Source organism: Marmota monax, unplaced genomic scaffold, assembly GCF_021218885.2.
Source record: "Marmota monax isolate L192 unplaced genomic scaffold, Marmota_monax_Labrador192_F-V1.1 WCK01_AAM20220418_F8-fsc00021, whole genome shotgun sequence".
Classification (NCBI taxonomy): Eukaryota; Metazoa; Chordata; class Mammalia; order Rodentia; family Sciuridae; genus Marmota; species Marmota monax.
In genome coordinates, this window is record NW_026695228.1 from 23,659,612 (window position 1) to 23,731,700 (window position 72,089).

Here is a 72,089-nt window from a genome sequence, read left to right on the forward strand (position 1 = left end):
CATCCCAATGATGGGCAAAGAGCATATGTTTGATAGAAAAATCACAGATATAATTCCTCTTTGGGTAGAGCGTATGGCCTATATTTGCATATGCATATTTGCATTTCCATATGCATAACTCCTATTGTACACATTAAATACAATCAACAAAGCTGTTCAAAAAAGAAATCAAGCTATATCAGCTGCAGGGGTCCAAGTAAATAAATAACACACACACATGTGGAGAGTATACAGGAGGTGTTTTTTTAAGAGTGTGTGTGTGTGTGTGGTGTGTGTGTGTGTGTGTGTGTGTGTGTGAGAGAGAGAGAGAGAGAGAGAGAGAGAGAGAGAGAGAGAGAGAGAGATAGGCTAGGTGGAACTCTGGGCCTTGTCTGTGCTCATAGGCACTCTACACTAACCAATACCCCAAGTCCCTGGGTATTCTATTTTTATGGTTTTCCAACAAAATAAAAAAGAAACTTAAAGAATCAAAAAGCATATTATACAGTATGTTGAAAATATAAACACGAAAAAATAATTAAATTGATCAAGATTTTGATACAATAGGTTATAACAGATACTGTTCCCATGACAACTGGCAGGTGATAAATATGCTCAGTTATCACTTGTTGAATGAACCAGAAATGAAGTCTACTGCATGTGAACACTTCAAATAACACAGTTATGACCTCTTCCTTTTAGAGAGCAAAAAGTCTCTCTGGACACTGCTCAATGTACCCTGGGTATATCACTCAAGATTGAGAACAACTTTGAAATTAACAATAGAAAAATATTTTTTGCAGCACTGATGTAATAGTAAATCAATGATTAAAAAATAGGAAAAACCACCAAAGGCATGGGTAGCACAGCCTCATTGTGAAATATTGTGTATTTTTTTAAATATCTAAAGTGCATTATGTTAGTTGATTTGAAGAAACTCAGCAGGCACTTTTGAGAGAGCGGGAAAGAGGGGACAAGCTAGAAAAGACCCCAGCACTAAACAGAGGGCATGTGCAATGTGCATGGGAGCCTATTCTTGCAGTGTACACTTTTTTGTATGAAGGGTGTATGAACCTGACAGGATGCCAAGTACAGGAAGTAAAACTCAAAAGTAACTAAGAACTTCTAGAAATACAGAGTGACTGTACTAGTAAATTTGGTATAATATAGTTTTTTAATTTAATGCAATGACTTTATGCATTTTATTTCTGTTTCCAAATTTTAACTAACATCTCACATTGATTATTTATTATAGTATTCTATTTTTTGTGAGCCATCCTTTTTTGATTTTTTGTTTTTATTTGAATTGCTGAACTCAAACACAGGACCTTGCACATTATAACCAATGCTCTGACAGAGGTTCACCTCAACCTGAACTTTTTAACAGACAAATAATAACTGTACATACAACAGGGGAAAGTGTGAAACTTCAATACGTGTATGCAACATAGAATGCTCAAATCAGGATAATTAGCATTTCTGTCTCCTTAAACATTTGTCAATTCTTTGTGTTGGGACCTCTCTAACTTCAATTTTCTTATTTTTATAAGATGTGTGTTATAAAGCTAGATTGTTTTTTAGAATAATTTTGAGTTTGTTTTTTAGAATTATAAAATTTTGGACATAAAAATACATGAGAAATGGCTTTGGAATGCAAACTTCCCATGGTGTGGAGCAACAACAGGGCCTCTTCCTCCTGTGACTGTGGACAGCTGCGGTTATCAGGCCTCCCTGGCTCCTCCCCTGGCCTTTCTTACCTCTGCTGAGACCAGCCTACATTCTAACACACTAGTCTTAAATTTTCAACTATTCTATATTAAAAAATGTCCTTTGTACTCGTTGACGGGGTTCCATGTCACTTTTCAATTCATTCAGCTGAGGTGATTGAAACAAAACAGAAGGAAAAATCTAAAACATCCAACAGAAAGATGTAAAATAGGAATTATTTAATCACATCAACATGGGTTACAAATTCAAGACTAATTAACCACACACCTGGAAATGATAAAAAATGAAGGAAGTCCTATAAACTGCACGTGGGTGAAAATATGTAACGTTTTAATATCTCTCATACAAAAATATGTCATTACAATATACTAAGTAAAGACAAAATGAGCTTGGAACAAGAGGGAAATAAGCATGTCTTTCAATGATGCCTAAAAAGACAAAACACACAGTAAACAATAACAGCAATAAGAAAAACAAGTTGGTATTCAGCCATAGAACAGGTAATTTCAGGCTGCAATTCGCCTGCGGCTTGCAGACAGATTGCTAGGGTTCAGCGCCTGGGGGCTTCTTAAAATCTGATCTTATCGGAGTGAACACGGAGCGCGGGGCGGCCGAGTCCCGGCTCCCGGAACCGTCCCGGAACCGCCCTGGCTCCGGGCTGCGGAGCCTGCAGAGGCTGCTTCTTGGACCCTGCTAATATCAGAGCAAACACGAAACACCAAGAAGCCGAATTCCAGCTCCCGGAACTGAGCCCGCGGGGACTGCTTCTTGGAGCTTACACTTATAGGAGCTTACACCGAGCACAGAGCGGCCGAGTTCCGGCTCCCGGAACCGTCCCGGAACCGCCCTGGCTCAGGGCTGCGGAGCCCGCGGAGGCTGCTTCTTGGACCCTGCTACTATCAGAGCATACACCAAACACTAAGCGGCCGAATTCCGGCTCCCGGAACTGAGCCCGCGGGGGCTGCTTCTTGGAGCCTACACTTATAGGAGCTTACACCGAGCACGGAGCGGCCGAGTTCCGGCTCCCGGAACTTCCCTGGACCGGGGCTAGGAGCCCGCGGAAACTGTGTCTCCGTCCGGGTCCTGCTGAGGGCAGGTCAGGACTCACCCATTGCTTGGGTTGCCTGGCAAGGGGAACGAAATGCTGCCATTCGCATAGGATACCAACATGGCAGAGATCTGATGTCAGCAGAAAGCGGTGGAGGAGAGATCTTCATCAATACCAGCGGTGACATAAGCAGTTGGTCTCCTGGTAAGGGGGGTGAGGCTCAGTCACCCGAGTCTCCTCAATTTGTCCTCGAGCCAGAGGGAAGGAGCCGGGCCGCCGCCAGCCCCCGGAGCAGGCCCAGCGGCTCGCCAGCGTGGTGACCGCGTGACCCCAATTGGAGAGGGGGCGGAGCGGAGCCGCCACCCACACCCGCCAGGTGGGCAGACCCACGACCCAGTAGTACATGGGCGTGGTAGGAGGGGCAGGGCAGAGCCGCCCTTCGCGCTTGCAAGGTAAACAGACCTGTGACAGCCTGGCGGGTCAGGCCCAGTGGCCTGCCAGTGTGGTACACACGTCACCCCAACTCGAGTAGGGGCAGAGCAGATCCTTATCCCACGCCCGGATCAGGCCCTGCCGGTGTGGTGGTCACGTGACCCCAATTGGAGTGGGGGTGGAGCGGAACCGCCACCCGTGCCCGCAGGGTGAGCAGACCAGTGATCAACCTGCAGATCAGGCCCAGGGGTCCACAGGCGTGGTAGGAGGGGCAGGGCAGATCCGCCGCCCGCGCCTTCAAGGTAGGCAGACCTACAACAGACCGGCGGATCAGGCCCAGGAGCCTGCCGGCGGGGTACAAACACCACCCTAATTGGAGTAGTGACAGAGCAGAGTCGCCTCCCTTGCCAGGAACAGACCCAGCATCCTGCAGGTGGGGTAGTCACGACACCCCAGTTGGAGTAGGGGCAAAGCAGAGCCTCCACTCGTGCCCAAAAGGTGGGCAGATCTGCGACCGACCAGCAGGACAGGCCCAGTGGCCTGCTGGTACGACAGACACGTCACCCCAATTGGAGTAGGGGCAGAACAGAGCCGCCACCAGCTCCCAGAACAGGCCCAGTGACCTGCCGGCGTGGTAGCCACGACACCCCAATTGGAATAAGGAGAGAGCAGAGCCGCCGCCCGCACCTGCAGGAAAGATACGCAAGCAGTATGAAAAGACAAGGAAAGAAAGGACCACAAGCAATGCAGGTCAACGCAACTTTAGAAGAGGTAACAGCTGCAGCAGATGGAATGTCAGATAAAGAATTCAGGATATACATGCTTCAGATGATCTGGAGTATCAAGGAAGACATTAAACAGCAAAATCAGACAATGAAAGATCACTTCGACAACGAATTACGCAAACAAATCCAGGAAGCAAAGGATCAACTATACAGGGAGATAGAGGTTATAAAAAACAAGCAATCAGAAATCCTAGAAATGCAGGAAGCAATAAACCAACTTAAAAACTCAATGGAGAATACTACCAACAGAGTAGAACACTTAGAAGATAGAACATCAGACAATGAAGACAAAGTATTTCAACTGGAAAAGAACATAGACAGCTCAGCAAGACTGTTAAGAAACCATGAGCAGAACATCCAAGAAATATGGGATAACATTAAGAGACCAAACTTAAGAGTCATTGGGATACAGGAAGGTACAGAGCTCCAAACCAAAGGAATGAGCAGTCTATTCAATGAAATAATACAAGAAAACTTCCCAGACTTGAAGAATGAGACAGAATCCCAAATCCTAGAAGCCTACAGGACGCCGAATGTGCAAAATCATAAGAGATCCACACCTAGACACATTATAATGAAGATGCCCTACATACAGAATAAGGAGAGAATTTTAAAAGCTACAAGAGAAAGGAAGCAGATTACATTTAGGGGCAAGCCAATCAGGATAACAGCTGATCTTTCAACACAGACTCTGAAAGCTAGAAGATCCTGGAATAACATATTTCAAACACTGAAAGATAATGGGTTCCAACCAAGAATTGTGTATCCAGCGAAATTAAGCTTCAGGATGGAGAATGAAATTAAAACCTTCCACGATAAACAAAAGTTTAAAGAATTCGCAGCTAGAAAACCATCTCTTCAAAACATCCTAGCCAAAGTATTACAGGAAGAGGAAATGGAAAATAACAATGAAAACCAACAGTGGGAGGTAGGACAGTAAAGGGGGGGGGAAACAATCAAAGAGGAAAACAAACAATGTTTAGTAACATAAATAAACAAATATGGCTGGAAGAACAACCCATATCTCAATAATAACCCTAAATGTAATGGCTTAAACTCACCAATTAAGAGACACAGGCTAGTAGAATGGATCACAAAACAAGACCCAACAATATGCTGCCTACAGGAGACGCATTTGATAGGAAAAGACATACATAGGCTGAAGGTGAAAGGTTGGGAAAAATCATATCACTCATATGGACTTCGGAAACAAGCAGGCGTGTCCATACTCATATCAAATAAAATAGATTTCAAGCCAAAGTTAATCAAAAGAGATAAAGAGGGACACTACATACTGCTTAAGGGAACCATACACCAACAAGACATAACAATCATAAATATTTATGCCCCAAACAATGGTGCAGCTATGTTCGTCAAACAAACTCTTCTCAAGTTCAAGAGTCTAATAGACCACCACACCATAATCATGGGAGACTTCAACACACCTCTCTCGCCACTGGACAGATCTTCCAAACAAAAGTTGAATAAGGAAACTATAGAACTCAATAACACTATTAATAACCTAGACCTAATTGACATATATAGAGTATACCACCCAACATCAAGCAGTTACACTTTTTTCTCAGCAGCACATGGATCCTTCTCAAAAATAGATCATATATTATGTCACAGGGCAACTCTTAGACAATATAAAGGAGTAGAGATATTACCATGCATCTTATCTGATCATAATGGAATGAAACTGAAAATCAACGATAAAAGAAGGAAGGAAAAAGCATACATCAATTGGAGAATGAACAATAGGTTACTGAATGATCAATGGGTTATAGAAGACATCAAGGAGGAAATTAAAAAATTCTTAGAGATAAATGAAAACACAGACACAACATATCGGAATCTATGGGACACATTGAAAGCAGTTCTAAGAGGAAAATTCATTGCTTGGAGTTCATTCCTTAAAAAAAGAAAAAACCAACAAATAAATGATCTCATACTTCATCTCAAAATCCTTGAAAAAGAAGAGCAAAACAACAGCAAAAGAAGTAGAAGGCAAGAAATAATTAAAATCAGAGCTGAAATTAATGAAATCGAAACAAAAGAAACAATTGAAAAAATTGACAAAACTAAAAGTTGGTTCTTTGAAAAAATAAACAAAATCGACAGACCCTTAGCGATGCTAGTGAAGAGAAGAAGAGAGAGAACTCAAATTACTAGCATACGGGATGAAAAAGGCAATATCACAACAGACACTTCAGAAATACAGAAGATAATCAAAAACTATTTTGAATCCTTATACTCCAATAAATTAGAAGATAGTGAAGGCATAGATAAATTTCTTAAGTCATATGATCTGCCCAGATTGAGTCAGGAGGATATAGAAAACCTAAACAGACCAATATCAATTGAGGAGATAGAAGAAACCATCAAAAGACTACCAACTAAGAAAAGCCCAGGTCCCGATGGGTATACAGCAGAATTTTACAAAACCTTTAAAGAAGAACTAATACCAATACTTTTCAAGCTACTTCAGGAAATAGAAAAGGAGGGAGAACTTCCAAATTCATTCTATGAGGCCAACATCACCCTGATACCTAAACCAGACAAAGACACTTCAAAGAAAGAAAACTACAGACCAATATCACTACTGAACCTAGCTGCAAAAATCCTCAATAAAATTCTGGCGAATCGGATACAAAAACATATCAAAAAAATTGTACACCATGATCAAGTAGGATTCATCCCTGGGATGCAAGGCTGGTTCAATATACGGAAATCAATAAATGTTATTCACCACATCAATAGACTTAAAAATAAGAACCATATGATCATCTCGATAGATGCGGAAAAAGCATTTGACAAAGTACAGCATCCCTTTATGTTCAAAACTCTAGAAAAACTAGGGATAACAGGAACATACCTCAATATTGTAAAAGCAATCTATGCTAAGCCTCAGGCTAGCATTATTCTGAATGGAGAAAAACTGAAGGCATTCCCTCTAAAATCTGGAACAAGACAGGGATGCCCTCTCTCTCCACTTCTCTTCAACATAGTTCTCGAAACACTGGCCAGAGCAATTAGACAGACGAAAGAAATTAAAGGCATAAAAATAGGAAAAGAAGAAATTAAATTATCACTATTTGCAGATGATATGATTCTATATCTAGCAGACCCAAAAGGCTCTACAAAGAAACTATTAGAGCTAATAAATGAATTCAGCAAAGTGGCAGGATTTAAAATCAACACGCATAAATCAAAGGCATTCCTGTATATCAGCGACAAATCCTCTGAAATGGAAATGAGGACAACCACTCCATTCAAAATATCTTCAAAAAAAATAAAATACTTGGGAATCAACCTAACAAAAGAGGTGAAAGACTTATACAATGAAAACTACAGAACCCTAAAGAGAGAAATAGAAGAAGATCTTAGAAGATGGAAAAATATACCCTGTTCATGGATAGGCAGAACTAACATCATCAAAATGGCGATATTACCAAAAGTTCTCTATAGGTTTAATGCAATGCCAATCAAACTCCCAATGGCATTTCTTGTAGAAATAGAGAAAGCAATCATGAAATTCATATGGAAAAATAAAAGACCCAGAATAGCAAAAACAATGCTAAGCAAGAAGTGTGAATCAGGCGGTATAGCGATACCAGACTTCAAACTATACTACAGAGCAATAGTAACAAAAACAGCATGGTACTGGTACCAAAACAGGCGTGTGGACCAATGGTACAGAATAGAGGACACAGAAACCAATCCACAAAACTACAACTATCTTATATTTGATAAAGGGGCTAAAAGCATGCAATGGAGGAAGGATAGCATCTTCAACAAATGGTGCTGGGAAAACTGGAAATCCATATGCAACAAAATGAAACTGAATCCCTTTCTCTCGCCATGCACAAAAGTGAATTCAAAATGGATCAAGGAACTTGATATCAAATCAGAGACGCGCCGTCTGATAGAAGAAAAAGTTGGCTACGATCTACAGTCGGTGGGGTCGGGCTCCAAATTCCTCAATAGGACACCCATAGCACAAAAGTTAATAACTAGAATCAACAAATGGGACTTACTCAAACTAAGAAGTTTTTTCTCAGCAAAAGAAACAATAAGAGAGGTAAATAGGGAGCCTACATCCTGGGAACAAATCTTTACTCCTCACACTTCAGATAGAGCCCTAATATCCAGAGTATACAAAGAACTCAAAAAATTAGACAATAAGAGAACAAACAACCCAATCAACAAATGGGCCAAGGACCTGAACAGACACTTCACAGAGGAGGACATACAGTCAATCAACAAGTACATGAAAAAATGCTCAACATCTCTAGCTGTCAGAGAAATGCAAATTAAAACCACCCTAAGATACCATCTCACTCCAGTAAGATTGGCAGCCATTAGGAAGTCAAACAACAACAAGTGCTGGCGAGGATGTGGGGAAAAGGGTACACTTGTACATTGCTGGTGGGACTGCAGATTGGTGCAGCCAATTTGGAAAGCAGTATGGAGATTTCTTGGAAAGCTGGGAATGGAGCCACCATTTGACCCAGCTATTCCCCTTCTTGGTCTATTCCCTAAAGACCTAAAAAGAGCATGCTACAGGGACACTGCTACATCGATGTTCATAGCAGCACAGTTCACAATAGCAAGACTGTGGAACCAACCTAGATGCCCTTCAATAGACGAATGGATAAAAAAAATGTGGCATTTATACACAATGGAGTATTACTCTGCATTAAAAAATGACAAAATCATAGAATTTACAGGGAAATGGATGGCATTAGAGCAGATTATGCTAAGTGAAGCTAGCCAATCCCTAAAAAACAAATGCCAAATGTCTTCTTTGATATAAGGAAAGTAACTAAGAACAGAGTAGGGACGAAGAACAGGAGAAGAAGATTAACATTTAACAGGGATGAGAGGTGGGAGGGAAAGGGAGAGAGAAGGGAAATTGCACGGTAATGGAAGGAGACCCTCAGGGTTATACAGTGGAGGGGGTAGAGAGAGAGGAGGGGAGGGGAGGGGAGAGGTGGGGAGGGGGGAGGGTGGATGATGGGAAAGGCAGCGGAGCACAACAGACACTAGTATGGCAATTTGTAAATCAATGGATGTGTAACTGATGTGAATCTGCAATCTGTGTATGGGGTGAAGGTGGGAGTTCATAACCCACTAGAATCAAAGTGTGGAATATGATATGTCAAGAAATTTGTAATGTTTTGAACAACCCACAATAAAAAATTAAAAAAAAAAAAAAAAAAAAAAAAAAAAAGAAAAACAAGTTGGAAGGACATATCAAAGTTGACGCAGCACTAGGAATGCACGAGAACATCACTACCTTTTTTATTTCAAGTAAGGGTCCAGAAATAAACAATATTTGATTAGATACTCAATACTAACACACACAAAAATCAAGTGCAAATACAGCCAATGAATAGATTTGAATTTACAAAAGTCATAAGTTTGTAACATTCCCCAGAAAAATATTTCTACTTACATGAAAATAGGCTGTCTGTGAAAGAAAACTCCAACAATCTCTTATAAAGAAGGCAATGGAAAAGCGAGGGGATAAAACCTCCCAGTATACAGTAGAGAAACTGACATAGACTCTGTGGAATAATAAGTAAAATGACCAAGAAACTCACAGACATATTCAGACATTGCAAATTATGGCTCTTATGTATATCTCTAGTGACCTGTTCAATTATGGTTTTTAATGAGACTATAGAAACAAACATCAAAACTTTGTCACATAAACTTTGTAGTAAGATAATTTCGGCAAGATCCTTGCAGGAACTTGTCAACAGCATATAAATACAATCATAATATCTCATCTTAAGTACACACATATCAAATACCCACTAACTTCACTATTTTATCCACCATAATTCAAGCCGATTGTTCTACTCCCTTAATTACAAAGATCCTAGGGCCTCTGTTCTTTCTCTGGGAGCACTGGACGCCTCCCTCCCTTCTTCTCTTCAGCCTCCATTAGCTCCATATCATGGTCAGCAGTGAACCCTGCATTAACCACTGCAATGTTCACTTCTCTGCTAAGTGTTACAAATCAACGCAGCCTTGTGAATAAATTATCAGTTGGGACAGTAAGCAGCCACTGCAGAACTGCTCTGGAATGGGTTAGCCTGGCTCTCCACTGACCTCAGCCAAAGAGTCATGGGATCCATTCTCTCGAGGGTCTCCTGAAGTGTCCACTGAGTCCACTGAGCTCTCAGACTCACCTAGAGACCAGCTCTGGGAGGAAGGTCTCCCTGTGGAAGTGTAAGGTCCTGCCTGGGTGGGCTTGATGGTGACTGAAGCTCTGTGCCCAGAAAACATAGCAAGAAGGGGTCATGTGCCAGGTTCATAGGCAGACTAAAGACCTCAAAGACACCACCATATTCTGTCCAGCACAGGGATGTGCACTGAGGGACCACATCAGAGCAGAGAGCCACAGCTCCCTATATCTGCTCATTAGCTCATTTCCCTCTTGTTCCCCCAAGGAACACTGGCCTGGAAAGACAGGAAATTCTTCCTGCTGATTATCTGTTCTCAGGAGACTCATTTATAACCCAGAGAACCTGGTGTTTGCTGTTTCTCCATGGATCTTCCTGCCTTCCAGAGGTCCAGCCTCCTGGTACCTCATCTGTCCTTTGACTGAAAGTGCTTTCTAAGTCTCACATAGATGAGCTTGTCTTGACTAGAGCTCATGTGTCTTCAAATCATGAACCCGTGGTGGACAACAAGCACCAGACCTCCCAGAAAATAGTCATGCCCTCTTTAACAACGGTCAGAGTTGTGTTCCTATGGTATAAAGCTTTAGGCATTACAGTTCTTGCCTTCATGGTCCTATTATATATTATCATTAAATCATAGTTTTAACACCAGTTAAGAGCTCCCATTCAGTCCTTCACTTAAAAGTTTTTATTGAGATATAATTCGTTCTTTTAAGGAATCATAATCTGAGCTTAATACTTGATGGGAAATGGGCAACTTCATTTTATTGAAGCTTGTTCTATGGAATCTATTTTATGTAGAGATACTGTTATGACCTTCATCTCCACTGCAGGAAATGGGCTGAAAAACGTTATATATTGAGGAGGGATGGGACGTTCATCTGAATTCTGGCATGATGCTTCCACTTCTCAAAATCTGAGCCTATGTTTTTTAACTAGAGACATATTTTCCATGGAGATATTTAACAATGTCTGAATAGTGATACTTAACCATTCACAACACCCAGAGCAGCTCCCAACACAAATAATCACCCTGCCCACCAAAGTCAACCATGAAGAGGCATTCAAAACCAATTCTATATCACTTTCATTATGCAGAAGAATTACTAGGAATACAAGTTTAGGTGAAAATTCTGAGACCACAGGTGTACTGTGGTTGCAGGAACTCTCCATTATACCATGAACAAGGTGGTCCTGGTACTCTGTGGTCCTGCTCTGTGGACCCGTCTTTGAGAAGCAAGGCTGTGATGCTGTGTGAGAGTCTGGTGTAGGTAGTTTTCAATCTTCTCCTCCCAAAATGTTTTTGTGTGTTATTATTTTTGTGTATTATTTTTGAATAATTTATTTTTTAATAGAAGTATGCTCACTCACTCTAGACAATATATTGATTTCTGTGTATTGTTGTTATTGTTATTATTATTCATGGTACTGGGAATTGAACCCAGAAGTAGCCTACCACCAGGCTATATGCCCTGACTCTTATTTATTTATTTATTTAGCCTGGATATCCCTAACTTGCCCAGGCTGGCTTCACAATGATGATCCTCCAGTTTCAGCATCCAAACTCTTGGTTTAAAAGTGTGCTCCATCATGTCCAGCCAACAATTCCATACAACGACTCTTGAGAGACAATTAATAACATTCTGAAAAATAACCTACAGTAGGCAGAATAATGATCTCCCACAGATGTTTCCATCCTAATCCATAGAACTTTTGAATAAAACAGCTTAAATTTGTAAATTAATTTTCAGGCCCCAATAATCTGTCAAAAGTAATACCACTATACTAAAGTCCAAATTATCTAGAGGAGGTGTTGAAGCATTGACACACGCAGGATTGATCATGCAAAGGAGAAACACTTCAATGCCACATTTCTTTTTACTACACATTGCAAAATCTGCCTCAGGTGTCCAGGGCTGTTTCTCCACAGACAGAGCAACACAAATGAATGTTTTTCATTAAAAAGAAGAAACATTAATCAGTACACTATATTTCAAGAGGGAAGAAATGATTTGTAAAAAATCCTTCCTGTCCCAAAACTTCAATATTTCTTGTACAACATTTGGAAGAATTGAGAAAATCAAATGAAGTGAAAAACTATTGAATATCAGATAAACCAGGAAGCTGAATAAAGGGAGTTGTTAAATGGTAGAGAGAGAGGTTGAAATCAGAGCAATAAGACTGCAGGAAATAAATAGAAGGTAGAAGCTTTACATTCCCAATCTCATCAGAAACCCCAACTCTGGCTCTGAGGCTTTGCTGCCTGCAGTCCTGAGCATGGGCTTCTGAACCCTCCTACAGGTTCCCTCCAAAAGAGACTTCCCAGGGCTCCCTTCACATCCTATTTCTCAGGCTGTAGATGAAGGGGTTCAGCATGGGGGTGACCATGCTGTACATCACCGAGGCTGTTGCACTGGAGGGTGAGCTCTGGGCTGCAGCAGAACTAAAGTACACACCCAGGCCTGTGCCATAAAATAAGAAGACCACAGAGAGGTGAGATGCACAGGTGGAGAAGGCTTTGTACCTGCCCTGAGCTGATGAGATTACACAGATGGAGGACACGATCTTGGAGTAGGAGTAAATGATGCCACTGATGGTGGCACCTCCCAACAACACAGTTACAAAATACATCACAGCATCATTCAGAAAGGTGTCAGAACAGGCAAGTTGGATCACCTGGTTGAGTTCACAGAAAAAGTGGGGGATTTCTACGTGTGTGCAGAAGGACAGTTGAAACACCATTAAGCTTTGTAGCAGGGCATGCAGGACACTCAGGATCCAGCACACCAGAACAAGCAAACCACAGAGCCTGGGGTTCATGATGACAGTGTAGTGTAGCAGGTGGCAGATGGCCACAAACCAGTCATAGGCCATCACAGTGAGGAGGAAGTTGTCCAACTCTATAAAAAAAAAAACAAGAAAAAGCACATCTTGGTGATGCAGCCTGCGTAGGTGATGGCCTTGCTCTGTGTCTGGATGTTCCCCAGCATCTTGGGGATGGTGGTGGAGGTGAAGCAGATGTCCACAAAGGACAGGTTGGAGAGGAAGAAGTACATGGGCATGTGCAGGTGGAAGTCTGAGATGGTGGCCATGATGATGAGCAGGTTCTCCAGCACAGTGACCAGGTACAAGGAGAAGAACAGCCCAAAGATGAGGGGCTGCAGTTTTGGGTCCTCTAAAAATCCCAGCAAATGAAATTCTGATACTCTCGTATAATTCCCTGGTTCCATGTGGCAGATATAACTACCAAGAAAAAATAAATAACATGACTTCTTTTCACACATATAGACACCACACAATTTAGCCACACATGGTGGAAAATACCTATAATCTCATGGGCTCCAGAGGCTGAAGCAGAAGGATTGCAAGCTCAAGGCCAGCCTCACCATTTTAGCAATGCCCTAAGCAATTTATCAAGACCCTGTCTCAAAATAAAAGGACTGCACTGTGGCGCAGTGGTAAAATACCCCTGGGATCAAATCCCAGTCCCATAAAAACAAAAACAAAACCAGAAATGGGAGAATTTATATTTTCCAGCCAAGAAATTCATTTATGTTTTACTTCTGGGTCTGGTCACCCTAGTGCCTCCTTAGTACCATTACTGAGTAGGAATTTCTGTCTAATTCTAAGCTTTTATCCACAGCTCATGCATTGCACACCTTTAATAAGAAATTGCTTCTTACCATGGAGGAGCACATGCAGAGTACTGGCCATGTTCCAGGCACAGGTGAAGCCTCTACAACCAAAGCTCCTGCATCCCAATGATGGACAGAGTACATCCACAGAGGCAAATCACAGTCTATTGCATTTTGGTGCTAATCACATATCACATGTATTGGCAACTGTGCCCCCTCACTGAATTATACACATCAACTCCATGTGGTCCTTTAAATATTAATTACAACTCAATAAAACTGTTTTAAACAGAAATAATCACATATGATGCCTGAGGGTGAAGCAAATATGATAAAAACAAAATCAGGTATAATGGAGATTAGAGGTTCTGTGTGTGTGTCTCTGTGTGTGTGTGTGTATATGTGTGTGTGTGTTGTGAACTCTTGGCCTTCTCTGTGTTTGCAAGTGCTCTCCACTAACCAACATCCTGAGCCACTGGGGCTGCTATTTTTGTGGTTTTCGAAACAAAAAGAAACTGAAAAAGAACTGAAATAACTGAAAAAAGGTAATATACAGCATGTTTAAAATATCAGCATGAAATAATAATCAAATTGACAAAGTCTTTGACACACTAGGATATAGCAGATAATGTTCTTCTGCCATTGTGGCAGGTGACAAGTGCTCAATTATTTCTATGAATGAATCAAGAGTGAAATCTAGAGTATGTGGACATTTCATATAACACAGTTAAATAGCCACCTGATAGGAAAATACTAGATGGTAGGATAAATCCTTATTAAACAGCCATCTGTCTCAGAGAAGATGAAGTTAATCTCCTAGCTCACATATTTACCAAACATCAGATTAAAGACCTCAGTGTAAAAATGAAAAAAAAAAAAAGTTGAGGATGTAGATCTAGACATTATACATAAAATTCACAGTGAAATACTTCATCATAAGGCAAAACACTCAGGTATAAGAAGACAAACACGTATCACTAAAAACAATTTGAAACTGTTTAATAGTCAAAAAATTACCCCAATAGTCAGTGGACATAAAAATATATGAGAAATGGCTTCAGATTGCAAACTTCCCACTGTGCTGAGACAGGGGGCCCCTTCCTCCTGTGACGGTGGACAGCTGCAGTTATCAGGACTCTCTGGCTAATCCCCTGGCCTTCCCTGCCTCTGCTGACCACCAGCCTACATTCTACTACACTGAGTGTTAAATTTTCTCTTATTTATTATTCTGTACATGTTGATGGGGTTCCATTCATTCAGCATGCACTATTTGAAACAAAATAGAATAAAAAAATCTAAAACATCCAAAGGAAAGATGTAAAATAGGAATTATTTAATGATATCAACATGGGTTATGAATATTCCAGAGTACACTGCCAAAGCCCAGAAATAATACAAAATGAAGGAAGTCCTATAAACTGCACATAGTGAAAATATGTAAAGTTTTAATAATCTCTCATACAAGAATAATGTACATTAGAATATGATAAATAATGACAAAATGTACTTGGATCCAGAGGAAAATAAACATGAATGTTTTTCAATGATGCCTAAAAGTGATGCCTTTCTAAGCAATGAATCTGATCAGAAAATGACAAAAAACACAGTAAGCAACACAGAGATACGAAAACAAGTTGGAAATGTTATGCAATGTGACATAACAATAGGGGTTCACAAGAATGTTCACTACCATTTTTATTTAAAGCAAAGCCAGAAAAAGAATGAATATTCATCACTCATAGTTTCAGAAAAGGCAAATACAATTACTAGATAGACTAGAATTTAAATTAGTCACCTATGTTCACACTGTCCTAACCAAAATATCTCTATATGCGTTAAAATAGGCAGTCTGTAGAAGAAAAGAATTCAAATAATCTCTTTAAAAGGCTATCTTGGAAAGCAGCGGGGTGGGGGACTCCTTTCAAATACACCATAGAGAAACCGACACAGCCCTTTGCAACACACAGGAAATAGCTAACACACCACAGGGATATTCAGCATCACAGGGTTCAAATCATTCCACAGTAAAGCTTTAGGCATATCTCTATTTGCCTATAAATTATATTTTTCAATGTTACTATAGAGAAAACAGTACTTTAAAATCTGTGCTCCATGAACTTTTATAGTAAGTTTTAATTTTTGCAAGATCCTTAACCAGGGTTTTTGTAAATAATAAACAATCAATCAATTATTTCTCATCTTTAGCACACACATTTTAAAAATGCCCTAAAATAACTTCTTGTCCCTTCACACTTAATCCCTATTCCTCTGCTCCCTTAATTCCAAAGATCCTTGAGCCTCTGTTCTTTCTCTGGGAGCACTGGACGCCTCCCTCCCATCTTCTCTTCAGCTTCTGTTAGCTCCATTTCATGGTCAGCAGTGAACCCTGCATTAACCAGTGCAATGTTCACTCCTCAGCTAAGTGTTTTGAATCAGTGCAGCCTGTGAATAAATCATTCATCAGGACAGTAGGCGGCCATAGAAGCCCTGCTCTGGGCTAGGTAGGCCTGGCTCTCCATTGACCTCAGCTAAAGAGTCTCAGGTTCCATTCCCACTGAGGCTCTCCTTCAGTGTCCACTGAGCTCTCAGACTCACCTGGAGATCAGCTCTGGGAGGAAGGTCTCTCTGTGGAAGTGCAAGGTCCTGCCTGGGTGGGCTTGATGGTGACTGAAGCTCTGTGCCCAGATAACACAGCAGGAATGAGTCCAGTGCTGGGATCCTGGGCACCCAGACCTGAGACCTCAAAGGACATCACCATATCCTGTCCAGCACAGGGCTGTGCACTAAGGGACCATGTCAGAGCAGAGAGCCATAGCTCCCTATATATCTGCTCATTAGCTCATTTCTCTCTTGTTCCCCCGAGGGACACTGGCCTGGAAAGACAGGAAATTCTTCCTGCTGATTCTCTGTTCCCAGGAGACCGATTTATAACCCAGTGAACCTAGTTTTTATTGTTCCTCCATGGACCTACCTGACTTCCAGAGGTCCTGCCTCCTGGTACTTCATCCCTCCTGTGACCCAAAGCATTTTCTAAGTCTGACACTGATGAGCTCATATTGGTTAGAGCTCATGTGTCTTCGAATCATGGAACTATGGTGTGCAAAAAGTACCAGGAAATAGTCATGCCATCTTAACAAGGGTAAGAATTGTGTTTCTGTGGTATAAAGCCTTGATCATTACACTTCTTGCCTTCACAACCAAAACACTAACAGGAAATTTGTAGTTTTAACAGAAGTGAATAGCTCCCATTCAGCCTCTCATTTTGAAATATTTATTAAGATGAGGTTGTTAGTTTGTATGCACCATAGCCTAATGATAACACCTGATAGGAACTGAGCAGTTTCACTTTTACTGAAGTCTACTCTATGAAGTCTGTTTTATGTGTTAGTATGATTATGAACTACATCTCTACTGCAGAAACAGGGCTGACAAATATTTGACATCAGGTAGGGACTGGCCAGACAAGGTGGCACACACCTGTCATCCCAGCCACTCCAGAGACCCAGGCAGAACAATTATAATTTCTAGGCCAGCCTCAGGAACTAAGTGAAACACCCTGTCTCAAAATAAATATTTTATAAAGTACAAATGGGACCTTCATTTGAATTTTGACATAATATTCCGAGTTCTCAAGCTCTGAACCTGTGGTTCTCAACTGGAGTTATTTTTCCTTGGCAATGTCTGCAGGGAGTGCCAATCAACTATGATGCACAGGAGAGATCCCTGCCCCCAAATGTCAGCAGAGAGGAGATGATCCAAGCCAGTTCTAGACCAACTTCATTATACAGAAGAATTACCAGGGATGCAAGTCCAAATGCAAATTCTGAGGGCATAGGTCAACTCTGGTCCCAGGAACTCTGCATTCTAACATGACCAAGGTGCTCTTGTGTTGTAGGCCCAGGTCTGTGGATCGTGCTCTGCATAGAAAGGTTATTATGGTCTGTGAGAGTCAAGGGTAGGTAGGTTCAATTCCTCTCCTCCCAAAGTGGGCTTTGGGTGTGATTTCAAAAAGTCAGAGTATTCACTGTAATAATTTTTGTGTTATTATTATTATTATTATTATTATTATTATTATTATTCTGTGGTACTGTGGAGTGAATCCAGAGGCAGTCTAATACTGGGATCCATAACCTGACCTATTATTATTATTATTATTATTATTATTATTGAGCCAAGGTCTTGCTAACATTCCCAGGCTCAAAGTTGCCATCCTCTGTCTTCAACCTTGGATTCAAATAGCTGGGATTAAAGGTGTGTACCACCTTTCCTGGTGAATAATTTATTCCAGGGATATGAATGACAACTCATATAATTCTATAAAAAGGCGTTTAGTAGGCAGCATAACGATCTCCAAAAGAATTCTAGATCCTACTCCATAGAGCTTTTGAATTTGTTGGCATAAAAACAATTTTTCCAAAACCCCAATAAAGTACACGTACATATTAAGTAGAAATTATCAAGAAGAGCATTTTTCTTTTTCAATTTTTTTATTAGTACATAAAAGTTGTAGATAATATCTGGGTTCATTCTGACAAGTCACACATGCATGGAAGATAATTTGCTCCACTTTGGTCCCTGGTTCTTTTCTTTTCCATTTCTCTCTTTCCTCTATCTTCCCCCTTTTCTCTACTCTACTAGTCTTTCTTCTAATATTTACAATTTTTAATTATTGATTTATAAACATACATAAAGGTGAAACTCACAGTGGTATATTCATATGTGTACATAGCATAAATTCATCAATTTCATTCCACCATTTCTCCCTTTTCAAATACCAATATACAAACAAATGATAATGTAAAACTGTGACCTTGGATGACTTTCTATTACAAGTTGCAAGAATTGCCTTAGTTCTTGAGGATAGGTTTTTAAACAGAGAAAAGACAATGCTTTCATAGAGGGAAAGACTCAACACATGTAGGAAGATGTTAATTAGAAGAATTTTTTTGCTAACTCATGAGAGAAATGGTAATTTTAAAATATTTCTGGTCTGATATTCAGAATAACTTTTGGAATAAATTTAGAAAATCAGGACAAGAAAGCAAAAATTGTTGGATTTCAGAGAGTTCAGGAAGCTTAATAAAGTGATTTGGACATAATTGTATAGAGAAGTTGAATTCAGAGTCATGAAAACTTCAGAAAATAGATTGGAGACATGATGAGCATTTTCATTCACAATCTAAACAAAGAATCACAACTTGGGGCTCTGAGACTTTGCTCCTGCAATCAAAGTCAGGTACTAGTGAAGCCCCAGGGCAAGAGGCCCTTCCATAGTTACCCTCCAAAAAGACTTTTCAGAGATTGTTTTATGTCCTTATTCCTCAGGCTGTAGATGAAGGGGTTCAGCATGGGGGTGACCACGGTGTACATCACCAAGGCTGTTGCAATGGAGTGTGAGCTCTGGGCTGCAGCAGAACTCAAGTACACACCAAAGCCTGTGCCATAAAATAAGGAGACCACAGAGAGATGAGATGTGCAGGTGGAGAAGGCTTTGTACTTGCCCTGAGCTGAAGACATTACACGGATGGAGGAAGCGATCTTAGCATAAGAGTAAAGGATGCCAATGAGGGCAATAGAAGCCAATAACAGGGCAATAAAATACATCAACATGTTATTAAGGATGATGTCAGAACAGGCAAGTTGGACCACCTGGTTGAATTCACAGAAAAAGTGGGGGATTTCTAAATGTGGGCTGAAAGATAGTCATAACAACTTTAAGCTTTGTAACAGGGCATGCAGGACACTCAGAATCCAGCACACCAGAACCAGCAAACCACAGAGCCTGGGATTCATGATGACCCTGTAGTGCAGTGGGTGGCAGATGGCTACAAATCAGTCATAGGCCATCACAGCCAAGAGGAAGTTGTCACAACTCTCCAAAAACCAAGAAAAGGCACATCTGGGTGATGCAGCCTGCGTAGGTGATGGCCTTGCTCTGTGTCTGGATGTTCACCAGCATCTTGGGGATGGTGGTGGAGGTGAAGCAGATGTCCACAAAGGACAGGTTGGAGAGGAAGAAGTACGTAGGTGTGTGCAGGTGGGGGTCTGAGATGGTGGGCAGGATGATGAGCGGGTTCCCCAGCACAGTGACCAGGTACATGGACAGGAAAAGGCCAAAGATGAGGGGCTGCAGTTCTGGGTCCTCTGCAAGTCCCAGCAGAAGGAATTCTGAGAACCTTGTATTGTTTCCTGATTCCATGGAGTGGATATAACTACCAGAAAGAGAAAAAAATAACAGGACTTCTGGTCACACAGATGAACACCACTGATATGCTTAAAATGTTACCATTTATATTTCCTGTCAGGACTGGATTTCTACACTTTGTTTATGTATCTGTCCTCTTAGGACATTCCTCGAGCCATTACTGCTGAGGAACTCCTGTCCCACTCTGATCCTTTTCTCCAGAAGGTCACTTATTCTGCAGTGATAATGATAAATTATTTCTTAACATTGAAGAGGTTTAAATGAGTGCTAACCATGTCCACGAACTGTCAGTACTCGAATAACAAAAGCTCCTACATCCCAATAATGGGCAAAGATTATATGCAGATAAGTAAATCTTAATCTATTGCCTTTTTGTGCATATTCTTGCACATGATAACTTTTTACCTTTGGTCTCCAGATTGCACACATTAAACACAAGTGGTTCTTTGAATAATTATGCCTCAAGAAAGCTGTTTAAAAAAGAATCTCCTAGCATGTCTGATGGTGAAGGAGCATGAAGGACATGAAGCAGATATGAAGAAGAGAGCGGGGCTGGGGATGAAACCCAGGGCTTCCTGTGTGCTGAGCAGGCGCTCCACCACAGACCTGCACTCCCAAGACCTAGTGCTGCTATTTTTTTAAGGGTGTCCAGGAAAGATCAGCAGAGAATGTAACATTGGAACAGAGACCTCAAGAGCGTGGTGCAAGAGGCAGGAGGTCATCTGCTGGGGTTTAGCAGAGAGAATAGTCAGTGAAAAGGGCCTGAGACAGAAACTTGTTTCAGGTGTTCAAGGGACTCAAAGACCCACTGTGAAGAGGCCAATAAAAAGAGGTATGTATGTGTAAGGTTTTTCATACACAAGTGTCTTTATATAAATAGCTTTATAATCGGCTACCTGATGATAAAAGATATTGCTCATTTACATTTTTATAATACATTTTAAATGTGTTATTTTTAAAAAGGTATAATGACAAGATACGGTGTCAGAGGACACTGAGGAACGAGGTGGTCTCTCTGCTGGGGCTGAAACTGCCAGATACCAAGTGACCTTCATCCCCTTTATGTAAACTGTTAATCTTGTTAAAAGGCAGCCTGGGAAATGAAATGGACAGGCTACTTATGCCACCAACGGTCACATCATAGGAATCGCCTTGGAATAGGAGTCCAGTGCCCTGCCCTGAGGATGGTGCATACACACACACACACACACACACACACACCACTGCTGTGGCCTCTGACCTCACCACTCTGTTAGGCCCCTAGTGTATACAGTGCAAGCTGGCCAGATCAGATTAACTGTTCCCTGATGCAGAAATGGCAGCCAGGATGTCCTTCCTGTAAACCTCCTGTTGAGAAATAGACATGGGGAAAATACTGTTACAGTTTGCTACATTATGTTCTGCATTTTAAGATCATGAGGGAGGGGGTGGGAGAGAGAGAGAGACCAACAAATACAGAGAAGAATAGAGAAATTAACTGGGCATTGGTGGCTGGGGAACAAGGCAATGACCTCAGAAGGCCCCTGAGAGACTGAAAGGAAGAAAATGCTCCTTGATTCTGGCTCTAGCCCAGGGCCCACCCCCTGCAGGTCCTGCAAAAATAAGAAAAGAGAAAGAAATGTATCCAACGTCAAAAGTAGTGATGTACTTATGGGTTCAATACTTTATAGAAATATGACCCCACAACAAAAATGACCAAAGGTAACAAGTTAACAATTCCTCAAAGATATAGGCAAGGGACCACAAGTTCACCACAGTTTGCCTGGAACTGAAGAATCTGGTTTTCCTGCACGTGTCCCCTATTTGACTGATTGGTTTGGAAATTGCCCAAATGGGCGAGCTGGGCCCCTTTCTCACTTCGTTCATGTGGTATCTTTTCTTGGTTGCTCTTGGGTTTGGGGATTTAATCTCTCTTTTTATTTTTTTGAAAAATCCTATAGGTTTCTTCCAACCCTGGTTCTGCTCCCTGTCCAACCTGAAAATGTGGTGACAATTCCACCCTGATATGTCCTAATGTGATGCCGAGGGCACTGTGCCATGACATGGGTGTACTGCCATCGTCAATCTATACTCCTGTCATTCAAGATGCAAATCAACAGAGTAGTGCCCCTTAGTAACCTTTCCATTTTCAGAAAGGTTTGCAAAGTTAGGTTCAGTGACACAAAACAAGTGTAAGAAAGTGAGAGACTGAGTATAAATATGAGGAGGATGAAGCCAGACTCACCAAGGTTGTTTCCAAAGAACTGTGTTAAGCAAAATTGAATGGAGCCCCCAAAATGAACTAAACCAGGGGTTGGGGGTGAAGTTCCATGTTGGAAAACCCGCCTCACATGGGGTGAGGGCCTGGACTGGATCCTCTGCACCTCAGAAGAACAAAAAAGTAACAGTTAACTGACACCAGACAGAGAATAGCAAAAGGTTCAGGATTTAAAGGTGGATTAATAGTTACACGGACAAAGGCTTTGACATCTTAGAATATGGCCTACAATGCTCCTGTGATACTCTGGCAGGTACTGAATGCTCCATTATCACTTGTGAGATGAATCAGGATTGAATCTGAGTGTATGCAGACGTTGCATCTATGACAAAGTTAGTGAGAAATGTTAGATTGTGGAATAAAAGTTTAGATAAATGGCTCTATGGAAGGAAAGTAAGTTGGAACCCTCCCTCGTATATGTTAACAATAATCAGAGAAGTTAAGGACCTCAGAGCAAAAAATACAAAATTCACTTTAACTAAACATCTAAAATTATGTGTAAAATCTCCAGTGAGCAAAATCATTAAGGCAAGAAACTCGGGAGTAAGACCAACATAGGGCACTAAATAAAATATACAATTTTATGATCAAATGTATCATCCCCAAAGTCAAGGAAGAAACAATAATTTGTAAAAAAAAATCATTCAAAATATTGACACTGGTAGAAAAACGAGCCAATAACAATAACAGGGAAATCAAAATATTGATGAAACATACAAATATTTGCTAAAAGTCAGTAAAAGTTCAAGAAAACAAGAAACATTTTTTTCACTTCCTCTAGCCACAGAAGACCTGTACCACTTATGGGGGTTGGGATTTTTAAACAGAAGAAAAGGGGAACCCTAATTTGGTGGCAGCAATGTGCCCTTATGACAGGTATTGGGAACAATCTGAAGACAGCCATAAATCGTAAAAGTGCAAGTATCTTTAACTCAAGGTCTGTCCATCTCTCCAATATTGACATTCTGGGACAAGTGATTCTTTGAGGTGGGGGCTGTCCTGTGAATAGTGGGATGGTGAGCAGCGTCCCTGACCTCTCATGACCCCTCCCCTGTATGACAACTGAAAATGTCTCCACTCCTTGCTCAGTGTCCCCCAGGAGACAAGTAACACTCCTGGTTGAGAAGCACTGTTTGAACTTAACAATAGCAACATATTTCTGCAGCATTGGTATAATAGCAAATTAATGAGAAAGACTAGAAAGTCCATCAAAAATATGAGTAGCACAGCCTCATTGTGCAAGATGGCCCATCCTTTGAAATGTCTGACTTGCATTATGTTAGATGATTTTCAGGAAGCTGATAGGAATGATTGAGTGAGGAGGGAAGGAGGGATAATTTAGAAAGCATTCCACACTAAATACCCAGAGCATTGACAATGGGCACAGGATCTCATCCAGACATTTGTATTAAAGGTGTTTTGTGAGTGTAGGCCAACCTAATAGAGAGAGAAAATGTGTTAGAGTGAGAACTAATACAATGGAGAAGGACAATATTGATTGAATTAGTGTAACAGTAGCAGTTTCTTTCTTTAAAGTAATGAGTTTGTGGATTTTATTTTTTATTTTATTTAATATATCACATCAATTATTTTTTTTTTATGTTGGGTTTCTGTTTCGGCATTTTGTCTTCTTTTGCAGTGCTGGGACCAAACGCAGGGCCTTGCACATGCGAGGCAATCGCTCTACCACTGAAGAACATTCTCAGGAAAGTTCTTTTTTTAATGACACATAACAGCTGTACAGGTGACTGTGATAATTAAATATGTGTACACACATGCGATTCTCAAACCAGGGTAATCATCACTTCCCTCCCCTTAAACATTTATCAATTTCTTGTTTTAAGAAACTTCAAAATCCTCTCTTCTAATTCTTTAAAAAATATATAATCAAAAACTCACTTGGCATTTTGTAAGTAATTTCGTGATTTTATGATAAAGATCATGGATGTAAAGATATGGGATACTTTGTTGTGACCTGTAATCCTCCTCCTGCTTCATACATCACCAGGACTTATTCCTCCTGTGTATCTGTGTACAGGTGCCCACTGTGCAACCTTCCTCTCTCCTCTCTCATCCTACTCTTCCTGACTTCTGTGACTGTCATTATACTCTTGATGCTATTTTTTAAATGTTCTCCAATTTATTACCATGAACTTGTGTCTGTAAATGGAGTGCAGTGTCATATTTCAATGCACCCATGCAGCATGCACCAATTAAAATAAGATCGAAGGAAAATATAAAACATCTAAATGATATAACATAGAAATTACTTAATGATATCAACCTGGGTTACTAGTTAAAGATTAAATTTCCATAGACTTGGAAATAACAAGGTTCTGAAATCCATGATGATAACAGTATCTAAAGTGTTAACTTGTCTCATATAAAGATATGTGTACTCGATATACTTAATAATGACACAACGAGCTATAATCAAATGGGAAAGAAGCATGAATGCATTCCCAATGAGTGCTGGAGGTTTTGCCTCCTATAGCTCCCTATATTTGTTCATTAGGCCTATTTCTAATCAGAAAAAGCCAAAATATAATAAGCAATAACAGAGATGTGAAAACAAGTTGTAAATATTAGCATTAAGGTGCACAAGAACCTTCATGATCTTTTTTATTTAAAGTAAGGGTCCACAAGTAAAGAATATTATATTAATACTTCAAATCTTTTAGGAAAAAAAGCAATGCACAAACATAATATGATTGATAGATTTGGCACACAAAATTCACAAATTCTTAAACGTTCCCCACAAATATCTCTATGCATGCATGAAAGAATTAAATGGCAAACGGGCAGTTTGTGAAAGAAAAAATAAATCTCAATCTTTGTTTGCAAGAATATTGCAAAAGGCAGTGGGAGGGAGCTAATTTTTCCACTCCACATACAAGGGCATGCCTTGCTTAGACACTTGGCCATGCAGCAATAACTGCCTTCCAAACCACAGACACATTCAGCCTCACAGGTATTCAAATCACTTCAAAGTAAGGTCGTAGGCATCTCTCTGTTGACCTATGAAATCATGTTCTTCCATGTGAATGCTCCAGGACAGAAATAATACTTTAAAAAATATTTGAACTCCTGTTCTTCTGACCTTTTTCTTCAAGTTAATATTTGCAAGCTCAGGATCTTTGTCAGCAATATATAAGCATAATCAAGTATGTCAACTTTATCTCATCTTACACACAAAGAGTCCTAACTTCACTTCATGTCCCTCCACAGTTAATTCCTATCCTCTATTCCCATTAATTTCAAAGATCCTTGGATCTATGATCTTTCTCGGGTAGCACTGGGTTCCTCCCTCCCATCTTCCCTTCAGCCTTTGTTAGCACCACTTCATGGTCAGCAGTGAACCCTATGTTAACCAATGAAATGTTCACTTCTCATTTTGTTGTGCAAAATTATGACTAAATCATCAGGACAGCAAGCAGCCACAGCATCCCTGCTCTGGTCTAGTTGCCCTGCCTCTCTGCTGACCTCAGCTAAAGAGTCTCAGGTTCCATTCTCTCTGCTGCTCTCCTGCAGTGTCCACTGAGCTCTCAGACTCACCTGGAGACCAGCTCTGGGAGGAAGGTCTCCCTGTAGAAGTGCAAGGTCCTTCCTGAGTGGGCTTGATGTGACTGAAGCTCTGTCTCCAGAAAACACAGCAGGTAGAAGTCAGTGTCAGGTCCACAGGCAGGCTGAAGACCTCAAAGGACTCCACCACGTCCCATCCCGCATAAGGCTGTGCACTGAGAGACGACATCACAGCAGAGAGCCACAGCTCCCTATATCTGCTCACTAGGCTCATTTCCCTCTCGTTCCCCTGGGGGACACTGGCCTGGAAAGACAGGAAATTTTTCCTGTTGTTCTCTGTTCCCAGGAGACCCATTTATAGTCCAGTTAAACTAGTTTATATTGTGCCTCCATGGATTAACGTGCCTTCCAGAGGTCCAGTCTCCTTGAATAGTCTGATACTGATGAGCTCATCTTTATTGGATCCCATGGATCTTGCGAGCAGGTATCTGTAGTGAGTACAAAGCACCAAATACCCCTGAAAATTGTCATGCCATTTTTAACAAGAGGGAGAATTGTGCTCCTCTGGTCTAAAGGTTTGGGAAATACACTTCTTGCTTTCATGGTCTGTTTCTCAAGACTAAAGTATTTTATAGTTTTTGCAAAAGTTAAAAAGGGCTCATCTTAATAATATGCATTACATTCTTTTTGAGCACTATAACCAGAGATTAGTACCCTCTAGGAGTTGTGAAATTTGATTTTTTTATCCTATTGTGTGAGATAGTTTTGCTATTATGAACTCCATTCTCCAGTGCAGAAATGGAGCAAAGGTTGCCAATCAAGTAAGCGATTTGGCCAGAACTTGAATTCTGGAATAATGGTTCCAGTTCTCAAACTATGGTGCTCAACTAGAGATATATTTCCCCTGGGGATAGTTGGCAATGTCTAAAGGATGATGCAAAGAACAAATCCCAACACAAATAATTGTTCTGACCCCAAATATCAACAGTGAAAAAACGTTTTAGACCAATTTCACCATGCATAAGAATTCCCAAGCATTCAAGTTTAAGTGTAAATTCTGAGGCCATAGTTTTGCTCAGCACCTTAACCACATCCCTGGTCATATTAGGGCTAGAGGACCAAGTCCATAGGCCACTCTGAGTAGCAAGCCTATGACCTTGTGTTAGAATTAGGGTGCAGCTCAGTAAGTACAGCATTAATCTAGCATGTGCATGTCCCTAGGATCCAACCCTAGCACCCAGAATAGATAAAAAATCTCAAGTGTGGATGGTCCTAGGTCTTCTCCACCATGAATCATCTTAGCATACCATTTTCAAAGAAAATTGCATTCCTTGCTCTCAGTGGTGTTGCAGATTTTGTTTTCAAGTGTTTTTTTAAGGGCCTTGGGTGACATTAGCTAATATACTTTTGAAAGAGCCTTAGTAGCACAAAGAATATGGGGTCTCCAAAAGAGGTCATATCACATATGAACCTGCTCTGTTTCTCTGCATTCAGCTTCGTTTTTCATTCCACATGCAAGAGAAATCATGGAGTATTTCTCTTTGTGGCTCTGACTTATTTCATTCAACATGATGTCTTTCAGTTTTTCAGTCTGTTCTTCCAGTTTCTTGAAAAGTGACATTAGGTTATTTGATACCTTTTCTTTTTCTTAATTATAGGTGTTTATTGCTTGATGGTATAAAATTAGAAATTTTCACATATTTCCTTACACAAACATTTCTACACACATATGCATAGAGGAACTAAGAAGCAGCATCAAAGTGGGTGAAAGTGTTCATTTTTCTATGAAAAAATTCAGTAATATTATATAGAAATCAAAATACTCTAACCCCAATGCAAAAAAAAAAAGATGGCAGAGAATTTGCAAAAGAGAAAGTCAACGGCTAACAAGTCCACACATGTTTTTAACCTCACAGGTTAAGAAATAATTGCAAATTAGAGCTCTTTAACACATCCTTTTTCACCGAATAATTAATTTTTTTCATGTGAATACCCAGTGTGAAAGAAGATATTGTGAAATCTATGTCTCATGAACTGGTGTAAAAAGGTAGTATTAACAAGCATTCTCTTGGTCTGGAACTTTCTTGTCAATATGGAAACATAGTCAAATATACCCTGTCCTTAAAATTTAGCAGATACGATCCACATCTCTGCATATTCCTACACACCTAATACTCTATTTCTCTACTCATCTTAATTCTTTTTAAAGAGAAAGAGAGAGAGAGAGAGAGAGAGAGAGAGAGAGAGAGAGAGAGAATTTTTTCAATATTTGTTTTTTTAGTTTTCGGCGGACACAACATCTTTGTTTTTGTATGTGGTGCTGAGGATCGAACCCAGGCCGCACGCATGCTAGGCGAGCGTGCTACCACTTGAGCCACATCCAGAGCCCTACTCATCTTAATTTCAGAATTTCTTGGACTTAGTTCTACTTCTACTGGAAGCTCTATATGTTCCCCAAGCACTCATACAATTGAGCACTTATTACCATTATTTCATTGCTAACAATGACCCCTGCCTTGTTGGGTTCAATGTTCACTTCTTTTTTCAGCATCACTAGTAAATGTGTTAAGGATTTAAGCAACAAAGCACAGGGCTACAACTGTTCCCCAGATATGGGTTAAGCTGGTTCAGCTCTCAGCTGACTGTAGGTGAACAGTCTCAGCCTCCCTTGCCACGGGGCCTTTCCTCAAATGTGTGGCAGGCTCTCAGACTTACCTCGACAGGTGGCTCGGAGTGTGAAAATTCCTCCCTGGTGTGGGGGGAAAAGGCACACTCACACATTGCTGGTGGGACTGCAATTGGTGCACATGGAGATTCCTCAGAAAACTTGAAGTGGAACCACTATTTGACCCAGCTATCCCACTCCTTGACAAATACCCAAAGGATTTAAAATCAGCCTATTTCAGTGATGCAGCTATGTCAATGTTTATGGTAGCTCAACTAAGAATAGTCAAGCTATGGAAGCAACCTAGATCCCTTCAAATCACCACAGCTCCTACCATGGCTGATACCAGTAGCCTCTGCTGTTCTTAGTTCTTAGTATCTTTTGGCATCTTAAGAGTGGCAATACCACCAGCCATACTTTCTATGTGAATATTATCTTTTTCTTTCACCTCTAATGCATTGCCACAGATGCTTCCTGGGATTTTATGCTGTGTAGATAGTTTTAGGTGGGATGATGAAGCTGTTATCTCCTCCACGATCCTGATGATGTCCTTCCTGAATGATGTTCAAAGAAGAAAAGACTGTTCAATGATTGCATTCGAAAACCCAGTTCCACTTACAATAAAGTTCAGAGCTCCAGGGCCCTTTGGGAGTCTACCTAAGGCATTTGGCCTTCTTTTCTGATGATTTTACACATTAAAATAATGAAACATGTATCCTCACCCAGAGGTTAAAGTGGAGCCACAGACTAGGTTCCATGATCTACCACAGCCAGAGGAGGGAAGAGAGAGTGTATTGATAACAAGATAAAGGACATGGATAAAATAAGCACAGTCCAGTCCTCAAAGAACACTCCTTCCTGGTCTGTAGACCAAGAAAACACTCAGCCACATGGATCTCAAACAGAAATCTCTGCACGTTATCCTCTTTGGCTCTAAAAAAGGATTTCACAGGGTTGTTTCCTGTAATACAACTTTGTAGAGACTCATGTCTACGTGTCCTATGTGAGTGAGGAATGGCGCCCTTCCTGAGGGGAAGGAAATGGGCAATGAACCCAGGGGTACAGCATGGACCAGGCAAGTGCTCCAACTCTTGAACACCTGGGCATTGGGAGCCCCCAGTAGGTTGCACCTTCTGAGGGCCTCACCTGTTGGCTACTCCTTCATGCTCAGCACAAAGATGTGAAAGGAATGCTTAGTGTCCTACTCTTCCAATTTTGTGGAACTGATTTTTCACAATGCTTGGCATGGCCTGTAAAAGGCAGTGTCCTGGAAATTGTTAGAGATGGTCCTGACTCTCTGACTTGGAATACTGAGGACCACACAAGGGACTTGTTGTGAGCCTGTTAAGGAAGCTGTGGATTCATGCAGACCCCCACCTGCACAAGCTGCTCTCTTTATATTTCTCTAACCACACACCTGGAACCCTGTCTACACTGCACCTTTGGTAGCAAGGACAGAAGCTGTGACAGTGAGGGAGGGGGTCTAGGACAGGTGTGTGTGGGCTTTGAAACAGTGTCTGCTCTGGTCTGTGACAGACACACTCTGAATCACTTATTAAGGAGGTGCTCATGGGGAAAGACAAGGATCTGCTGAGATCAAGTTCAGGGAGAAAGCAACGCCATGAGCCAAGGGCCCCAGGGGTAAGAAAGGTATGTGACCCAGGGACGCAGAACTGGCTGCATGCAAAATTATCTTTCTAGTTTGGTTTTCTCACTTATGGAAACTCAATTGCTCAGAGAATAGAATAACAATGTAACAATTAATTTAATGAGCGTTCATGAGAATTCAACCTCCCAGGCCCTGGAAATAGTAAATATGCCCCTGATACTCTCAACCAAGCTCAGCTCTGCCAGGAATGAGAGGATTCACCAGAACCTTGAAGAGCACTCATGCCTGAGGCCACCTCCTGCATTTCCTCAGGACTGAGCTGACCCTCATCACCCAGGGAAGGAAGAGCAGGACCTCACCACCCCAAGGGCTGCTGATGTGGGAGCAGGTGGGAGGCAGCACAGCCTCACAGAAGGAGATTTGGAGGCTCAAGTGAGGACACTGTAGTGAGGAGGGGCCCTCACCCCGAGCAGTCTATGCAGTCAGCTCTCGTGTCTCTCGACTTCTGTCCCTCTCCCTCCCCTCTCATCTTATTCTCTTTTCTGGTACCCAGATCTGAGCATCTCTCACCTTCCTGATGGAACTGACCTTCTCTCAAGTGTTCCCTGCACATCTCCACCATTGTTCTGGAGCCACTAGAGGGGACTTTCTTCTCTTGTATCAGAGAAGCTTCTTTTTCTTTTATGTATGAAACTACCCCTTCATTATGTCACAGTACCTTCTTTTGTATATTGTATAGTTAACTCAAGTCCAGCCATACATCTTCTGACATCATGTTATCGAATGTTTTTTGTCTCAGTTTCAATATTCATGAAATAAGGATCATAAGAGTGTTTACTTCATAGGAATCATGTTGGGATGAAATGAAAGTAAATCAGGTGTGATAAAGTGATAATATTCTCTAACAGGAAGTGAGTGCCTACATTTGTTCATTATTATCATTGCATTATCATAACACATTTTGTTTCTGTTATATAAAAACAGCAATGATGATATAATGAATCAAGTTATATAAATCATAACACAAGGCAGGTCCTCAAGTAATTATACAGGTTAAATCTCCCATATGCTGTATGTTTGTAAGGTTCTGGTCTCCATTCTAGGTATTGTAAATTTCATTAATATTTGGCATGTTGGAGATCTATTTCCTAATAAATTCTCTGCATGTAAAAATGCAACATTTTGCCCCTTCTGCCCACATTTTATTTTTTAATAAGTTAGATGCGTAGAAAAGTTACAGAGAATACTGAGACTTCTGGGATAGAATTCAAAATGGAAATTCAGAACTAGAAAAAAGCAATATTTGCCAAAGATCTCAATGTGCTATCTGCCTCCACGCCACCTACAGTGACCTCTGCTTTTTACACACTGGCTTTGTGTGAACAGACTTAGAAAAATCACACCCAGTTACAATAGGTCTGAAGCCACCAATCTGTCATCTGCAGCCACTCTATCCTCCATAAACCACACCTTGCCTTTTCCCTGTTTCTTACTGATGCATTTTGGTTGTACATAGTTGGGATTTGTTGGTACATATTCGTACATGCACATGTATAACAACAGAATTTGGCCAAGATCATTCCCCAGTAGACACTTTGCCTTTTCCATATTCGGGTCTCTGGTGCCTTTTTCTCCATCTATTGCATTGGTTTGCATTTACAGGCTACTGACAAATGATTAGTGATAAGAAACTTAGTTTTCTTCTTTACTTAAAGAAGAATTCTGCTTCTGCTCCCACCTAAAGGTCCGGCCAGAGCATTTTTGGTGGTAAGTCTTGTAATTTTTTGGCTTTTTTCCTTGGTTGTTGATTTGTTATCTTCCATCAACTTAGGACAATTCCTAGAAATAAGTTCTACTTTGGAACAGTTACATACTTTTTTTTCCATTAATTTTATTTATTTTTTATTTGTTCTAATTATTCATACATGACAGTAGGATGCATTTTGACACATCATACATAAATGGAGTACAACTTCTCACTCTTCTGATTGTATATGATGTAGAATCACACAGCTGGGGTATGCATATATGCACATAGGTTAATAATGTCCAATTCATTCTGCTCTCCTTATGACCCATATATCCTCTGTCCTCCCTTCTCTCCCTTCTGTCTAACCCCAAGTTCATCTATTCTTCCCTAACCCCACCTGCTTACTGTGAATTAGTATATGCAACTTAGAGATGTAAGAAATATTATCTTATAAGTTTGAGCATTTCCTTACCTCTGTGTTCATTTTTCTCATTCCTAACTCTAGAAATTTCAATTCACTTTTTGTCTTTTTTTAAAAGTTTTTTTTTCTAACCTTTGTTTTAATTTTTTATTTATATATGGTACTGAAGATCGAACACAGTGCCTCACACATGCTAGGCAAGCACTCTACCACTGAGCTACAATCCCAACCCATCACTTTTTGTCTTTTTGAAGGGTTTTATTAGTGCATTGCAGTTATGCATAATATTGGGGTCATTTTACATAATCACACATGCATGGAATTTACTGCACCTTACATCACACCCGTTCCTTCCTCCTCTTGTCTCCTTTAATCCATTTCATTTGATGTCTGACTTTTTCTGGTTGTGGATGCTATAGAATTAGATCTGGAATTTGTTTTTCTATTCTAGGGTCTTTCTCCTTTTAAGTTCTCTAGCTCTGTTTTTACCTTCATTTTATGCTTCTTTCTGCTTTAGTTTTGCCTAATGTTATTTTTATTTCCAAATTTTTTAAGTTTTAAGGTTGCTATTTTTTAAGGATTGATGACATATGTATTCATTTGCAGTTTTTATATGACACACCAAGAAACAAATCCAAAAAGAAACAACGATGTCACTACTCAGGAGATCCCTGGTCATATGCTGGTGACTCTTGTAGAATTTATAAAAGGGCTATTTGATGATTTAATTTCTGCATCCCAGAAAGGCGGACCAAGTATCCTCTCATATCAGTACCTGAAATGTTACTTCCTTTCCCCATCACAGAATTTGGCATGGCTACCTTTTTTTAAAAAAGGACTTCTCACTTACTTCCATGAAAATGGAATCTTATTTTTATTACACTTTTATAAATTAATGGTAAGAATGAAAATCTTCTCAAACATTTAATTTTAATATCCCTTTAATGAATCTTTAACTCTCTCAACCTTTTACCAAGCAATACATTAATCTTAATTTATAAGTGAGATTTTATTAATGAAATATATTAACATTGACTAACCAAGTAGATTATTTTTGCAGTTTTCTACGTGGTGCCCTTTTCCCTCCAGATGATTTCAATATAAAGTTATAATTTCTGAAGTTTTTTTTTTACTTCTACAAAAATTTTTTTAGTCAGTTCCTCTACTTTTAGAGATTTTTCATGCCCATGTATATGTTTACTTTATTTTTATATTGTGTTTTCATTATGTAGCTACTTTGGTCTTTTGCTCCACATTAAAGGCTTGAAATTTATTTAGAAACATGGAGACTGCAATCAACATTATATTTAAAAAATGGCTAGTAAGTCATTACACTCTGATGAAAATTTTAAAAAGCTTCTTCAAAGTATGCAGGGATAAACAATGCATATTAATGGGATAAAAATAACATAGTTAATATTATACCATTTAATATGAGTTGAGCAACATATTATGTGGCAAAAAAAGAATTCCCTATCTTACACAAAACCTTAACAAGGATCTGGAATTAACCAAATAAAAAGGTTAGGTGTTATAAAGTGATATTATTTAGTCAAAGTAGACTTTTTTTAAAAATCATGAAATTTTTTTTAAAAGTTCATAAATTATGGACATCTCATCAACACAAAAAATACAAATGCTTTCTGAATATAATCACAATAGTGGATATGATATTGCGGACCATCATTCCTAACAGCATTAAGGCTTAAATATACTCAATATTATCAACAAGAAATGAACATGATCTACATTTTCTTTTAAAAACCATAAATATTTACCTAAAAATGGATTGAAATACATGGAGAGAAATTCTTGCTACTGATATGAGAATCTGAATGTTGTAATGATGTCATTTTTTCCCAAATTACTTTAAAACTTTAAGGAAATCTCTGATAAAATTCCAATAGTATTTTACTTCCAATGGTGCTGATTCTAACATTTATCTACAAGAATAAGCTGGAACTAGAAATCAAAATCTGATATAAATAATGCTAGGTGACTTTCCCTACTAAACTCTTAAGTACATCATGAAGATGGACAATTTTTTACAATATGGATCTGGCAGCCTGATGAATGGTCAGTTTAAGTCAATCATTTATTTGCATGTAAAAAAGAAAATACTTGATTTTTTTTAAATGGCAGAAGTCTTTTGCAGATTATTGTAAAAGAAGAAAGTATATACTTAAAATTAACCTTAACTGTCTTCTTTATAGAGAAAACTAGAAAAGTAAATGTCCAGAATGGGCAAGATTTGAAGAGCCATTTCCCCATGGTGGAATATTCTGTTGTGATTTTAAAAATATGCCTAAGACTCATGCCTATTTTTAGAAACTCTAGGATTTCTGTATTTAGAAATTCTATCATTTCTGAATGCATATAGTTTAAAGTCATAATTAAAATGAAATGGAAACTATAATAATAATAGTAGAGGCTGTTGGGGGCTCTAGCAAAAGGACCACACATGTCCACAGGATATGACATGTAGATATCACAGAAAAGCAGCACAGTAAAATAGAGAGCTTCCCATGACAGGACAACCTTCCTGGAACTAGGAGATGCTCATTCCCATGTTTATCAGGCATAACACAGCAGAGCACCTGGGGAATGAGGATTGGGTGGGGATGCAGGCAAGATCTAGAGCCCTGGTTCCCAAGCAGGAGTGGGCCTCTGTTCCTGACAGGGCTTCTTAAAACAGAGAAGGCTACTTCACACCTACAGCGTGAGGTTCAGGTATCAGGTGAGGTGTGCATGAAAATGCACTTTTCAGCAAGATTCCAGGTAATGCCCAGGTGGGTATTCTTGGGGACACCATTTGAGAACTACTGACATAGAGGAACGTCTTCATTTGTTGCTTTCGCGGTAAAAATGTTAAATGAAACTTGTCAGCAAAGAGACTCAAATGATAAGACAAAATAAATGATTTTCTGAGTTCCCAAGGTTTCAATAAAATACACTGGGAAATCCATGGGAATCCCTATTTGGAAATATATATATATATATATATATATCCAGTGATTGAACATAGAGGCACTTAACCACTGAGTCACATCCCAGGCACTTTTTTATTTTTTATTGTGAGACAGGATGTTACTAAGTTGCTGAGTCTGGCTTTCAACTTGCAGTCCTCCTATCACAGCCTCCCTAGCATCTGGCTGAAGTAAATTTGGGGTTCCTTCTGGGAAAATACACCAGCACTATGGAAAGAAGAAACCAAACAGGAGCTGGAGACTTTGTCCCCCTGGGATTCACAGATGACCGTGACCTGACTCTTTGGCCTGCTTCTGGCCATGTACCTAGTCACTGTGCTGGGGAACCTGTTCATCATCCTGGCTGTCGTCTCAGACTCTCACCTGCACACGCCCATGTACTTCTTCCTCTCCAACCTGTCCCTGGCTGACATTGGCTTCACCTCCACCACCATCCCCAAGGCTCTCAGGAACATCCAGACTCACAGCAAAGAAATCACCTTTGCAGGCTGCGTCTCACAGATATGCTTCTTTTTAGTGTTTGGATGCCAGGACAACTTGCTCCTGACACTGATGGCCTATGACCGCTTTGTGGCCATCTGTCACCCCTTGCACTACATGGCCATCATGAACCCATGGCTCTGTCTGCTCATGGCTCTGGGGTCCTGGTTGGTCAGCATCCTAGGCACTCTCCCAGACACCTTGAGTGTTTTGAGGCTGTCCTTTTGCACCAACATGGAAATCCCTTACTTCTTCTGTGATCTTCCTGAAATCCTGAAGCTCGCCTGCTCTGACACTCTCATCAACAACATAGTGGTGTACACTGTGGCCATCATCCTAGGTGTCTTCCCTCTCACTGGCATCCTCTTCTCCTACTCTCAGATTTTCTCCTCCATCCTAAGGATCTCATCAGCTGAAGGGAAGTACAAAGCCTTCTCCACCTGTGGATCTCACTTCCTTGTGGTCTCCTTGTTCTATGGCACTGACCTTGGGGTCTACCTCAGTTCTGCTGCTACACCATCCTCTGGGATGAGTCTCATGTCCTCAGTGCTCTACACCATGCTCACCCCCATGCTGAACCCTTTCATCTACAGTCTCAGGAATAGGGAAATCAAGGTGGCCCTGGGGAGAGTCTTCAGCAAGATGATGCCTCTCAGGGCACGTCTCACCTGATTCCCAGTGTGCACCATAGTGGAGACCAGACACCTCACCCCTTCCATCCAACACTGGCTACCTCTTCTTGGTGTACATCAGGGCAACTCATTCTTTGCATCTTCCTTTGGGCTCATTTCCACCTAGGGACTCTTCATTATGCAACATATTATATCACCTGTGCACTATCTACCCAATCATTGTAATTTTGCATGAATACAACTGGGCTTTTTTACTTGCAAATACTTACATTGAGCCATGGGCATTGTATTTTTATTGATACAAAATATTTGCATATGTTGATGGGGCCCTGTGTATAAAGAGTAGTGATCAAATCAAGGTAATCATCATTTCCATCCACTGAAATATTTATCATTTCTTTTACTGGGATATTTGATGCTCCTCTCTTCTGGTTTTCTAAAATTATACAATCAATTTTGTGAAATATTGTTCTCTAATGTGCTGTAGAACTTTAAAAATCATTTTTGTTATGCAACTGGATTTCACGCCCTCTACCTAACCTCCTCTTCACCATGCCTGACTTCCAAGGACCACTGTTATACTCTTGACTTGTGTGATATCAACTTCATCAGCTTCCTCACCTGAGTGAGAACTTGTAGTCCTTGCTTTCTGGTTTTTTGAGTGACATATATCCTCAGAAGTGAATGGACATGTACCTCTGGTGTTGTGAAAATGCTGTCTTGAATACTCATTTACAGGAATGTTTTCTGAAATGAGGGGAAAAAATAACTCTAAGTTTTCCCCCTTATATCAGACCTGTGCTTCCCATCATGCTGATTATATTGAATTTTCTACTTATCCTCTGTACAGAATCCTCAAATTTGAGAATTGGCTCTTTCCTAAGAAAGTTCATTGAATCTTTATCAAATGAAATAAATATTTGACAGGCAGGTAATTAAATGTAAAATAGAATATGGACCATAAAATAAAAAGTTATAAATTGAAATAAATATTTTGAATTTGAAAAGAAATTCAGAGTTACTAATGCTGATATTAATTACAACACTCAGTATGTTCTAGCACTATTTCCATGTTTTATACACATCATATCACTAGGTTTCCCAATGTCACTTTATGTGATGTATTAGTCCACTTGCATTGCTATATCAAAGTGCCAGAAACTGGGTACATTATAAACAAGTCTATTTATCTCACAGTTTGGGGTTCTATCAAGTCCTATTAGCATGACTACATCTCTGGGAGGAGGCTCTGACTTCATCCCATCTGGGTAGAGATAGCTATGCCAGGAGCCCTCCCAAGAGGGAGAGATCACATGGAGAGACCAGATCCCAGAGAGATATGGGGGAGGGACAAGTCCTTCCCTTTTATCACAGCCACTTACACAAGCTTAGTATGACATCACCAGGTGATGAAATGTTATGAGATCACATTTATGTCTGATGGAGAAGGTACCAAAACGTGCTTATTCAGGGCACAATTGTATTTTAATTTCACTTCCTCTTTGAATCTTCTATGCCACACTCAAAAGTCCTCACAAGAACAACTTATAGCAGGAAAAGTTTATTTGGGCTTGTAGTTTCAGAGGCTCAGCCCATGGTCAGCGACACTATAGCTCTGGGCTTGGGTGAGGCCAGACATCATGATGAAAGGAGGTCAAGGAGAAAAGTGACTCAGGACAGGTCACCCATGAAGCAGAGAGACCTCCACTTTCCAGGAACAAAGTATAAACCCAAGGGCACACCTGAGATTGATGGGCCATAAGTCCTTGCACAGCTTTTAAGGAGGAACCACAGACTTGGCCCTATGATCTATGACATCAGAAGGGAGAAGGGGGACTATGTGTCACAACACTCAGGACATTGCTATAAAAAGCACATATGAGTTCTCCCTAGAGCAAGCATTCCTGATACATGGACAATGAAAACAGTCACATTGTTCCCAAACAGGGGTCACTGCACATTACACTCTATGACATTCTCCATTGAATTTCTTTCTTTGAATCCAACATTAGGTTTCTACAGGCTGTTTCCTATAAAACGCTTTTGTAGTGACTGATGTCTCTGTAAGTGTGAGCAAGGGATGGTTTCATCCTGAAAGGAGGAGAATGGAAAGTAGATCCAGGAACACAGCGTGGACCAGGTGTGTGCAACCCTGGAACACATGGGCATCAGGAGCCCCGTGGTAGGCCTTCCCTTCTGGGGAGAAGCTCTCACCTGTTGAATAATGCTTCACACTAAAGAGAGTACCTAAAAATAATACTCTGTGTCCTACTGTTATAATTATCTGGAATTGTTTTTAAAATGCTTGACTTGTGGTGTGAAGATCAATGCCTTGTGAATTGTAAATGATGGTCCATACTCTCTGCACTGGAGTAATGAGGACCATGCATCCAGCTTTTGGGAAACTGAAAAGCTCTAGAGTCTACAGATTCCTTCCTGTCCAGCCAACCCACCTCTCACTGCACTTCCCTAACCAGATGCCTGGAACTTCATCTGCACTGAACTTGTGATGGTGAACATAGAAGATTTGGCAAGGTCATTGGAAGGGCAAGGTCATTGGAAGAGCTGTGTGTGGAGTTGTATGTGTCCTGTACACAGCTCCCACTTGAGGTGCAGGACTCACATGGGCTTGGATACTGCCTGCTCATGCCTGGGAGAGACCAAGGAGCTCCATCTCACATTTGAGGAAATACTCATGGGGAAGGACAATCATCAGTAGAGATCAAGTCCAGGGACAAAATGACATCATGAGGCAACAGCCCCAGGGGAAGGACAGACATAGCTGGAAAACAAGATGGTCCCAGAGGTGCAAAACTAGCATCATGCACAATTACCTTTCTAGTGTTGGATCCTCAGTCATGGAAACTCAATTGCTCAGAGAATAGACAACAACGTAACAATTAATTTAATGAGCATTCATGAGAATTCAACCTCCCAGGCCTGGAAATAGTAAATATGCCCCATGATCCTCTCATCCACAGCTGAGCTCTGCCAGGAATGAATGACTTCACCTGGACGTTGAAGAGCACCGATGCCTGACCAAGTGTCCACCACTCGTAGCTGTGTCTTTCTCATGGTGGAATTTTGCAGTTACTGTTTTTAACAACTACTTCTTAGAGAAAATGGCATCTTATATACATTCCCCTTTCAGAGATTAATGGTAAGAATGAAAATCTCAAGAATTTAATACTCTTTGTACATTTCCTTTCATGAATCTTTAATATTATCTGCCCTTTTCTAAGAAATGCATTAGTCTTTCTATAATTTATCACTAAGACTTTATAAATCTAAGATACTAACTTTAACTAACCAGGTTATTTTTAAGTCCTAACTATCTGCATGTCACTTTTTCTCCTTCAGATGTTTTCAATCAAATCACTGAACTTTACTTTTCTTATTTGTACCAAAAAAAAAAATTAACTCAGAAATGCTTCCACTTTCCATGGTAATGTGTGTCCCTGTATAAATTTATATTATGTATATACTTATGATTTCTTAAGTTAGCTGCTATAGTTTCTTGTTCCACATCAAATATTTGAAATTTATTTGAGGATATACAGATTGGATTTAAGATTATGTTTTCAAAATAGTTAATTAACCATGACACATTTATTGATGACTTTAAAGAGTCTCTCTAAATAATACAGGAATTTTAAAAATGCTTGTTAATGAAATTAAAATTACACATTGAATATGAACGCTTGAATATGAGAATGAGCATCATATTAGAAGACAAAACTCTAGTGTTATGCCCTTAAAAGAAAGGAAAAAATAGAAGACTTTCATATCTTACCAAAAAAAAAAAAAAAAAAAAAAAACCTTTACAAGGATCTGGATTTTGGATACAAAATAATGAAACTGAAATGAGAGATAACATGTTACAAATTAACATCACTTAGTCAAAGGAGACTTTTAGAAAACATCATAAATTAATGCTAAAATGCCAAGAAATTGCATGACACTTCATCGATGAAGAAAAATAAAAAGATCTCTGCATATAATAGCAATGGTGGAGATATAATGTGGGGAATAATCATTCTTAACAATGTTAAATCAAAACTACCCTCAATATTATTAATAAGAAATGGACATAATCTAATTTTGTTTAGAAGAAAAGTTTGCTCATAAAACAATGGAAATATCTAGAGGTCAATTGTTGGAATGATAATCTGAACATAGTATGATGTCATTTATTTCTAGATTAATTTATAAATTTGAGGGGATTTCTAATGAAATCCCAGCCACATTGCTCTTACAACAGAGCTTAGTCATTCTTAAATTCACCTTTGAGTATAATCTGGTAAGAGGAATAAAATTACAGTAGAAACAATACTAAATGACTTGCCATACTCCCTCTCCATTAGGAAGAGAGACACACTTTTTTTAACATGGGGCCAAAGATCTCACAACCTGATAAATGGTCATTTTTAATCATTTATTTATAAGAATGTGACTAAGATTATATCTGAATTTTTAAAAACTGACAGAGGCCATTTACATCTTAAGAGAAGGAAGTATAAAATTAAAATTAATCCAAACTGTATTTGTCATAAAGAAAACTGAGAAAGAATGGGCAGGATTTGAAGAGCCATTTCCAAGTGGTGGAATAATTGGATGTGATGAGAATCAGATGATGGAAAATATCCATAAGATTCACATTTCTATTTAGAAACGCTAGGATTTCTTTATTTAGAAAAACCCTTGTTGGTTGGATTTATAAAAAACAAAAAAGTGGTAATTCAGAGGAAATGGAAACAAGGCTTAATGATAGCAATGCTTTTTATATGTGTTAATAGAAGGGCCACCAAAGGTCGGGATACACACCTAGAAATTCCAGAAAAGCAGCACAGTAAAACAACAAGCCTCCAATGCCTCACAGACCTGCCTGGAGCTAGGGCGTTCTCATTCCCATGTGCCTGTGGCAGAACACTCCAGAGCAGCCAGCAGGGGTGCTGGGGAGGGAGGATGCTTAGGGAGGCTCAGGCACTGCAGCCTCAGTCCTCCTATGGCTGTGAGCCTCCAAATCCCCAGGGGGCTTGTTAAAACACAGAGTGAAAGAGAATATGCACATATGCAGCAAGTTCCTAAGTGATGCCCATTGGGAAACCAATGACCTAGAGCCAGTTTCATCAAGTAACAATGATAACTACAATTTGTCAGCAAAGAGACCCGATGATAAGACAAAACAAATGATTTCTTGAGTTCCCAAGGTGTCAATAATAGACATTGGGTTCATCCTGGGGAATCCCTATTTGGAGTGAATTCAGAGTTCCTTCTCTTCCTCCTGGGAAAACACACCAGCACCATGGAAAGAGGAAACCAAACAGGAGCTGAAAACTTCATCCTCCTGGGATTCACAGATGACCCTGACCTGCAGTCCCTCTTCTTTGGCCTGCTTCTGGCCATGTACCTGGTCACTGTGCTGGGGAACCTGCTCATCATCCTGGCTGTCATCTCAGACTCCCACCTGCACACGCCCATGTACTTCTTCCTCTCCAACCTGTCCCTGGCTGACATTGGCTTCACCTCCACCACCATCCCCAAGGCTCTCAGGAACATCCACATTCACAGCAAACTGATCACCTTTGCCAGCTGCATCTCCCAGATTTATTTTTTTGTTTTGTTTGGATGCCAGGAAAACTTGCTCCTGACAGTGATGGCCTATGACCGCTTTGTGGCCATCTGTCACCCCCTGCACTATGTGGACATCATGAACCCACGGCTCTGTCTGCTCATGGCTCTGGGGTCTTTGTTGGTCAGTGTCCTGGGTGCCCTGCCTGGGCCCTTGAGCATCTTGAGGCTCTCGTTTTGCACCAACATAGAAATCCCTCACTTCTTCTGTGATCTTCCTGCAGTCCTCAAGCTCGCCTGCTCTGACACACTCATCAGTCACATAGTGCTGTACTCCGAGACCATCGTCCTGGGTGTCTTCCCTCTCAGTGGCATCCTCCTCTCCTATTCTCAGATTTTCTCCTCCATCCTGAGAATCTCGTCAGACAGAGGCAAGTACAAAGCCTTCTCCACCTGTGGGTCTCACCTCCTGGTGGTCTCCTTGTTCTATGTCACTGGCCTTGGGGTCTACCTCAGTTCTGTAGCCACATTGTCTTCTAGGATAACTCTGATGGCCTCAGTGATGTACACCATGGTCACCCCCATGCTGAACCCTTTCATCTACAGTCTAAGGAACAGGGACATCAAGGTGGCCCTGGGGAGAGTCCTCAGCAAGATGGTTCCTCACAGAGAAAGGGTCCATGCACATCTCTCCTGAGTCACAGTGTGCACCATATTGGAGACCAGAGACCTCACCCCTTCCATCTAGCTGTGGCTACCTGTGCTTGGTGCACTTCAAGGCAAAAACTCATTCTTTGCATCTTCCTTTGGGATTTTCCTGCCCTAGGAATTGCTCAATATGTTCTATAGTGTACCACCTTTTTTTTTACTAACTACACAGTCATTTTAACTTTGTATGAACTCAACTGAGCATTTTCTGTCATCAGCAATATTTATTTGTTTTTTTCATTTATGTATGTATCTTATTGATTGGGAATAATGGCACATATTGATGAGGTACTCTGTCATGATCAGTACATGTGCCCATGAATAATGATAAAAAAGAGGGTCATTAACATTTCCATCTTCTTAACTTCATTGTTTTGTTTTATTGTCAAGATGTGGACTCTTTTCCTTTAGCTTTTTGTAAAATGTATACTAAATTATTGTGAACTATTGTCGCCCCACTGTTATGTGGAACATTAGAACATTCTTCTCTTGTGTAACTGGATTTTATCCTCTTTCTTGGGCCTCTATCCCACTATCCCCCCTACTCTTTGTAACTCCGGGAAACTATGGTTATGAAATCTTTTTGTTAGCTGAACATCTGAGCAAGAATGTGCTGTGCTTGTCTTCCTGGATTTCTTTATTTTTTTTCTGTTATGGTGATAGAACCCAGGAGTTGACACATGCTAGGCCAATGCTGCTCCATGGAACAACATCCTCAATCCCTTTTTTTGGAGACCAGCTCTCACTAAGCTGCCCACACTGGCCTTGAACTTGTGAACCTCCTGCCTCAGCCTCCTAAGTAGGTGGGATTGCAGGCATATGCCTCCATGCCTGGGCCTGTTGTGGGCTTATTTATGAATCAAATCTTCTGTGTCAGCTATATATGCTCAGCAGTGATGGGGTGTGTAACTATGGTATTGTAAAAATGTTGTCTGGCATCTCCTTTACATTTCTGAAGTGATGCAAATAAACTTAACTCAAAGATTTTCTCTTCCTTTTGGTCAAATCAATATTATTGAATTTATGGACTCATGCAAAATATGGACTCATAAAATATCAAAGCTGTATCTTTTCCACCTTTCCAACTACAGTGCCTAGTATGGTTCCCATTTATTTCTTTGTTTGTTTGTTTATTTATTTATTGTAGTTGTAGATTGGATGCCTTCATTTGATTTGTTTTAGTTTTATGTTTGTTTGTTTTGGTACTCAGGATTGAACTCAGGGGCACTCAACAACTGAGCCACATCCCCAATCCTATTTTGTATTTTATTTAGAGGCAGCGTCTTGCTGAGTTTCTCAGGACCTCACTTTTGCTGAGGTTGGCTTTGAACTGTGATCCTCATGCCTCAGCCTCCCAGTGGCTGGAATTACAGGCCTGCACCACCACCCGCAGCTCTATCCATTTACTTTTTTATGTGGTTCTCAGGATTGAACCCCATGTCCCACAAGTGCTAGCCAACTGCTCTTCCACTAAGCTACAGTCCCAGGGCCCAGTATGGTTCTTGGTAAGTAATTTATGCTCAGTAAATATTTGTCCAATGAAGTGGAAGTCAGATGTGTGGCCAGCAAGGGGCCAAAAGGTCACCTTGCAGGGCACAACTGCCTTCTACTTTCACTTCCTTTGATGGTGGACACTTTCCTGTAGCTGTGATCCTTCTTCATTCCTGCTTTATTGAAGTTTAACTGACAACGTTGCACACATTCAGGTGACGGTGTGATCACTTGACGGACTCAAGCATCGTTTCATAATTTCCTGACCTTTATTCCTTGTCTATTTTGGCTCACCTTCTTGGATCACATATATTAAATATTGCCATTTTAATTCGTTAAAAAATTTTCTACATTGCTATGTTCTAAATATGTTCCCTAGGGCTCCAGGTTTTTTCCCATTTCTTTCTATTCCATCTGGGTTTATGCTCCAAGGGTTCATGGGTACTTTCTCCTGAGAGCCTGCTTCTGAGAGTCTCTGCATTGTGATTCTGGGGCTCAGCCACGATGCTGTATGAGGCCATCGACTCTTTTGTCTTGAACCAATTTATGGCCATTTTGTGCCATTGCTCTATGGGGTTGGTTTTTGTGTTGGTGAGAATGATCCAGACTAGGAATGCTGGCAACCTTGCAGCAGTGATTTGTGAGCCACATATACCATGACATCATCTCTCGTGCCAGATATTTGTGGGAAAATATGAATTGAATAGTTGAAATGAGGGTGCTGAAGAACCTCACTCAGCCAGGACTTCCTCACTCCACACACTGAAAGTACTTATCCATTTTCTCATCAGCTAATTTCCATATTACAATTTTTCTGTGAGAGACCTTTCTTTCCTTCCTTAAGTAAAGGGAATTTGGGCAGTTTTTATTCCAGGTTTTTTTTTTTTGTTTTGTTTTGTTTTTGCATGGCTTCAAAAAAGAATGTTTTTTTTCCTACCCACTTCCTGTTTGCCTTTTTAAAAATGTTCATATACATGTATCTATGGGGAATTGTGAACAGTGATGTGCTTTGTGTGGTAAACTCTGCCAGTGGCTGGGATGTAGCTCAGTGACAGAGGGAACTCTCAGCAGGTTCAGGCCCCATCCTGACACATACCTATCAGTGAGCTAAATACAGCTCCCTCATTGGTTTTTAATTTTCCTATTTTTTCTGACGAGCTATTATATTAATATTATTCACTGCAAACCAGTGAGAGTAGTCCTTGTGGCAGAGGTAACAGATAGAGTATCCCAATGCTTGCTCCACTCATGGAGTCCCACCTCTACATACACTTGTACTTCTTTTTCTCCAACCTGTGCTTTTTCTGACATGTTTTGATTCCATTACCTTGAAAGATGTTGGTGAGTATAGACACACAGAGCAAAGTCATTGATGGGAAGGTCACAGCACCCACAGGTACTTTCCCAAAGACTTTTCAGGGTTGTTCAACTTTCTACTGATTGTGAGTTAGTTCTCATGCTGTGAGTTTTGGTAAATTGTGTCTTTTAAAGATTTGGTTCTTGTCTTTTGTTACCTGGCCCCTGTTCTTTGCAAGTGTTCTCAGCTCTCTTTATGCTAGGTGAGACAAGAAGCTGGATATTTCTGATTTTTCTTTCCCCAAATTGGGTAAGACTCTGGTAAATGTGTCGCACAGAGATTTAGAATTTATTTATGAGAACGACTGGTATATTGACCAAAGTTTGCTTTCTTTTGATATTTTAATTGTCATCTAATAATTGTACATTTTTATGAAGCACAATGTGGTAAGTAATTCAATGCATGCATAAAAGGTATACTAACCCACTTGGGATAATTGGCCAATTGAGTTCCTCTAACATTTACCATTTCTTCTGTTGAGCATGTTTCAACTTCTCCCTTCTAATGTTTTAGAAAATACATAGTGAACAATTATAAACTATTATCACCTTGCTTGCTCCAGAAGACTAGAATTTTCTCCTGTCTGACCCATTATTCAACCTCCCTCCTCCTTGCCTGTCAGCTAATCAGGGTCTCTATGCCACACTCTGCTTCTGTGATAGCAAAGGACGTTTCTTTTTCCAGCAGATTCTCTATTCCCAAGAGACGGGGTTAAGGTCAGGAGAATTCATCCTGTTACTCCCTCTCAGGCCCTCTTTCGCCTTCCAGAGATTTAACCCCATGACGCCCTGAACGGAAGTTCTCTCCCAAGACTCCCTCAGGAACCCCCTTTCTTCTCTTTTTCTACAGGGTTGACTCCTTTAGTTTCCTCACCTAAGTGACATCATGCAGTGTTGGTCTTTCTGTGCCTGCTTATTTCCCTGCAGAGTGTCCCCCGTGTGTCCTTTCACATTTTGTACTTGACAGCTGTCTCTTCTTTCTGAAGGCTGTGAAATATTCCAGTGTGTATAGATGCCTCTTTTTTGTTGTTGTGCACTAAAATTATACATGATATTGGGATATGTTAGGACATATTCAGATATGCATGGAACCTGATCCAATCAAGTTTATTCCCAGTACCATCCTTTTCCCTCCTGCCTACCTTCCCTCATGTGCTATTCTACTCTGCTGATCTCTCTTCTAGTTTGGTTTCTATTGTATAACCAAATATAAGTGATTCACTGTGAGTTTCCATTCCAGGTAAGAAGGGAGATGGGGAGATGGTTGTAGGGGAAATCCCTCGTGCTCCTTGCCAAGGCTCAACAGGGCAGGATTCAAGTTATTTCTCAAGTCGTCCTTTGCTCATGAGCACTGAAGAGAGTTTAGGACATAAAAGATGAAATGAAAATGAAGGTACAGTAAATGTTCACGCAGTTCACTCACGTGCACATTAATGTTTACAACAAAAGTTGTATTAGGTGAGTTATTTTTTTTTAATGTCAAGGTATAGAGGCATGTTTTTCATCAGCACCATGAATTTTTAAGCATCTCTGATTTAGAATCCCAGTCCTACCCTCACCTTTACCCAACAGATTATGTATTCAATTTTGAATTTATTTTATGAATTTAAGAAGTTTAATTGAGTGGTGATCATGTTCCAGGCAATATCTACTGAATCATGGACCAAGACTAAGAAAGCAAGTATTCCTAAGACCTCAATAGGAGAAATAATACAAGCACATATAAGGAGGGGAAGAAATAATCATGTGGCAAGCCAAATGGTAACAGTTACTATTAAGGGCAAAAAGCAACTGTGAATGAGAAGGTCAAGAGGGAGTCTGATTTTACACAGGGTGTCCAGGCACGACAGGCCAATAAGTGGCATTTGAAAAGAGACCTCCAGGAAGACAGGATGGGAGCTACCATCTGCAGAAGCCTGTGCCTGGCTGGAGGTATAGCCAGTGCAAAGGCCCTGAGGAAGGTGCCTGATGCAAATGTTCAAATTCCCCAAGTGCAAAGAGAGGGTGACATGAGCTGGTATCAGAGAAGAATGAAGAACAAAGCAGCCTCCCACTTGCTGCAGGTTCAAGAGGCCAGGAGCTTCTGTACAGGTGTTCCTGCCTTGGCCTTTAATTAAGTTGATTGACAAGGTATCTGTGTGGATTGAAATGTAATCCTGGTTTATTTATTTCTCAGGGTCTCACTGAGTTGAGGTGCAAGTGGCTGGCTTTGAACTATGATCTCCTGCCTCAGCCTCCCAAGCCACTGGGATTAGAGGCATAGGCCACCATGCCTAGGTCAGATGGAATATTCATTTAGAGAAAAGTGTGAAGGGAATAATACTTCACAAGTTCAAAAAAGGAAATACACAAAGAACAAAAAAATGAACATTTTTATATGAAATATTAGAAGGGAATTTTTTTTCGGTGACATTCAATATTGATTTCATTGACGGCTTTTTAATTTTTTATTGCATTTTTACAACACAGATTACACACACTTAGGATGTATGACTTGAAGTTTCTCTACATGTATACATTGTGTCCTGATGTTCTGACCTCTGGAGTATAAAGTGACTTTGGGAATATATTAAATCCAGGTCCCCCTTTTCTGAAACCTGCTCTCACCTTTATAGGCAGACACACACTCCACATAAACAATTTATAAGAGGATGTAATTTCTTTATCAGACACATAGATCTATCTTTTTATAACAAGAGGACTCCTTTTCCACTTAATTTGCAGGGTCTTTTTGATGAGAAAATTTATACAATTTTGATGAAGTCCAGTTTTTCCTTTTTAAAAATAATTTTTCTTTCTATGGATCAGTACTTTAGATCACAAGAACCACTTGAGCTCAGAAAGTAATAGAGATGGTTCCTCAACTTACTTTTCTTTTCACTGAAGGATGATGGTAATGTGATGGCATTGAGTAGAAATGTTTCATTGAATTTTGAATTTTTACCTTTTCCCAGGCCAGCACTTTGTGGCCCCGGGCCAAGTAGCGCCCAGTCAGACACATGGTCAGCACGACCAACACAGATCCCCTACAGCATAATCAGCCATGGTGTTCGGTGGGTTGGGTGTGTAAATCCATGTGTGACTTATTGTTTTAGTCAGCTATTTTACTGCTGTGACTAATTGTAGAAGAGGAAAAGTTTACATGACGGCTCACGGTTTCAGAGATCTTGGTCCATACAAGGCCAGCTCCATTCCTTGGCCCTGGAGGTGAGGCTGAACATCATCATGGAGCATGTGGCAGAGGGAAGGAGCTCACATGGTGACCAGGAGGCAGAGAGAGAGACTCCACTCCTCAGTTACAAATATATACCCAAAGCCATGCCCCCAAATCCCACCTCCTCCATCCACACCCCATCACTTCAGTTACCACTCAGTTAATCCCTATCAGGGGATTAAATCACTGATTGGGTTAAGACTCTTACCACCCAATCATTTCTCCTCTGAACCTTCTTGCACTGTCTCACAGGTGAGCTTTTGGGGGACACCTCACATCCAAACCATAGGACACCTATGATATTTGCAATTTATGATGGTTAATGGGAGAATCAGCTGGATACAGTAGCCAAAAGAGAAATCACTGACCTTCCCTGAGAAGGTGTGTTTCTGCTGTTTCTGTGATCCTGCATTTTACATACACATGATTGTTTTGCTGATCAGGAGCCAGGCCCCTCCCACATGTCTGGCTGCTCTGGTACAACTGAGCTGTCACTTTGGCTCAGGCTGCCTTCGTGACACCCTGTGGCTACATCGGACATCCCACAACACCCCAACAGACTAGAAAAGCTTGGGATGTCCCACCACTGACCCTCTCAGATGTCTCTGTCTACAGCCTCTCTGGATGACTCCTCCCATTTGCAGCCGCTTCACCTCTCCTCACTCCAATCCAGAGAACTGCCTTCCCTACCCGTGAGCAGAAAATCTGGGTTGAGCCAGCTAGACACTGTGCCTATGCATGAGCCTGACCTTTTTATCTATACAACTGACCTTCCTCTAGCATTACTGGGTCAGTGCATGTATAACTTCCCCTTATGCTGCAGCATGGGTTCTAAAAGAGATTCTTTCAGATGGTTCATTTTGCTTAGTAATTATATCTGTCTCAAGTAAAGTAAAAAAAAGAAGTTTGCTGTAAGATCAAGTGGCACAAAAGACTGCTCACACTCCAACAAGCTAATAATACTAAGAGCAGCTAGTAGTAGCCAGTGAGCAACATAGAACTCCTTTGAATTGCCAAGAGCTGCTTCCTCCAGCCACTAGGGAGCAATGAGGGGATTTGCTACCTGAGAGCTGCTGGTGTTCAAAGCTCAGAGCTGCTAACACTAAGAGAGCTGCTTTTTGCCTCTGTCATTTCTCTCTAAATTGAACAAAAGAACCCTCAACCAATTGGTAACACCAATAATTAGTATTAATTGCATTTTATAGGCTTTTAAATAAATCATTAGAGAACAGAAGATAGTGACCATGATTGCATTTAAAAATGTATTCAAAGCCTTAATCTTTAACTTTTTAAATAAATTATAACTTTAATTGTATATATTTATGGGATAGAGTGTGTAATTTAGTACATGTATTCAGTATGTACTTGTCATTCAGAGTGTTTAATATTTTAATCTCCTTCAAAGTTTTTAAGTTTTGACTAAAATATTGAAGTTGTCCATATTAGGTGTGGTCTGATATTTCAATACATGCATATATTATGTACTGAACAAGTCAGGGTAATTAAAATGTGTTTGGAGTCCCCAAGCTGCTCACTTCTAGTTGTACATAAATTTTATATGTTAGGATATTGAGGACAATAGTCACCAGACTGTGCTGTAGGAAACGTGGACTTTTGGTACTGATTATCCACCTTCTCTACCCATCTTCACAGTTAATTTTTAATTCGCATTTGCATGACACCCAGCGATGCAGACTAGAACAAGCTTGTAACTGCGGTGTCCAGCTGGCTGGTAGTAAACAATTAAATATTTTTTAACACAATAAAAGGGTGGTATGGTTCATGTTTTCTCTCATAACAAACAGTGCCTCAAATTCCCATGCTTTCATATGAAGAAAGAGGAGTCCCAGTGACATTGCATGGGGCTTCAGGGCACGTTGCCCTGTCCTGTGTTCTTTGCTCCACAGGTGGCATCAGTCTGGGAATGGGGCCACAAAAACAGCCCTTATGTGAGAGGTGCCCACTCTCCTAACAAGGGAAGAAAGGAGAAGCAGTAGAATCTCATAAGCCTCTTACAACTTCTTTTTTTCTTTATTTTTTTGCAACTTCTTAATCTCTGAGCACATCATATCAGCACATGTTCTATCACCTAAAGCAGGTGCTTTGTTTTGTTAGTCAGGGTTGTCCAGAGAAAAATAACAAAGACGAGACAAGAGAGGGACTCACAGGATGATAGTTAGAGATGCAGATATTAGATAGAAGATTGACCCACAAAATCACAAAGGCTGAGTATTTCCACGACTCTCTGTGAACTGGGGGCCAGAAGAGCCAATCTTGTGACTCTACCCAAGAAGGTGAAAGCTGCAGAGCCATGGAGGTCAAGGGTGCAGCCCCTGGTCCAAATAAAGACTAACAAGACCCCCGACTGAAAAAATTAGAGTCTGAGATCTGGGGGTAGCAGCAGGAGAGAACATGCCCTGCTCAAGAAGGAAAACCCAGCGAGAGTTTCCTCTTGTTCTCCCTGTCACATCCACCCCCTTGACAATGGAGGTTCCCCCTACTACACACATTCAGGATCGATGGTCCTCACCCACCCATTGACCCACACACAGCTCTTCTCTGGAATCACCCTCACAGAAACACTCAATTCTTGAGGAATCCCTCCAGGCAATAAGTTTCGTATCCCAAATCGATCATCATGTTGTCCAACTCAAAAGGCACAAAGACATGTGTTTCTATCATGTGAGGCACTGTCTAGACCCAGGTAGTGGGTGGGGTGGTGCAGTCTTCCTGTAGAAAACACAAGAGTGACAACCAACTGTGAAATGGAAAACAGGTGAGGCATTTCACACTCCTTCAAGCATCAAATGTTTACTAATTGTGTGTTTTGGATTTGCAACAAGGAGGATGAGAAGAGTGGGAGAAATCACTTAATGCGTCAAGAATCATCAGCTGCATTGATTTCCTAAGAGTGTAAAATAGTAGAAAAGAATCTAACAATCCTTCATGGGCCTACTTGGAGCCACCATGAGCAGGTCAGACATGGCGCCCATGAGTCCAACTTTGCACAGGGTGGTGGAATCAGGCTCTGTGTTGCCTGCCTGGGTCCTGGGAACATTCTTAGGCATTTCATCTTCAATCATATCTCCTTGAGGAAGAGCACAAATAATTTTAAAAAATTAAAAATTTCTCAACAACAAAAGCAATCATATGTTTTTGATGCCAAGACACCTACCAAGGATCATCTATATGGGAAAAAAATAAGAGCAAAGAAAAGAAAAACAATGAGAACCCATGAAGGGGAACTACACAAAGGCTGACAAAATTTGTAAATTACTACATAGAATATGAAAAGACATTTCTATGACATTTCATACTGAGAAGAAAAATTGGAGTTTATGTTTAATTTTTATCAACACAATAATTGTTCAAAAATACTAATTGTAGATATTTACCGGGATGAGATGTGAAGTTTCATTACATGTATACATTTTGTAATGCTCCTATTGGGGTACGTAGCAAGTCCATCACCTCAAATATTTGTAATTTATTTATTTATAATGTTATTGTGCTGAGATTATTGAAACGCTCCCTGTGGGTAGTTTAAAATATGCAATACATTATTGGTAACTAGAGTTGCCCTACTGTGTGACTGAATACCAAAACTGACACCATGCATGGAACTGTGACCTGGTACCTGGTGATCCACATTTCCCCCTCTCACTTCCCAGGCTCCAGTGACCACTATTCTACTCCCTGCTTCTATGAGACTAAGCTGGCAAGTGTCAACTTGTTTAGGCAGAAGCTGAGCTACTGAGTCCATATCTGACCACCAGAACTGAGGTGGTGGAGGCCTTCAGAGTGGAGAAGGCCTGGGAATGCCTGTCCTTGACTCTGACAGTGGAGCACACTCTGTGCTCAGTAATGGAACCACCATGTGATGATCTGGAAATCCCACCTCTAGTATTGTTTTAGTCAGCCTTTTCACTGCTGTGATCAAAAGACCTGACAAGGAACACATAGATGAGGGAAAGTTGACTTGGGGCTCATGTTTTCCAAGGTCTCAGTACACAGATGGCTGACTCTATTGCTCTGGTCCTGAGATGAGGCAGAACATCATGGCACAAGGGTTTAGAGAAGGAAAGCAGCTCATGGCATAGCAATCAGGAAGCAGAGAGAGCTCTACTCTCCATAGCCAAAATATAAATCCCAAAGTCATGACCCCAGTGACTTCATGCTTCCAGCCACATCCTACCTTCCCACAGGTAACACCCAGTAAATCCCTATCAGTGAATGAATGCACTGATTAGGTCAAGTCTCTCATAACCAAACCATTTCACCTCTGAATGTCTGTGCTATTTAACACATCAGTTACTGGGACACACCTCATATCTAAACCATAACAGTATTCATGCAAAAAAGTGAATATCTCAAAGAGACATCTGCACTTCTATATTTGTCACAGCATTCATTATTCAAAACAGCCAAGACATGGAATCTACCTAATCTACCATCAACTGATAAATGGATAAAGAAAATACAGCACATATACACAATGGAACAGGATTCAGCCATAAAAATAGATGAAGTCCTGTCCTGTGCAACAAAATAGATGGGACTAGAGGTAATAATGTTAAGAGAAATTAATTTCAATTTCATGGAACTAAAGATTCGAATGGTAGTGACCAGGGATAATGTGGTTTAGGGGAGGGAAATTTGAGAAAACGCTATCAAAGAATACATATTTCCATGAGATAGGAGGAATACATTCATGAGATCTACTGCACAACATAGTGACTACAATTAATAACATTGAATTTTGAACACTCAGGCTGTATTTTTTGCTCCCTATCACTTTGGACAAAGTACAGTTCATCCAATTCCAGGTGCAGCACCAACTCCTCAGTTTACAGACACAAACTTTCTCTGAACATCACCAGTGTCTCCAGGAGACCTCACCCTGGTGGAGGACCACTGCCCTGGAGCATAACAGGGACATTCTGAGTCAAGCTCATTCTTAACTCAAGTTGTAACTTTAGGCAGATCACTTAACTTCTCTGAGCTCATTTTTGCAAAAGTAAAGTGGGTCCCTAATAGTACTAACTTCTTATAATGTACGTGTAGAAATTAAATGAGATTACCCTTGTAATTTTCTAACATCATTCCAAGGTGCATAAAAATATAAAATATCTCTTATAATTACCAAAAGTTTCATAAATGAAGGAATCTATGAAAAAAATTTTTGCTCCAAGAATGAAACTTCTACATGTTTTGTAAAAACTACCATGAATCCAGGAGTTGTAGCTACTTATCACAAATTTTATTTAAAAAGTGAACACAGTTCTCTCCTTCTATGAAGTGGGAATAGCAATTTTCAAAAGATGTCAAGATCGGTGTCCCCTTTACAAGGCAGTGATTAGGAGTTCTGAGGAATCTAGCAAATTCAGATAACTCAGACTTTAGAGAGAATTATAAGTAAGGATTGGGCAAAAGTGTAAGGAGGTTAGACTTCTAGATTGAAGGGAAATTCATGGACAAAGAGTAATAAAGACCAGATTCACCCGATTTCTATTCTCGTGTCTTAGTAACAGAGAACAATCGGGATTTTTTTTTTTCTGCTCAGACCAATATCCCACAGGGACATCAGGTACTACTCAGGGGTTGGAGTTAACAAGAGGAACTGTATGTACTTCATGAGAAGAGATAGGGAGCTATAAATAGAGCCTGGGATGCTGTCCCTTAGAGAGGCACTAGACAGAACAAGGTGGCTTCTTTTGGTGTCTGAGATCTGTTTAGGGGACCAGGGCTTCACTCCTTCTGCTGCTTGTCCAACTCCATCACCAAACAACCAGGGAGAAATCCAGACTTCCACCGAGTTCTTCTCTCTAGACAATCCATCCAGGTGAGCCTGAGACACTGACAGGTACTGTAGGAAAGGGTCAGCAAGGATGGAACCTGACAAAATGGACCAGAGGTCACTTGAGAACCAAGCCAGCTCAGCCCAGAGCTCAGAGACTCTGTTTCCTTACTGGACTAATTTCAATTCATTCACTGTGTTAACAAGATAAGTGTCTTTAAACTCTGCAGTGCATAGATCCTGGGAACAATTATGTAGTGAGCATAGAAGTCCAGTGGGGTGAGACTCATGAATAAGTGGTAGGAAACATTCCCATAGAATTAGACCATAGTCAGGGAGATTGTCAATAAGGAAGTATAAGGGAGTATCAGGTTGGGGGAGAAGTGCAGTGAAGTGAGGGTATTATTTCTTTAATTTTTAACATGGAGTGTATTTGAGCCTGTTTTCCGTATCCGTTTCTAGTATCTGACTCCTGCTTAGCTTACAATTACTATCTTACAACCACAGTTTTTGAGACATACATTGCACAATATCTTCTCTCATACATGGCATTCACATGAAAAGAAGTTTTGATAGGTCAAAAGAACCAAAGGAACTTTACCTTGTATCTCCTTTTTCTTCTGCTGAAATTGAATATATTTTTGAGTGGGTTGTTCTTTCCTTCCTCTGCAATTCCAAATTGTTTATGCAAAATGTTTGCTTGTATGAAAGTTGTTGTCATTGCTTTCTGGCATTCTTTTGAAGGAAAAATTGGATATTTTTTCTAAGTTTTCTGTTTGCCATTTCTTTTACTTAGGTATACAAATATTTGGGGGAAATGATATATAAACTTTGGTGAAATCTATCAGCCAGGCATATTACAGACTCTTTTCCTCTATGCTTTCTAAGTATGGAAAGTTCCCCTGCATGACTAGTAGTCATCAATTACCTCCTGTGCCCTTTTCCATCTTCTTGCCTATGTTTTTCCTGATCACTGCCTTTCTGCCTTGGGTGATTACTTCTATTTGGACGAGCAGCAATCATCTTCTGCAATCCTGTGGAATGTATGTTTTTCACTCAACTGAAGCTTGCCTGCTTCTTTATTGGAGCTTACATTTTACACATAAAAGCACCATTATGTTTATGGAGTTTCCCTTTCTGTATGATAGGTATAAATATTCATTCTTTTAGTTGAGGAATAAGTGAGATAATACATGTAATGGATGCAGCTCAATGCATGGTGAGACTCCTAAAGGGAGCTCTGAGAATATTTCAATCACAGATGTGACTTAATTTCATTATTCTTGCTATTGTATCTGGGGTCATAAGCACATCTGGATGCATTTGTTGTTATATAGGATGAGATAATAACGTTGGATATTATTTCTTCCAATGGTCCTAAAGAAGTACCTATTTTTATTATTTTATTTCCAAGGGTTTGCCAATGCAATGTTGACTCGTGTTGTTGGTATTACATTATTTATACTTCAGATCTTTTTATTAAAATTTATTTTAAATTTTCATTTCATTTAATGCAGTTGTTGTGAATTCATTTATTCACCTGTCATTCTTTATTCTGCAGACCTTTAACTTCAAAATCTTTTCTATGTGTTCTAATTTTTTTTAACCCTTGTGAAAGTAATGTAAGTGAACAAAGCAGGTAAGATTTTTTGCTCATTTTCACCTTATATTATAGTGACCAAAGGAAGAGTGCAGGGGAATAAGTGCATCTGTGGTAGAACGTCCACAAGAGTACATCACAGGAAGAGGAGGTCGGAGGGCCATGGCAGGTGCGGACTTTTATAGAGATTCATATACAGTGAGCAGACCTCAGAGCCAGGGCCCTTGAGCTCATGTATTCCAAACTGTTAATAATCTTCCTACATGTTGTTGAGTTCATTTTGCTTGTATTTTGTTGGGAATTTTTACATCTATGTTTATTAAGGATGTAAGCTTTTAGTTTTTTTGTACAGTTGTTGTCTGGCCTACATGTGACTATTATAACACAGCCATCTGAATCCTAAATAACTGAGAGATATTGGGAGGGATCCACAGGAGTCCTTTAAAATCAAAATACTACATGATTCCATGTGCATGATCTGTAAAGCTGTCAATCTCACGAATGCATGGGACAGTGCGGTGTCTGGGAGGGCAGAAAGGAATGTGTGGGCTGATTTAGTGGGTATATAGTCAGTGTTATATAAGATCATTCATTTCCAGACACCTGCCGTGCAACACAGGGCTAGGCAGTAACAAATGACTCTACACTTGAAGTCCTGCTATGAGGATAGATCTGGGGCTAATCGTTTTTACCACAGAAAACAACAAAACAAAATTAAAAAGCACACTCTGGGAGGTGATGTGTGTGTCTATAGCACTGACTGCATAAGAGGCACCAGGGTTCCGTGTGTCTGAACTCATCAGATTGTACATATTATACAAGCAGCTCTTCAGATATAACTACCCTTCAGTAAACGTTCTTAAAACAGAAGATAAGAACAACATGTGGATAAAGGACCCTCTGCATCTTGAAATCACAAACTTTCAGCAGTGTCAAGGAGGCCACCTCCTTCCTCCCTGTTCTCATACTGGGTCCTTCCCCCATCTCCTCCTGTTTGTTCTGGTTGACAGCATGCCTTGCTTTTGAAAGAGCATCACCCACAGGACCTTTGCACTGCTCACTCCTCCAGACAGGCACACACCTCTGTATACAATCTCATCATTCCATCTTGGGATCTCTACTTAAATAACATCTTATTAACCTGTCTTGCCTGTGCCCCATAAATAATAGCACTTCCATCCACTCTTTTTACCTGTCAATGATTTCTTTATGACAATTATTACCATCTGACATGTTATAGGATCGTTTCTTTCTTGAAATATTTTTAATGTTTGTATTAGTGCCTTACAGCTGTACATAACAATGAGGTTTATTTTGACATAATCACACTTGCATTGAAAATAATTTGTTCCATTTCAGTTCCTAGTCCCTTCTCCTTCCCCTTTCACCTTGCTGGACAACGCCAGCCTTACCCCCATCTATTTATTGTTTTATAAATTGGTACATTATAGGTATATACAAATGTGGAATTCACCATATGTTTTTAATATTTTAACTGATAAAGTGAAACTCTATGTATTTAGGGGATGCCATGTGTTGTTTTAATACATGTAGACATAACATAAAGTTAAAATCTATCTGCTCAAATATGTATCATTTCTTTATGGTGAAAATTCTCAAAATCTTCCTTAAGCTCCTGATTTTTATTCATTTCCTTACATACTTGTATTTTTTCTGCAAGAATATTTTATTTTAAAATCTTACTGCCTAGAAAGTGCAATTATGGTTGGACCCAACTAATATCCCATACTTTCAAAAAAGTGTTGTTCATAAAACTGTATAGTATATGATCCATTGGTGAAAAGTGGACAGGGACCGGAATTCCTAATTAGAGATGGCATGGGGGATGCCTTAAAGGGAACCAGATAGAAAAATTAGTGATGTTAATTTTCTCTTTCCTGGTGTAAATCAAAGCACATGGAAGCACAAAATGACACAAAAATTTCAGAATTTCTTCTTCTGGGAATTTCAGAGGAACCAGAACTGCAGCCCCTCATCTTTGGGCTTTTCTTCTCCATGTACCTGGTCACGGTCACAGGAAATCTGCTCATCATCCTGGCCACCATCTCAGACCCCCACCTGCACACACCCATGTACTTCTTCCTCTCCAACCTGTCCTTTGTAGACATCTGCTTCACCTCCACCACGGTCCCAAAGATGCTGGTGAACATCCAGATGCAAAGTAAAGTCATTACCTATGCAGGCTGCATTATACAGATTTACTTTTTTGCATTATTTGTAGGACTGGACAATTTCCTCCTGGCTGTGATGGCCTATGACCGGTTTGTGGCCATCTGCCATCCCCTGCACTACATGCTCATCATGAGCCCCAGGCTCTGTGGATTTCTGGTGCTGGCATCCTGGGTCATGAGTGCTCTCCATTCCTTATTGCACAGCTTAATGGTGTTGCGACTGTCCTTCGGCACAGGCTTGGAAATCCCCCACTTTTTCTGTGAACCTAATCAGGTAGTCCACCGAGCCTGTTCTGACACTTTCCTTAATGACCTGGTGATATATGTTGCAGCTGTGCTGCTGGCTGGTGGCCCCCTCGGTGGTATCCTTTACTCCTACTCCAAGATCGTATCCTCCATCCGTGCAATCTCATCAGCACAGGGCAGGTACAAAGCCTTCTCCACCTGTGCATCTCACCTCTCTGTGGTCTCCTTATTCTATTGCACACTCCTGGGAGTGTATCTTAGTTCTTCTATTACCCAAAATGCACACTCAAGTGCCACAGCCTCTGTGATGTACACTGTGGTCACCCCCATGCTGAACCCCTTCATCTACAGTCTGAGGAATAAGGACACCAAGAGAGCTCTGAAAATACTCTTTGAGAAACTATAAAAGCTCCCATTATCCTGGACCTTCAAAACTACTGCTGATTGCAAGGTTTGAAGCCTCAGAGCAAGAAATTACAATATTTTGACCAGATTGTGAAATGAGACCTGTCTCCTATTTACTTTCTGAAATCTCCATTTCTTTGATTTTAACTTCTCCAAAAAAATGTAAGGTATCTAAATCACCTTATGAGATTTCTGCTCTGACATCTGCATAGCATTCACTGTTATTTGGTTGCACACTCCCTCAAATTTGTTTTCCATCATGGGTTGGAAAGATTGGAAAATCCCATTTATTTATGGGAAAACATGAATTTCTGAAGAATAATTTCTTTTAAGGACATAGATCATACCAAGTTAACTTTGGTTTGATTGTACAAAAATACTTTGCCATGTGCTGTGCTCCTCAGGTGGAAAAATCCCACACTTGACAATGAAAGTCATTTTCATAGTTTTATCCTGGAGGAGAGGCCAGGTTCAACAGTTTTATCTTGGAGTCATCATTAATTTGTATCTCACTGTCCTTGTCTGCTCTTCCTAAGAATGTGAGTTTTTAACCAATATATTTATTTAATTTTTTTTGTACCTGGCAGAAGCTTTTTTCTCTTTATTGGGATTCTGTTTTCTTATGCAGCTTGGTGTCTGCTGTATCTACAATTACCACAGGAAAAAACAGTTATGTAATCTCCATCTCCAAGAGAAGGCTACAACAGAAAGTAAATGAGAAATAATAGGTTGATTTATCTCACTTCAGAATCAGAGAGGATCTTAAATGTGATGAGATAGACTTGTACATTGCATATTGTATTGCTATGCAAATATGAATTTCATACTGTAAGTAATCACTAAAGAGTGGAAGAGTACTCTACAAGTGTAAGGGGTTTTGCTCATTGAATATCGGTGAGCAATTCTTATTTTCCATTTCTACTTGAAAATTTCTAGTGCTGTCTAGAAAAAAAATGAATTCTTCTGTTGTTCTAAGTGAACTATCCACAATTTTCTGAATTTTTTCATAACAACTAAAAGGGTAGTGAATGAGCAATATCAATATCATCCATTATAAATGTCCTTCATACTCAAGAATCATGTCAATCATCCCAACCAGAGCATAACTTACAAACAATCCTGGATTCTTGCACAGTATTGTGATAGCAGGCCACAGATCTCCTGCACAAACACGCATATACTTTTACTGAATCAAGCTCAGAATAAGTCCTCCCATCAGGTCCCATTTGAATAAAGCCATTACATGAAACTCTCAGCATTTAGAAATGTTTGTTATGCAACAATATCTAACCATCACAATAAACAAAGGAAACAGAACAGAGGGCATTTATAATAAACAGCTATTTTAATTTTTGGCATTCACTATAATCTTTAAAGACAACATTCACAGTTTTATGCTAAAGGTCAGGTAACACAGTTATAGGTTGCAAGGATGAGCACTTGGACACCTGTGCTGGACTCTCATCTATCATATCTAACATCCACCAAGGAGCTCTTACCTAGGAAAGCTCACACCCACAAACACACACACAGACACACAAACACACACACACAGAGAGAGAGAGAGAGAGAGAGAGAGAGAGAGAGAGAGAGAGATTGAGAGACATTCACTAACATGGTTCCCAACTTGCCTACTTGCTTGAATGGAGTGGCCATCAAAATTCTGTGAAGGGGCAGATAATAAATGTCTTGAGCTTCACAGGCCAAATGGTCTCTCATACTGACTCAGCTCTGCCATGAGGGTGGCAGCCATCATAGACAACACACAGATGGGAAGGTGTGACTGACTCCAAATAAAACTTTACTTATGGAGACCAAAAGTTAGACTTGATGCAAATCAAAATCACAGTGAGATGCACTTCACAGCTCTTCAAATGAACATAGGAAAACTAATCAATGTGATTTCACTGACAGGTGGAATCTGAAAAAGCGGATCTCATGGAAGCTGAAAGTGATTAGCAGGGTCTGGACAGGAGAGGCAAGAGGGATAAAGGGGAGAAGTTAGTCAATGGATATGTTAGATGGCAGGAAGAATTGTGGTGTTCTGCTGTATACTAGGGTGACAAAAATTAATAGTATATCAAATGTATCTTTAAAAAGCTAGAAGAAAAAATTTTGATTTCATCACAAAGAAATGATAGATGTTGCAGGTGAAAATATGTAATTATCTTCATTAATCATTATGCAAAGTCCATATTTATCCAATATCATATTGTATACCCCCAAATATATACAATAATTGGTCAATAACAATAAAATTAAAAATTAAAAAGTAATAAAAATTTTTAAAAGGAAAATAGCAATGTTGGTGAATTAATAATTTGGAATCCTCATCCATTATTCCTGGGAATATAAATATTATAGCTACTGGAGGAAAGAGTTTGGCAACTTCTCAGGTTAAATATAGAAGTGTCATATCACCTAGCAATTCCACCTTGTGTGTATACACACAAAAGAAGGAAAAACAGGGTCTCAAAAGAGACTTGATCACCAAGATCCAAAGCAACACAGTAGAAAAAGGTGAGGAAAATGGTGTCCGTCAACAGACACCTGCATAAACACAATGCTGTGTACTCAGGACAAAAGGTCAGTCAGCCAGGAGCAGAAAGGACCTTCTGACACATGCCACAGCCTGGGTGGATTTGGAGGCACCTAAGATCACCTGGGGAGTGTGTTGCTCTCATGTGCAGAAAACAAATCATACTCCAAGTCAGAGTGCTTTCCTCAAGTGCAGACCTCAAGGTGTGTGGCTCTGACCCAGCTGTGTTTGCCCCAGGTGTGTCATCATTATGGGAGGGTGGCTGAGGAAAAGGCCCCCACGTGAGAGGAGCCCACCCTTCCAACACAGAGGAAGAGGAGGCCGTGGCGGAATCCCCCAAGCCTCTTACAGCTTCTTCCCATGGAGCAGGTCATGTCTGCCCACATCCTATTACCTGATGCAGGTCACTTTTGCATTAGGCTTTTCCAGAGGAAGTGGAGAGTGACAGATGGAAACACAGGTTCAGATATGCGATGGACTCCCGTGATCACAGAGGCTGAGTGTTTCCACATTGGCTGTCTGCAGCTGGAGAGCCAGAGAAGCCAATCACGTGACTCAGTCCAAGAAGCCAGAGGCCTCAGAACCAGGGAGGACAATGGTGCAGCAGCCAGTCCAGGAGGAGAGACGCCAGGACCCAGAGGGAAGCTGGGGCCAGTGCTAGAGTCCAGAGGCTCCAGAAACTGGAGTCCGATGTCCAGCAGCTGCAGCAGGAGAGAACATGCCTGCTCCAGAGGGAAGAATCAGCAGGGAGCTTCCCCTTGTTCTGTCTTCCTGTTCAGTGCAGGGCCAGACGTCTGGATGGAGTTGCTCATGGGGAGGGAGACTCATCACTCTGTCCAGTGACTCAATGACAATCATCTTTGGAAACACTCTCCCAGAGGCACAGAGACCTAAAGATTTACCAGTTCTCCTGGCATCCTTCAATCCACTCAAATAGACCCCCAAAATTAACCACTAACTTGTCCATTTCCAAAGTCACACAGGAGGGACATGCATTCATATCAGGCAAGGCAGGGCCAAGACCCAAAGTCCTGGGTAGAGTTGGTCAGTCATCCTGTAGAATATGTGGGCATGATGACTAATTGTAAAATATAAAACAAGTTCTCTGAGGGGCAGAATCAGAGAGGAAAGCATTTCTACTTCTGGTGGCATCAAAAAAAGTTTATGAATTATCTTCTATGGATTTACATGAGATGAGAAATAAGGGACAAATAATTTGATGCACCAAGAAATATCAGTTTTTTAGATCTTCCCAAGAGAAGAACATAGTAAAACAACTTAAAAGAGTCTGAAAACCTTTACTGTGGCTATTTGGACCATTCCTGAGTGGGTCAGAGATGCTGCCCATGAGTCCAACACAGCACAGGGGGGTAGACCAAGGCTCTGAGCTGCCTGCCTGGGTCCTGGGAGGATGTCCCTGCACCACCTCTCCCTGTCTCCCAGGAGACACTCAATGCTGGACTCACTTTCTGTGCCAGGAAACGCTTGTGATGTCACAGTGACCTGAGCCAATGAGGAGCAAGGCAATGGTCACAATGGCTGCTATCTGTGGGATATCTACTCACCACAGGTCATTTCATGTGATCTTTAACCTATGAGTAAGTTCACACAGACACTCCATGAAGAAGGGGAGTCTACCAAATTTGTAGATAAGGAGCCAAGGACAACAAGTTTCATTTCCTATCACACAAGGGAAGCCTTCAAGAGGCAAATGTCAACTTATTTAGGCAGAAGCTGAGCTACAGAGTCCAGCACCTGACCACCTACATTAGAACTGAGGTGATGAAGGCCTTCATGGTGGAGAAGGCCTTAGAATGCCTGCACTTGACTCTGATGCTGGGCAATAGCCTCAGTGGTCAATAATGGGAAAACCAAATCGTGTAGCAATTGCATCACTGGAAATGTTCATCCAAAGGAAATGAAGCTAGTCTCAGAGACTTCTGTACTTCCATATTCACTTAGCCTTATTCAGATAAGCAGATATGGAATCCACCTATGTCTGGCTACATGGATGGATGAATTAAACATCTTATGTATACTCAGGGGAGTATGGTTCAACCATAAAAATGGATGAAATTCTGTCAGCTGTGACAACACAGATGGAAATGGAAGTCCCCAGAGAAGTGAAAGTGAGACAGAATGACAAATGCTGCATGATCTCACTCACCTGTGGAATCTAAAACTTTAATTTTATGGATATAAAAAAAGTGAAATGTTGGTCACCAAGGACTGATGTGGTTTGTGGGAATGTGCGGAGAGATGTTGGTCAAAGGATCTGAGGTTCAGCTAGACAGGAGGAAGAGTTCAGGAGACCTACAACCTGGTGACCATAGTTAGCAACAGAATCTTTAACAGAGGTGAAGGGATATCGAGTGTCTCACCACAGAAATAATAACCACAGGAAGTGATGCATGTGATGATTAGCTGGAGCAGTCACTCCACAGTGCATGTGTTCTTGAAAACATTCTGTTATAGGCCATTATCACAATTCAAAAAAGGAAAACAAAAGAAGAAGAACAAGGAGAAGGAGAAGGAGAAGGAGAAGGAGGAGAGGAAGAGGAAGAGGAAGAAGGAGAAGGAGAAGGAGAAGGAGAAGAAGAAGAAGAAGAAGAAGAAGAAGAAGAAGAAGAAGAAGAAGAAGAAGAAGAAGAAGAAGAAGAAGAAGAAAGGAGAAGAAGAATGGTCCACCTACCATTCTTGTAGCCTGACTGGCAACTCTTGCAAAAGCACAACCTCTGGCCACACCAAAAAACCTGTCAAATCACAACCTGAATTTCAACCAGATCCCCCAAGTGATTCATATTCACACTGAAATTGGAAACATTCTGGTCAGAAAAGTATTTCTCAAACTCCCCACTGTTGACATTTGTGTAAAATAACACTTTGATGTGTGGTGTCCTGTGCTTTCTTGGCCACTGAGAAGGATCCCAGGCTTCCACCTCCTAGGTTCTGTATAAATCCCAAGTGATAAAAATCCAAAATTTCCTCATCAATTGCCACCCGTTTCCAGCAGGCCTGATCATGCCTGGTGGAAGACCGGTACCCTGGAGCAGGAGAACAGGGAACAAGCTCATTCTAACTCAGTTCATAACTGGAGGCAGATCTATTAGCCTCTCTGGTCCCCATTTATACAAATATAAAATGAGTCATGACACTATTGACCTCATACAATATACATCTATAAAAACTAAATGAAACAATTCGTGTAAGATTCTAACTTCAGTCCATGCTGCAGGCACTTGCACAAACACACACACACACACACACACACACACACAAATACCTAAGTATATCACTAATAATTGCCTAATATTTTATAAATAAAGGCATGAATGACAATTTTTTCCAAGGCAAACTGTGACACTATATTCTATTTTTTCAAATGACAGTTTTTAACTTTAGTTCCAAGCATGAAATAACTAAGTGCTTTGTAAAAAGCATCATGATTTCAAGCGTTGTGGTAAATTTCCAAGACTTTATAACAAACACTGTTCTATTCCCTGATGAAGAGACAACAGCAATTCTCTGAAGGCATTGGGGGCTGTGTCCCTCCAAGCCAGTGCTTGGTCAGTCCATGAATCTAGCAAAGTCAAGTAGCTTGGAGGAAATCGTAGCTAAGGATTGCGCAAAAATGCTAAGGAGTGTAGATTTCTGGAAGGTGGAGGATTTTATGGAGAAAGAAAAACAAAGACCAGATTCACCTAATTGCCCTGATATCTTGGGAATATAGAATAATCAGGAACATTTTACTTTCTGCTCTGACCAATATCCCCCAGGAAAGTCAGGAACTCAGGGGATGGAGTGACGAGAGGACAGTATCTAATGAGCAGAGAGGGAGCTACAAGGAGCTGCCCTGATCTTGTCCCTCAGAGTGTGCAATCACAGGCTGAGCAGGACATGGTGGCTTGTTCTGGAGTCCTAAGTTTGGATGGAGGGCTAGGGATTCACTCCTCCTGCTGTCTTGTCTGAGAACAGAGCTTCAGTCTCCACCATCAACTTCCACAAGGACTTCCACAAGGATACCTTCTCAGACACCCCATCCTTGTGAGTCTGAGACCTGGTAGGTCCCGCAGGAAATGTTCAGCAAGAACAGAAGCTGACAACATCGACCCAGCCAGCCCAGAACTGAGAGAGCTGAGTGCTGACTCACCCACCTGCCACTGATTAACATGTTAAAAAGAGAAGGGACTCTCAGACTCTGCAGTGCTTAGATCATTGCTGACAACTATATAATGAGATCAGAGTCCAATTGGACAAGACTGGGAAAGTGTATCAAGTATTTTCCATAAAATGAGAACATATCCAGGGAGCTCCCCAATAACAGGTTGGGCAAAATGAGTCTCAGGGATGGCAGGTTGTGCAGTGAGGTGAGGTCATTTCTTTCTTTAATTTCAGCCTGGAGTGTATTCAAGCCATTTCCATACTCATTACAAAGGTGAGACTAGGACTGCTTACAAATACTGCCTTCAGGGGACACACATCTCACAGCATCCTCTCTCATGCTAGGTGGTCACATGAAATAAGTCTTACTTAATACGTTAGTGTAGAAAATTAAAGAGCTTTATTTTGCAATTTTTATTGCAAAGGCTGAGTCTATTTTAGCTTGTTAGCCTTTTCTTTCTCTTTGCAATTGCAAATACTTTGCTTTTATGGGAACTGGGTATTTTTTTTAACTCTGAGAAGAATTGGAAGTTGTTTTCACTAAGATTGCTGTTTGCATTTAATTCTTTTATATATGTATTGCCCTTTCGAGGGAGAACATGTGAGTTAATAAATTTCATGTGGCCAAACCTATGAGTTGGTCACATTGCTGACCCACCCCTCCATTGTTTTTTATACTAAAGTTCTTCTTCATTATCGGAAGTAATTAAGTCCCTTTTATACCATTTTGCATCTCATTTCTTATCTGTTCTTCCTTATTACTCCCTTTTTGCTTTTGAGTTGGTTCTATTTTTATGAGTAGCAATCACCCCCTGCCTCTTGTGGAAGATATTTCATTGCAATCAAGTGAAGATCACCTGTATCTTTCTCATATGCATGTTTCATACACAGGAGTTAAGTTACATCAACAGAGATCCTCTCTCTGCACAGTTGGAATAGGCACCTGACTCCATGGGCTTACTGTTGGGAATAGGTGGGAAGATGCAGGTAGCACTCCTGGCCCACGTGCATGGTGGGAACTCATGAGGGGAGCGGTGGTGACACTCTAACCTTGGTTGTTACTCCATCGCTCCTGGCGTTATGTCCAGTGTCTTAAGCACATATATACACACTTATGTTTTTACAGGATGAAATCGTACCTTTGGATACCACATCTTTCACTGCTCCTAAAAAAAGTATCTTTTTTATTATGTATTTCCAGGTCTTTGTCAATATTTAATTAGAGAATCATTGTGATAGTTATTTTAGTTCTTTTGATGAAAATTTTACGTTGGATTTTCATTAATTTCATTTAATGAAGTTGATTTGCAACCATTTATTCACCTGATTATTCTTTTCTTACAGAAACTCTAAATTTATTAATTTTTTTTCAATTAAACTGTCCACATTTGTGAAAACACAAAATGAAGAGAAAATTGTAGAATATCTTCTCATTTGGACCTTAGATTATAATGGCAAATGTAGACTATACAGAAACCAATGCATGTATGTTATAATGTCCTCAGGGATAAGTCCTCTGAGGAAAGAGGGCAAAATATCAGGAGAGGGGCAGGATTTTATGGAGGGTATTATAGATCAGGGGCAATTCAGTTCTTTTATTCCAAATTGTAATAATCCTCTTACCATGTCATTGAAAGTATTTTGCTTTTATTTTGTTGAGGTTTTTGCCTCTACATTCATCTAGCACAATGGCCTGTAATCATTCTTTTCTTGTTTAGTACTTATCTGGCTAAATTTAGCTTGTTCTAATACGGACTCCTGATCCCATCCAAGAGAGAGAAATGAGGAGGGACACATTTTGGCCCACAGGATACCTTTGAAAGTAGAATAATGCATGATTCTACAAGCGTGAGATTTCTAAAATTGTCACACTCATACACAGACTAGAACTGTGGTGTCAGGGAGTGGAGCAGGGGAAATGTGGGCCCTGTGTTTGCGGTTGGAATGTTAGAGTTATATGTGGTGATTAATTTCCAGACACCTGCTATACCACATAGTACTAGGACTAATGATATAATATTGTGCATATGAAAATGTTCTGGTAGGGTAGACCTTAGGGTAAATGGTCTTGCCCAAGAAAAAATCAAGAAAACAAGAAACAATAGAGACCCAGGGACACTCTTGGAGGCGATGTTTACATCTATGGGTTGAAGGGACAGCCAGAGTTCACAGGTGTCTAAACTCATCCTCTCATCCACATAAAGTATGTTCCACTCCTTTGGGGTCAGTTCCCTCAATAAAACCACCTCCAGCAACTGTCAGGAGAAAGCAGGGGAACAAAGGCCCCTCCTGAGAATCTCCACATCTCCCCAGAAGCCAGGAGGCAGCTCTTCCCTTGTGGCTTCCTTTGAAATGAGAATGTGCACAGAAAGCACTGTCCTCAGGACCCTGCACCGCTCACCCCTCCTGCCAGGCCCAGGTCTCTGCAGACCACCTCAGGGCGCCCTCCTCTCTTGCAGGCCTCGGCTCAAGTGTCACCTTTGACCCCTTTACCTGGACCCTCTGAAGAACAGCCCCTCTATCTCCCTCCCTTCTGATCTGTCCTAGTTGGATTCATATTGACTATACCATGTGACATTATGAGGACATATTATGAAGATGTTTCTTTTTAATTTTATCCATTACATAACACTTACACATATGCATGTTGTGCCTTGTGATGTGCTTATCTAGGTACACTCTGATGTTTAAATCTAGCTCCTCAATAGGTATCATAAGTTTATGGAGAAAACATTAGAAACTCTCTTCTAGAGCTGCTTTTCTTTAAAAAAAAAATTATAGCTGTGGTTGGACACAATATACCTTTATTTATTTATTTTTATGTGGTCCTGAGGATCAAACCCAGGGCCTTAACGTGCTTGGTGAGCACTCTACCACTGAGCCACATCCCCAGCCCCAAGAGTTGCTGTTTTTAGTAATTGTCTATATACATTTGTTCTCCATAATGAAAACTTAGGGTCTTCTATTTTTCAGCACCCTGTGCCCATTGCAGAGCCAGGGCCAGGAACAGGATCAGAACTCAAGGCCCCTTCCTCAAGGACATGGAAGGATTGTTCATTGGTAGAATACAAACTATGCTGAGGAAAAGGTAGTTAAGGACTGAAACTTCTAATTAGGAATAAATCAGCTTATTAGGGAACAAATCTGCTAACTAGGAACAGCACTGAGGTCATCCTAAAAGGGATTAGTTACAAAAACTACCCATGTTTAATTTTTTTCTCTTCACAGCACATGGAATCAAAGAATTTCACACAAATTTCTGAATTTCTTCTTCTGGGATTTTCAGAGGACCCAGAACTGCAGCCCCTCATCTTTGGCCTTTTCCTGCCCATGTACCTGGTCACTGTGCTGGGGAACCTGCTCATCATCCTGGCCACCATCTCAGACTCCCACCTGCACACGCCCATGTACTTCTTCCTCTCCAACCTGTCCTTTGTGGACATCTGCTTCACCTCCACCACTGTCCCCAAGACGCTGGTGAACATCCAGACACAGAGCAAGGCCACAACATAAGCAGGCTGCATCGTGCAGATTTACTTTTTTACATTGTTTGTAGAGTTGGAGAACTTCTTCATGGCTGTGATGGCCTATGACCGGTATGTTGCCATCTGTCACCCACTACACTGTCATCATGAACCCCAGGCTCTGTGGACTGCTAGTTTTGGTTTCCTGGATCACAAGTGCTCTCAATTCCTTGTTACAAAGATTAATGACGTTGCAACTATCCTTCTGCACAGACATGGAAATACCACACTTTTTTTGTGAAACTAATCAGTTGGTTTATCTTGCCTGTTCTGACACTTTCTTGAATAATATGGTGTTCTATCTTGTGGCAGGGCTGCTGGGAGGTGGCCCTCTCACTGGCATCCTGTACTCCTACTCCAAGATCATTTCCTCCATCCATGCAATCTCATCAGTTCAGGGCAAGTACAAAGCCTTCTCCACCTGTGCATCTCACTTTTCCGTGGTCTCCTTATTCTATTACACACTCCTGGGAGTGTACCTTAGTTCTTCTATTGCACAAAATGCACACTCAAGTGCAACAGCCTCAGTGATGTACACTCTTGTCACCCCTATGCTGAACCCCTTCATTTACAGTCTGAGGAATAAAGACATCAAGAGCACTCTGAGAAGACTCTTTTGGGAAGAAATTATTAAAGATCCCATGTTGGTGGGTCTTTAAAAATTGCTTTTGATCACAGGGCTCAAAGCCTCATAGTGAAAATTTAGGAATTTTTTTTTTTTAGAATTTTGAAATATGACTTGTTTCTTCTATCCATTTCCTGGAGTTTCTCTTTCTTCACTTTCAACTTCTCTATGAGAATAATAAAATACAGATGCTAAGCTTTTACTCCCGCTGATATCTGAGCAGTCTTCCTCTTTATTATCTACATACATTCTCAAAATTATTTTCAATCGTGAATTAGAGATATTGGAAATTCACACTTATCTCATGGGACAACATAACTTCTGAAAATCTTTTTTTTTCCTCAAATGATGAATCATACCAAGTGACTTTTCTTTTGTTGATACTAAAACACACAGTTGTGCATGATACTCCTGTGGGGGAATGCATTTGACAGTTAAGACAGCCTGTGTAATAATCCTATTCTGGAGGGAGTCCCACAGCATGGTTTTGCCCTTGTGGGTCCCTCATGCCTCCGCAGGTTTGAGTGTCCCACAATAAAACTTGACTTATGGAGACCAAAATGTGAATTTGATGCAAAATCACAATGAGATACTATTAACATTCCTTAAAATGAACCTAAAATCACTGATTTCTTGGAAGTGGAGAGTAGAATAAAGGTTAGCAGTGAATGGACAGGGGAATAGAAAAGGGTAATGGAGACAGGTTGCTTAATAGACACAAAGGTACAGGCAGACAGGAGGAATGCACTCTCTTGTTCCATTGCATATGAAGGTGACTAAACAACAAAATTATGCTCTATATGTGTAATAATGATTGTAATGCATTCCACTGTTGTCGTGTATTTTAAAAAATAATAAAATCAACAAAATAATAAATAAATAAAAGATCACTGGATGAGAGGATTTTGGATGATCTCAGCACAAAAATATGATACCTGTTTAAGGTGATGGATAGACCAATAACCTTGAATTAATCACTACTTAAATGTATACATATATCAAAATATCATTTTATAACTCATAATTACATAAAATTATCATCAATCAAAAATAGACTAATAATTCAAAAGTAACATAAACTTTTAGGAAGAAAATAATAATGTTGATGAGAAGGGGGAGAACCAGGAATCCTCACGCATTACCACCAGGAATGGAGAATGGCTCCACTACTGGGGAAAACGCTTGGGCAGTTCCTCAAAACAGAATTATCTTACACCCAACAACTCCACCCCATCAAAGAATGGAAAACAGGGACTCAAATAGACACTTGTACATCAGTGTCCACAGCAGCAATATTTGTAGTAACCAAAAATGGGGGAAGACAGTGTCCACCAACAGACACTGGCGTGAACATGGTGTGTGTTCATCACAGATCATTCAGCCAAGGAAAGAATCTACATGCTGACACTTGCTGCAAGGGTGAACTTTGCAAGCATTAAACTAAATAATAAACTAAAACAGAAGGACACATCTAGTGGGATTCCACTCATATGAAATAGCTAAAATATGCAAATTTGCAGAGATAGGTAGTAGATGGGAACTGAGCCATGGCTGGGGGAGGGAAGTGAAGAGCTCTTTCTCAATAGTTACAGAGTCTCTTTGGAGTGACGATAACTTTTGGAAACTGTAGTAATTGTGAAATGTATTTCATTCCACTACAATTAACATGGCAAATTTCATGTTACATGTTTATATTATATGTCTTAATCACAGTAAAAAAATAATTATTCAATTTGAGTTTCATACAATTTTCAAGTGTCACAATTACTGCTCTTGCTTTTATTTTTTTCAGCCACTTGAAAACATAAAACCCACTCATGTCTCATTTCAAAACAGGGGTAAATGAGTTTGTCCTGTGGACTGTGGCTTTCCAGCTCCTCTTCCGAGGTGCTCAGGATTAGAGAGTGCTGTCCCAGAGCCATTTCTGATCTGGTGGGCTCCTGGGTGGATGGCCTGGGGGAAGGTGTGGGGGTTTAAGGTTGGGGAGGATGATTGGAGACAAGGCCCGAATGGAGCTGGGATATTGGGTGACCCAGTCCTTCATGTCCCCAGCTGTGGAGGAGTGCTGCTCTGTGCAATGCCAGGGCCACAACTCCACCTGCTGGGTCAATGTGAAGGGCAGCCAGAGATGCCACAATTGTCATGGATAGGTGGCTGCATACAGGCCCCTGATTGGCTAATGTCCATGATTTATGAAGGTGTATGACCCTGACTCACAAGCATGTGTGCATTGATATACACACTTGTGTGCTCACAGATATGTACACATACACTCTGTTCATGGCTATATGTGGGAGCACACTTGTATGTGAGAAAACAGAAGCATAC

At 40.5% G+C, this 72,089-nt stretch overlaps 2 protein-coding genes and 4 pseudogenes across 2 annotated transcripts; 4 read left to right on the plus strand and 2 right to left on the minus strand.

Annotated features, from left to right (window-relative positions):
- Positions 1-12,503: 12,503 nt before the first annotated feature.
- LOC124087691 (olfactory receptor 7A10-like) lies at positions 12,504-13,399 on the minus strand (annotated as a pseudogene).
- A 4,941-nt stretch (positions 13,400-18,340) lies between these two features.
- Positions 18,341-26,043, minus strand: LOC124087968 (olfactory receptor 7A10-like; annotated as a pseudogene).
- Positions 26,044-35,429: 9,386 nt separating this feature from the next.
- Positions 35,430-36,372, plus strand: LOC124087692 (olfactory receptor 7C2-like; annotated as a pseudogene).
- Positions 36,373-41,637: 5,265 nt separating this feature from the next.
- On the plus strand, positions 41,638-46,838 carry LOC124087693 (olfactory receptor 7C2-like). The gene is made up of 2 exons (XM_046436664.1): positions 41,638-42,561; positions 46,719-46,838. The coding sequence occupies exons 1-2, from the start codon at positions 41,638-41,640 to the stop codon at positions 46,836-46,838; spliced, it is 1,044 nt and encodes a 347-aa protein (XP_046292620.1).
- An 11,148-nt stretch (positions 46,839-57,986) lies between these two features.
- LOC124087834 (olfactory receptor 7A17-like) lies at positions 57,987-58,913 on the plus strand. The gene has a single exon (XM_046436963.1). The coding sequence runs from the start codon at positions 57,987-57,989 to the stop codon at positions 58,911-58,913; it is 927 nt and encodes a 308-aa protein (XP_046292919.1).
- A 9,930-nt stretch (positions 58,914-68,843) lies between these two features.
- Positions 68,844-69,795, plus strand: LOC124087695 (olfactory receptor 7A40-like; annotated as a pseudogene).
- Positions 69,796-72,089: the final 2,294 nt, after the last annotated feature.

Excerpts from the sequence above, each read along its gene's own strand:
- LOC124087834 (XM_046436963.1), top strand. The coding sequence starts at position 57,987 with ATGGAAGCACAAAATGACACAAAAATTTCAGAATTTCTTCTTCTGGGA.
- LOC124087693 (XM_046436664.1), top strand. The coding sequence starts at position 41,638 with ATGGAAAGAGGAAACCAAACAGGAGCTGAAAACTTCATCCTCCTGGGA. Across the intron at positions 42,562-46,718 it reads GGAGAGTCCTCAGCAAGATG|ATGGTTGTAGGGGAAATCCC; the intron begins GTTCCTCACAGA and ends GGAGATGGGGAG.